The sequence below is a fragment of the Agelaius phoeniceus genome, chromosome Z (genome assembly GCF_051311805.1).
Source record: "Agelaius phoeniceus isolate bAgePho1 chromosome Z, bAgePho1.hap1, whole genome shotgun sequence".
NCBI lineage: Eukaryota > Metazoa > Chordata > Aves > Passeriformes > Icteridae > Agelaius > Agelaius phoeniceus.
The window spans coordinates 19,661,039-19,733,127 of record NC_135303.1 but is presented as its reverse complement, the minus strand read 5'-3'; the positions used below and the strand labels follow the sequence as shown (position 1 = coordinate 19,733,127).

Below are 72,089 nucleotides of genomic sequence, written 5' to 3'. Positions count from 1 at the left end.
TTTATGCTATGATAATGAACAGATTTGCTCTAAACCACAAAATCTCCACCGAACCAGGTATTATCTTTTCTTTCAGGAAGATTTTAAATCATCTGCCAGTCCCTACAGTTCAACTGCTGTTTACTACCCCTTCCTAAACAAGAATATGGAGCAAAGCACAAAGTAAAAAATTATTAAAGAAAAATCAGTGTTTACATGACCTGATTAATGAGCAGAAAAACAAACCTTTTATTTAAGGAAACTGTAAACCCAAACCCTGGACAGGAAGTTAAAGTGCCAAAAGCCTCACAGAGAACAAGCTTAAAAGATCAAGTCACAGTCTTAGATTCCACCTTATTTCCTTCCCTCAAACACTCACAGAAGCTTAAGCCTTGAAGCAAAACTAAAATTTACTGGCTAAGCATATTCTCCTGTGTCATTTTCAAACAAGGCAATGCAAAATTAATAAACATGTATACATCTTTTATCACAAAATTTCAGTCAGTGTCTAACCATACTTTTCCTTTTGAATCAAGACTGGAAGAACATTGAGACTAATACTTGTAAGTTGAAAGTTTATTTATTTATAAATATATGTTAAGTCTCTACTGAAAGAAACCAATGAAAAAAGAAATGCAGGGCCCAGATCCACTTTACCATCTATTATTATTCAGTTATTCTCCTTAAGCAAGAACTCAAACTAACTTTTTTTTCTGCTCTCTTTTAAAATTAATTTTCATGAATACTAAAGGAAAAAAAGTCAAAAAAGTTTTCATAGACTTAGTTAATGGCCATCAGATCAGATCAGATAAAATCATGACAGGATACCACATGTCCTCCATGTCCAAATACAACTGTTAAATTTGATGTACCATTCTTGAAGTTGAAATATTTGTTGCAGGTATCTTTCTTCACAAATTATTTAGATTCACTTTTGTGAGTACATTTTCCAAGTACTAGGTAGTAATAATGGTAATCTTGTCCAATTTGTCTTCATATGAACCAACGCAAATAGCACAAAACCATTCTTACTTCAGAACAAGATATCAATAAGTTTAAAGAACGGTAACCTCCCTTTTCCAATAACATAATGAAGGCCTACAAAAAGCCAAGAAAACTTCCAACAGGTTTCAGGGAAAAAAAAATGCACTGAAAAGTAAGAAGTAGGTCTTGCCTGTTCCCTAGAGAAACCAGCACATCAAGTTTCAGTTTAAAGACAAGAAAGAAAGATGGCATAAAACCGCAACATATTTTTAGAGTTATTGCTTTTGCAGCCCGAACAACTTAATGTCTTCAAATGCTTTATGAATCTTGATTCAGGAGGAGAGAAATTCCAAATAAAACAAAAGATTTATTTATATTTCTGCTTATCAAAAAAACCCACACCAGACCAAACAAAACCTAACCAAACCAAAAACAAACAAACCAACAAAGCAACAACAAATCAACGCAGACTTTTTCCTGTTGGTGTTACTATTGGAAGAATACCAACTAAAATAAGGAATGTATTTTGGAATATATTTTCTAGAAACCAATGAGAAAAAATTATTTCTAAATCACTAGTTAGCTATCACTACATTATCATAAACAGCTGTGCAACAAGCAAGAATATGCTATTTGACCACGTGGTTTATTAAATATGGAAAACTCTGCTCTTACTTATTCATAGGAAAGGTTTATTCCAGAACTCTACTGAGTTAGTAAGTACTACTGAAGCTGAGCACACTTCCACAAAGTCAAAACCAACTTAGGTTTCACTTCTGCAATTTCCAAAAAGACTTAAGCTCTAAAAAAGCTACCCTCTTTAACTCAAAAACCATTAGGATGACATGCAGAATAATAAGACATTTCTGAAGTTTTCTTCTCTGTATTTTGTTCTGTATTTTGACAACCCAAACCAATAGCAAAGTTCCCATTCACTTCAGAAGATACTCAGAGTTGCAGTTAATACAGGCTGACTGGCAACAAGAGGAAGGCTTGCAAATCTCAATAGGAAGGAGGTGCTCCCTTGGGATCTTCAGGTGGTATATTAGGCCAGGAAATGAGATTCCCAGAAGCTATTCTAGATTTTCAGAATAAATGACATTCACACCAGCAGAATTCTGAATTATTCAATGATCTCAAGCATATGTCAACTATCCTGATTCAAAATTCTGAATAGCACTAGAACGTGCTGTTATTCACCATTAGTCTCACTAACAAATTCATTGCCTAGAGGCATGAACTTACACAGTTTAGTACAGTATGTCAGTAGAGATATATAGTAACTCTTATGAAGTTTAAGCCAGTGTATTATTAGCAAAATCTCTGTAGGAAGTGCTTGTGAAAAATTCAAAATACATATAAGTACTCTTCCTAGGATAAAAAACCCTGCACATGGCTAAGGCATAAAAAAATACTCAACCCAAATTGAAATGCAATCATGGCCACGTACATTTGAGATATAGTAGCTTATAATAGAAAAGTGGAAAAGAAAATAATTTTCTTTCATAATTTCCTCTTTCTAAATGCTGATTATTTCTCTGCATTTGGTGCTTTCAGCACCAAACCTCAGTGTCATGGTTTAGTTGAAAATGTTGTGTTAGGTTATAGGTTTGACTTGAGGATCTCAAAGGTCTTTTCCAACCTAGTTAATTCTATGATTCTGTGAAGCTCTGTCAGCATGTTTATTGCTTTTATTTTATTGCCAAAAAAACCCATGAGGTAAGAATTATGCTCCATCTAAAGGAGATTAGTTTTAAAAATGCCTTATGGGAAGATAGGCACGGTTAGGACTATTCATATAGCAAATAGTCTCAGAGGGCACCCACTCTGAGACTCCTTAGGTTCTGAATGCCACTGGCACAAGGGTCTGAATGCCACTTGCACAAGGGTCAAGATCTCATCTCTCATGGATTTGTAAGCTTTAGTGATGTTTGAAAACCTTACTCTCTTTGATTTATCTAGGAATGATCTAGGGGTTTCATGTAGTGTTGGTTTATGAATCTCAAACTGTTGTAGAAAAGCTGCCACAAATTCATACAGACTTGATGCACAGCACAAAAATTTTTGAAAACAGAAGGATTGCTTGCAAAATAAATTTCCTAATGTTCCCATTTAAAATTTTAAATTTTTGATTAATTTTTTAAACCAGGTATGAACTGGCATAGAATATGACTACATAGATTCTGACTACAAACAGGCTGAAAAACACCGTTTTAAGGCATAAGGAGCCTGGGCTCCCCTTCAGCATTAAATCCGCAAAGCATGAGGCTTTAATAATTTCACTCCTGATTTGTTAGGAAGAGGTGAGGAAAATGGAAGTGATAATGTGTCGGCATGGCAACCGGATGACTGTAAGAGAAGCTGCGAAGAATCTCACTGAAAAGGAAGGAGTAGGGCAATAGGAAGAATTGAAAAGATAAAGAAGAATCAAGAACAGTCATAAAGGTAGTCCAGCCCATTTGGTTTGCGTGCCAACTTTTTGGATTTAGTTTTTAGGGGCAATAAAATAATCCATCCACAAGCACCAAAGAAGCTAGTAAGTAAATGACCATTACAGAATATATGTAAATACAGAAACAAGTGCAGTGAAGCTCTAAGGAGAATATTTAGATATTCAATAAAGCTCAAATTAGTTAGTAGATGCAAAGGCTGAAAGAAAATTGCTTGTGGTGTTTCATCACATTTAGAAAGATTTTATACTTTCTGCTTGGTGACAAGCTCATCAAAGTGCCTTGAAATACTTAGACTGTCAAGTTCCACTACCCTTATTGGATTTTTTTCCAAACTTCCACTATTTTTGATAGTTGAACATTTTCCCTGGTTTTCTAAACTTTAATGTAGTCCCTTTATTTGGTATTTTATCAGTATTGTTATATAGCTAAACTAGTCCTTTTCCCCTTCTAGAGGGCATGCTTTCATTTTGCTATGCCAAACGAACCATAGTTAATTTCATTTCTGCCCACAACAGTCTGCATATTGACCCTTGCCTGTATCCTTTTTCCTAAACACTCTATTAGAAACACTCCTATTGTAAAAGCATATAGCATGCTAGCAAGGAATCCTGAGATCTCATCATCCCTTTCCTTGGAAACATCTTTTTTCATAACTCCTTACTTGTACTTTTCCTGTTATCAACTGTTACCCTTAATTCCCCTAATCTTTTGTCATTTCCAACTAAACAGTTTTCAGCTAATAATGAATTTTCTTATTGCCACTTCCAAAGGATAGGACTAAGCAGCTGTACTATTAAATTTAATCTCATACACTGCAGGCTATTCCACAAGGTGACCCAGTTTTTCATCCCTTTTTTGATCATGCTGAACAACTTAGTTTTATCAGCAGGCCTCATTAGCTCTCTTCTCCTGAAGACTTTAATGAAAATATTAAATTATATTGGTCCAAAGACATGTCCGAATCTCTGTAACTTTCCTCCAAACTGATAATTTTATTTTCAGAGCAGGGCAATGCAATTTCCTCTTCAAGCACTTTAAAGCCTTTACAAAATATATTCTCAAATAACTGATGATGATGATGACTATTATTATTAATATTATTATTTTCTGATGTGTTAATTTTGCTTAATCCATTAAGTAGATTGTGGTTTTTTAAAAATTCTATAACTTACAATGAAACTTATTATACAGGGAGTGAAGGAACATGGGGCACTTTTTTCATCATTCAAGGGAAAAGGTAAGATAACCTGGTTGAAAATATTCATTTGAGTTTCACTTCCATCCTAGGGGAAGCAGTTTTCATATTCTAGCCCTTCCTCCACTGTTTAGTGTTTACCTCCAATTATAAGTTCTATTATCCTAGATGAAAATTGAAAACTCAGTTTAGAAGCTCTGCCTAGACTTCTCCAAACCTCTAGTTTCAGGATGTGGAACTTTGTTTTTTCACCCTATTTTTTTTAATTGGTGAAATTGAAGAACATTGAGGTTTTTGGGATACTTGCTTTACAAAGTTAGACCAAATTTTCAGCAATTCTTACTCTTAATTTTTCCATGTATCTAAGAGTAAAAAAATTAAGCCCAGAAAACTGAGTTCTTTTTTAATTTCTGAAGACTTTGGTTAGTCCCCAGCTTTCTTCTTTGTTTAATACACAAGTTCTAGCTATTTTGTATATTTGATCTAATTTATTTCCAGTGTGTTCATTCATTTGACTTTGAAGTTCACCTCTAATGTGTGAGTTGTTGTTATTTTGCAGCTGACATACTTACCTCTGTTTTTTTCTTTATTTACAGTGAACTAGTTTTTAATGACTTTTACTATTTATCAAAGATAAATCTGAAGCTATCAAGATCATTTGTATTTTATGTGAATTTGGAGAAATGTTAGCTATCACAACTGCAGATGTACCTGGCAATACACTTATTTTCTGATCTTCATAAGATAAATTCCATTCTGACATCATTCCAATAAACTCCCAGCTATTAAATCCACACAACTAATAGCAGAATGATAGAACTTTGATCAACATCCAAACCTGGCACAATTCCAACATTTTTTAAATGAATCTTACCATACACTTCTTGAAGTCATTTTCACAGATGTCATTTCATAAATCTTTTTGTACTATTCTTGTATCTTTGAAATCTATTCATAAACACTATACCTCTGCCTTCAGTTGGAAAGCTCTGGTCTTTCCAAGACTACTATCCTACCATGAATTTCTGCTATTTCTTTTATGATCAGACTCAAAAGATTACATACAACCCTTTCATTAACTCCAACAGCCATCCACTGCTGTCAGTAACGGGTCTTTGTATTTTATCTCCATCTTTGTAATTCATAATTTCTGCTTTCACCCCTTTTAAAATCTGTATTTTAGGTACCTTCCCTTCCCTCTGACAGCTGAAAGCTATGAACTGTGATGAAATACTGATCTGTGATAACAATAGATGACAGTGATGAAAGTTGCTGTATATATATATATATATATATATATATATATATATATATATAGCAATATACTATAGTATATATAGGATATACTACATAGCAGTATATATACGATATACTATAACCCATCCACTTGTTATAGTTTTACGCTGAATGTTTGACCTGGTAAGTTTTTCTTTGTAGTACCTGAACTGGTGAAAGCTGAACTTGCATCCTTTTAGGATGCTTCTTGCACCTTTCCTTTATGCTCCCTAAAACTAACGTTTGACTTCGATGCTGAGAGTTGTTTTCACCATTTCTCATTTGGCAAGCAGGAGGTTTGCACTGTGTAAACAATGAAAGCAGTGGTCACACAAAGGGGTTCTGATGAGTATCTTGGATAAAAAGTTCTTTCTTTTGTTTGCCTGAATGTTCTTTCTTTTGTTTGCCTGAATGCCTACCTCACCCGGTGCTCTCATGAAAATATATTCTCTCTAATGTCTGTTGTGAGATGTGACTAGAAACAGAGTAAAGCAGGCTCAAGCTTAGAAAAAAAGAAAAAAAACTTTAGTAACTTACAACTATATGTAAAAAGGAACCCACACATAACTCAGAATGAAAATCTTCCAAAAACATTCCTCCTCCTCCCCACAACTTCCGAAATAGAACTTTAGATTCTCAATCTAGTTTCTACTTGTCAGATAATTAACTCTCAGTTTATTACCACCCTTCAGATAATCAAGTCTCAGTTCATCAAGAAGAGAGGAGTTCTTTTTGTACTATAGGTTTCTTTAGGAAACACAGTTGAAACTTGTGTTTCCGTGTCACACGTAGCACCGCCCCAAGAACATTTGCTATCCTGACATCTTCTTTCCGTGTATAGTGCTCTCACCACTGCGCATGGACTAGAGCTGTTTTTAGGGTTCTCCTTTTAAGGATGCTTTGCCCAGTTCCAGAAAAGCAACAGTCTCTCTTGGGACACGAGCCCCCCCATATTAACCCCCTGGGGCAGAGGGGTCTTGAGAACAGAGATCTTTTTTACTGAAGATTGAGGGCACCACCACCCTCCTCATCCATTGTCTCTGTTCATGCTACTCCTTCACATAACATCACTGCACTCTTGGCTCCAAGCCATTGCCTCCCCCTAAATGCAGTCAGTGTCACAGGAAAAAAATGGTTCTGTCTATGGCTATACAAGAAAAGTCCAGCTAAAGGCCACTCTATCATCTCCTCCCAACTAGGATTCTTCTCAACTTTTCTGACATCTTTTACTTGCTCAAACTTTCACCACACTTGCCTATTTCCTTCCATTTTATTTTTGTCTCTCTCCTGGAGAGTTTAATGTTCTGTAAAGTTTTCATTGTCCAAGGAAAGGGTTAAAATCTTGGTCTCTGCCTGCCCCAGAACTCCCACAGTCAGGTACCTTCTCGCTGCACGCCCCCCCCACCCCCCCCCCCCCCCCACCTCTTCTCCTTCTCGGCCAGCTGTGCTGCCAACACATGGTATTACATTTCAGGGTGGCACCAGCAAAGGCACAGGCTCTCTCCCTCTCTCCCTCTCTCTCTCTCTCTCGCGGGGGTGGGGTGGTTGTCCGATGCCTCTCAGTGTTCCTCCACCCTTCCATCCTGCAGAGGCCTTCACCTCCCCTCTCTGTCCAAGGCCCCGGCCTACCTCACCCGGCTGCATGGCTTCCCCTCCCCTGCCCAGCCCGGCTGGGCAGAGGAGGTCTGAACCTTTCACTGACTGGAACCAAGAAAGCTTCCCCCTGGGAGTTCTCTGCTTTTAACCCCCTGTGTTCTCAGAGGCATATCCATGTCCTCAGTGGCTACACCAGATGCTAATATTCAAATTTGAGTACCTATTGGTTTGACCACCGCATCCCAAAAAATTCACTTTCTTTTCAAACCAGGACACCACTTCATTCACACTGTTATAATCAGCTACATAATAGTTGGCTTTCACTATGTATTTGCTTTTGTAAGTTATTAAACATTGTAATTGCTTATAGATAATGATTATAAATTGTAACTGGCTTTAGATATAGCTCAAATGTGTAATCACTTTTGCAGATTGGGTAACTAGAATTAGGCATAAAGCAAGGCTATCCCAAGATGTAAGCAGGCTTGCAGAAAATGTATCACAAAATAAGATTGCTTTGGCAAAGTGTTGTCTGAGGGTGTACATTTTGCAAGAGCAGTCATTTCATAAGGTATGGCTGGTCTTGTGAAGTGTGTAACCAAGATAGCATTAGGCAAAGAACAAAGGACCATAAAAGGAGAATATCAAGTCTGAAGTGGCATCAGAAGACCACCCTGGACTGCCTCCCCTCCACCCTCATGTGGACTTATGCAATGCTGTGGCAACCTGAGGCGGAGTTGTGGTCAACGGGTTCTGAAAATGTGTCAAGACACTTGAGGAAGTAATGCAATTGCAATAGTATAAAGGACTGCTTGCTGAAGAAGTGGGTGTGCCTCTGGCTGCTGTCAGCCACCCTGTGCTGTTACTTTTGCTTTATTTATCTGTCCCTTATTATCCTTTATTAAACTCTTAAAATTTTAGAGGAGTGGGCTTCATTTCTCACAACCCCTCTACAAAAGCTTAATTGCTTTTTCATTAATTCCTAGCTTGCTGATTTGTAAAATATTTACCATAGCTCATGATCTCCAGAATTATATTTCACTTCCCTGCAAATCTATTTACCAAGCAGCTGCTTCAGAAAACAAACATTTTTTCACAAGAGTTATAAGGTTCAAAATATTTTGGAACAAAGCACAGATGCAAATAGCAACTTCATTGCCTGTCACAGAATTAGAAAAATCTCCTTGGCAACAAGCAGTTTTCTCCTGGGCAGCAGGAAGAAATAGTGCACAGCACACCATTACGAGACAGTAGCTTTAATAAAAAAATCATACTATGGAGAGTAGGTGTAAAGCCATGGTGTTTATGACTTCCATAAGTATAGCAAATTGAGATACGTATTTTGTGCTTGCAAAGAATTTGTAGGGTGGTGAGTGGAATGTGCTTCCCCAGAGAATGAGTGGGAGTTTACCAGCGTTGTAGCAGAGAATCTGCAGAGTCCAGATGCAGAGAGGAAAGTGTTGAGGAAGGACAGCAATTAGCAGGGTGGGGAAGGCTGGAAACCTGCTCCTGTTTCACCTCCACAGCTTCAACTTTAGCATAACCATAGTTCCCTGGTCAAGAGTAAGGAATGCCAGGATCAGCTAAGTCTGAATTTAATGTCTGCAGGAAAGAGTAAGGTCATGGGAATGATGTAGGAAACTCCCTCCTGCAGGTGCCAGAAACATTACTCTGATCCCCACCTGAAATCTCAGGAGACCTTTTGCTTGCTGGTCCCCCACAGCAGGCCTGTGGATCACAGCAAATTATTGTGAGAAGCATACAGTGCTACCTTTTAGGGGAATTTGGACAGCCTGTAGAAACAAACTGACCTGAATGTCATCCCACATGCTAGAGAAGTGTTCTAACCACTGCAGGAATTCTGTGGGTTTGGGTTTTTTATCTTCTTTTTTTTTTCACAGAAAAACTGTATATAGATCCCTCACTCCAAATGACAGCACAGGACTAACAGTCTTGATTAATAAGTCAGTTTAATCTGATTTCTGAATATTCTTTCTTGCTCACCACTTCAATGATTTGGAAGTCAGTAAATACATATCAGGTTTTAACACCCTAGAAATGCTACCCTATGACCAGTCAAATGGCGCAACTATTATTTTGGAGATTCAAGCCCTCAGCAAAATTTTAGCTGCACATCATACTAAGTAACCTTGAGATAAAAAACAAACATCTAAGAGCATTGATGTATTTGTTAAGGGGTAGTAACAAAAGAAGAATTATATATTTTATTCTTCCATTAAAAAATAAACCAAAATATAGTTGCAGAGTTGCTGCAGTTTCAGTGCGTTGTTAGGTTTCTTTTGTCACCTCAAAAAACAAGTCACTGAATATATTTTGTTAGGGAGAAAAGAATTTTGAATCTAGTTTTCTGTGATACCTGCTTCAAGGGGGAAAACCCCCTAATGTATCTTTCATTTTTCATCAGATAAGACACTCACAATAGAGGCCAGAAAACATACATTTTAAATAACTATTATAAAGACGTTGCAGTCATCATATACTTCCATTTTCTTCCCACTTTATTACTGGACATAATTGCACATATGTACATTTGTGATCAAACTGACGAATGGAAACACCAGCTATTTGATTCTCTTTCATATTGCTGCATATGAAATTTGAAATATTGCATTTTATCTGAACATTTTAGAATAAGGAAACAGTTATTTCAGAGCATCCAATCTCACCAGCTGGCTTTTACACTTGGCTTATCGCTGAAGTGAGGTTTTCAGTTCCAGTTTCACATTGTCCAAATTATTAAGTAGCGTCATCAGTTCGTTACTTCCCACTGCTGGGCTTGGTAGTGATCCATGTATAGGTAAGAATATAAATTTTAACTGAAGGAATGTATAGTTACCATTGTTTAGCTCATATTTGCAAAACCAAAACACATAAAAAGTTTTGTTCATTAAAACTTCTGTTCATTAAAAGTATTGACAGAGTTGTCAGTAATATTTGAAGCAATGAGATAAACTTCTACCATGAGATCATAAAATATTAATCCTCCTGGTTTCAAAGCAGAGAAAAAAAATAGATGTAGATTTTTTAGGTAAACCACTCAACTAGTATTGACAAATCTGCTGTTTTCCTTTAAACTGACCTTGTATTGAGCTTGTTGAAAATTTTGCATTAGACATATAATGTATTATTTTTAGTCTATCAGAAGTCAGCGAACAATTTAAACATAGGGGTAAAAAGGCAACAGAAGCCATGCTGACCACAGAAATAAGCTACAGGAGATGGCCCTGCTTGCAGCCATAAAGTGCCTTGCAGGACAGTACTGCCAAGGAAAAAGTATACGATTCATACTGAATGATTTTCAGTGGCAATGGCGGTCAGCGCTCAGCTTGCATGGTACCTTTCATTTGTGTTAAGCAGCACCATTCTCCCACCAAACCAATGCATTGAGAGCACTACAAATATGTACATCCCTTCTCTGCTTAAAATGGCCTCCAGAAGCAAAGGACAAAAGAGAGCCAGTACCACCTTACAGAGTCTTAGTGGGAAGGCAAACTCTGTGAGCAAGTAGGGCAATTATTCAAATACAAATAATGCAGAACCATTGGCATAACTCTTACCACAGCTCAGAGCTTGTGCCCCATATACACTCTATTAAGGCACTGAACTCTACTTACTGGACTGGAGATTTTAGGTTTGGTTAAATTATAAAGACCTACACCTTTTAAAAAGGTCTTTCTTTCAAAATCCAATTTATTGGATTTTAATGTCACTGTGAGTTGGTAATTCTCCAGGCAGAATTATAGACTTAAATTTTAACGAGGCTGTAGCCAACTTTCTCCTAATGAAGATGTGCTCTTTATAAGAAAAAATCTCAGAAAATGTTGTATATATTTCCAGAACAGCTGATACTAGCTTTATGAAGTCTTCATTTCTAATCCTGAAATACCAAAAGGTAGGTTTTCTTATCTCTTATATTACATTTTATTGAATTTTTGTATTGCTTTGTCATTTCTGGAAGCTATTTACAGTGATCCAGCCCCAGAATCCTCACCCTCTTTCTGGGAAATTTTCAAGGGATAGAAATATCCATCCCTTTCTTTGCTGTAATTACTATCTGCTCCTTGAGGTATTCTTTCTGCCTCTAGACATCTTCCCTCATCAGCCTCCTTGCAAGGACTTCTGCCTTTCTAAGACTTTCACATCTGTGTTCCTAGCTTACTTACTACCTCCTAATGGTATATTTTGTCCACTGTGAATGGAGCTGTTGAGGAAAAAGACTTTGTGAGACTGAAATAAGTAAATAAAGAGTCCTTCTTATTGTAAGAGGCCATTTAGGAAAGTAGTTATTTTTCTCAGCCATGCAGAAGTGGCCTTACTTGGAGACACATTTTTCAGGTAGTGTACTTATGCTGGGCTCTATGGACAAAGTAGCAGAGAGAAAAAGTGACTTTTTTTCTGCTTCTAAAGCAAGGAGTGAAACAGTAGAGAACAACATGTGTGTGAGGGAGGAAGGAGGAAGATAATCAATTTAGAAAAAGAATTCTGCAAATCCTCCTCCTAACACATCATTATTGAAACTGGCTCCTTGAAAATGTCATAGTAGACCTTGTTTGAAACAAATAGGAGTACATGCAGAGGTTCTGAAGTGATATTGGACTCAAACATTTTGAGATCAGAGAACGGGAGCATATCATAAAGAGAAAGAGAAAACTAACACTGCACAGCTAAGTTTCCAAGCAAGATGGGTACCAAAATCTTCACAGTCCTCAACTGTGGGCAGCACATCTTCCTTCTTCCAGGGATCAGCAGCTTGTACTGATTTTGCTTGCGAGAAGTCATCCTGAGCATTCAGGATGTGGCATTATATGCCAGTAGGCCCTATACTGAGTGACTGATAGGAAAGATTTTCCCAGTTTTGCAAGTTAAATTAAAAAGTGCAATACAACTGACAAAAAAAGGCTAAGGAAGTAGAAGAATGCTGCAATCCCCTGCCAGCAGTAATCAAATTGAGGAATCTACAGCCTATTTCTTATGAAGAAACACTGATCATAATTTGTCATCTTGTGAACATTTTAATTTGAACCATGGAACACCTTTTTTAAATTTAAAGCATGCTGGAGTACAGACCATCTCTACAATAAGCATGAAAATGCAAAAGGATTTTAATTATTACTAGATTTTTATGACACAGGGGCTCACAACTCAGTAACAGGAAGGATTTGAATTATTATTGGGCTTTTATAACAAGATCAGGCCAGAGAGTGTAGACTTTTCTAAAGTACAGAAAGTAGTACAATTTCCCACCTCATTACAAATCACAAGTTCTTTATCATCCCCTTTAAATCCTGAAACTTTTAAATAATCCTTGAGTATTACAGCTGTATCTAGCATCAGTTTACCTTCTCATGTTAACATGATCATAAAGGAAAATCATTGCCATTTTGTTATCTATCTTTGAATTACTGAAAAATTTCAGTCATCATTCAAACCTCTCTGTGCATAGGAAATCCCACAAGAACATAGTGCAGTAAAGAACTGAGACACCCTATGTGATAACTGAGGCAAAACAGAAAACAAAGGAAAAAACCAACTTCTTTTTTAGCTGATTTTAGCTTTTAGTAAGAATAACTTAGCAATCATGACCCTGAAGCTGGAAAACTGTACAAGTTCTGAGACCAACAGTTCTCTGAGTGGAACTTTAATTTCAATAAAGTACAGACAGCTTGTAAAAGAAAAAAACCCACTTTAGAAGAATACTTTCCAGCATTTAGAGCTTGTGGGATTTATTGCATTTTACAACTGTTGCATCAATTTACCCACCCATCAGCACATTTTCATGGCATTTTGTACTTCCAGCCCAGCAGGGATACATTCTGCTCAGAGATAAGGATTATTATTGTGAAAATATGCAAGGACTGAATATGTGGCCAAGGGAAATTACACTATCCCCTTTCTAGAAATGCCTAAAAATCAAAGGAATGTGATTCCATGCCACCTGTAGTAGCTTTGACAACCATAGGCTAAGCTAGTGGTCAGACTAGAGAACCACTATAGGTCCCATCCAATCTAATTTATTTAACAAGTTTTCAATGCTTGCCTATGTCCAAAGTTAAGCCTGCCTTCAAAAATAAATTTGGATATTTTTCCCCTTGTCTTTGCTGTTTATGCAATTTGTGGGGATATCCAGCAACTACAAAATCACTGTACTGTATACTCTTAGGGTCAATTCCTCATTCTACTTAAAACAACTTATGTAAATAGAATTAAGGTGCATTTTTACTTAATTCCTTGCATAGTAGCAGTACCCTGAGTCAGTATAATACAAGGACAGTATAAAAATTTTATAGGAAATATTGTGCTAATTTAAACTTAGCATTATCCATGTAAGACATACCCATAGATGCCTACACAGAATTATATGACTCCATGAAAGGAAAAGTCTTAAACATTTAAGTGGCTAAGAAAAAGCTATCTTGCTGAAGTCTACAAATATCTGAAGAACTTGCAAAATGGTAGTATATAATTATGTAAGAAATTAATGTCTGTGATCTAAAAACTTATGATAAAATTGTAGTTTACTCCTAGCAAGAAAAAAGATCATAGATAAAATTCTTGCTACTGAGAGGAAAAAAAATGCATAAGCACAAAGTTATGCTTAAATGCCGTCTAATCACATTCATTTTTGGATATATATATACATAAATATATACATATATACATCTACATATGTATATATACATATATATACATTTTATCTGATTTCTCAAATACAAAAGATGTTAAAGCAATACATTCCTCCTGATCTGTAGTATCTATTTTTTGCACTGAGCACTTCTGTGTAAACAGATTTCTGTGCCTGAAATAAGTCTTGTGAAACTCAGTGTGCTTCTAAGATGGAAAGCCTTTCAATGCATAAGAGCCTTAAAGATAACAGGTGCATGTTATAGTAACAGAGCCATATTTTCAACCCAGTATGAAGCCACATTTGATTTTGACAAGTATATGAAACATATCTGCCTTTCAAGGATCATAGGCCACCTGCCATGCTTGTTGGTGATGTAAGACTCTCAGTCATCAGCAAGTATGTGAAGAGTTCTAATTGTAATGCTGTTTTGCAGTTTCAGGATTTTCATTGTTCCTTTTTTTGCAACCATAACTCCCTTTGTTTTAACAATAGCAGCAGAACAAAGCTTAACAAATAAAGATATATTTGATTTCATTTAAGCAGAAATTTGTTCCTCAATGGCAAAATGTATCATATTGTAGTGGTTTGGTTCACCAAATTAAGATTTCCCCAATTTTGAGATTTTCCAACCAATGCGCTGATGAGTGTGGTGGGCTTCAGTGCTGGCCAATCACCCATGCACTCACTTCCTGATGTAGATAGGATTAGGAGAAAGGCAAAGCAGGCTCAAAACCTTAAAAGGGTATTAAAATCTTTCTTTAGAAGAAAAATTAATTAACAGTAACTAAAAGAAAATAGTAAGAATTGAAACAAACCCTTCAGAACACTTCTCTTCCCCCTACAACCTTTTCTTTTCCACTGACAATGTAAAGAAAAAACACCCAAAATTTCCAGTCAGTTTACTACCTCTAAAATAGTCTTTTTTCTGTTCACATAGGGAGAGAAATCCCTCTTGTTAATGTTATGGAAACTTCTCCACAAGAGAAAAAAAACCAGTTTCTCTCATGGCTCTTAATTTCCTCACTGATAACAGCCACCCAGGGGACCCTGCCATCGTGAAGTTCCTCCCATTTTCCACAAACCTTCCCACATTTTGTCGATGGGCCATGTTGACTTATGGGGTATTATTTTAAAGATGAGCTGCTCAAAGGCAAAAGTTTTCATTATCTATTTCTAAAGTCATCTTCATCCCTGGGAACAGAGATCTTCTCCTGGGGGCTCAGGACTCTCTTCGCTCTTTCTCCGTTCAAACTTCTCATGGGATCACAGCTACTTTAACATCTGCTTACTTTAACCTGGAGGCCTTTGCTTGATACCAGTTTGAACCCTTCATCTCCTCATAGTTTCATGTGTTATAGGGAAAAAGTCCTTTCTCCATAGCTTACAAGAGAATTTCAGCTCCAAAATCAAGGCATGTCCTCATCCCTCTCATCTGGGATTTAACTTCTTCCTTACTGACCATGATGTCTTCATGTTGTTACTTCACATGCTTGCATCTTGTTCCTTTCTCTCACTTGAGGGAGGATAGAAATATTTGTGAAAAACGCCAATCATTTGTTTTAAAATTTTAAAACTTTAATAGTAATAAAATGGTTATAAAAATAGTAATACAAATTAGACCAATAAGAATTTGGACAATCAGAGTTAGGACAATAAAGGACAATAAAAAAGCAAAGAATTATGAACATTCGGATACTTTCCTCAAAAAAACATGTCCACTAAAAGGGGATTAACCCTTAAAAGCAATAGCCTGTTGCATATTCATATATCTCGTATATGAATGCAAACGTTCTTTTCAAACTAGGGATTTTTCTGTTTATTGTCAACTTCTCCCCCTTCATCTTGTAAATCATGGTTTGACTCCATGCAGTCTGAAAGTACGTAGAAGATGCTTGGTTCTTCTCAGTAAGGAGGCAATAATTCTTCTCCTTGGAGTTTTAGTGTCTTGTTGCTGTTATCTCTGTGCAAAGAATTTCTTGGTTATCTTATCACATCATTTCTAGTTTAATATTATGTTGTAGCCTAAAACTATATTTAACACACTAAGGATTAATACAGCGTAACTTTCTAACATAACACATATAATACTCATTTTAATATTTGCAAAAAGCCAATCATATAATACATATTTTTCACAGTATTGAAAGGGTTACCATCCTGCCTGGAGCCTGCAGATAGTCAACCTGACCCGGGTCAGACTGGGTGCTACAGACAGCGGGAGCTGTCACTGGGGAAGCGGTTCAGATCAAATCAGCCAGGCCAGAACTCAGCAGCAGCAGTATGCCGGAGGTTGGAGATAGAGGGGGGAGGGGCTTCTCCTTCCCCCTTCCCAATGCTTACAAGTAGGTTCCACGGGGATAAAATCCCGCCACTGACCCGGGATTGCTCCCAGGGCCCAGGTGTCTCAGCAGGACCTCATGCCGGAGGGGGTACAGCAAGCAGCCAGATGTTAGCAAGGCTGGCTCCATCCAGCCCCGGAGCACCCCCCTTTCCCTGCCCAGCAGCCAGTGGGGGAAAGGTGGGGGGGCAGCTGACAGCCTGGGGGAAGGGGTCCCAGCCCCACAGCAGGGCTGAGGAGGCCTGTGGCTGTGTTACCTGTCTCCCCAGGCTGGAATGAAAAGAGGAAGTTCACGTGTTTTTTTGGTCTTTAACTTGTGGTTTTCACAGAGGTGTGTCCAGCTTCCTAGGGACTGGAAGGTTCACATCACTTCCCTAAATGTCTCTCATGCCAAACCATGACACATATTTTAGGCAGAATCACCCAGAGCAATTGCATATAATTATGCACATTAGACGTTGCAGAATATCTGTGGAAATTACAGCTTCTTCCTTACAGGTACCAGTCACAACATTTCTGGCTGACTCTTTTCCTTGTTGCAAGAAGAAAAAAAAGACCTTAAATTAGTGCGAGGAGCTCCTCTTTTCCCTAAATGGATGCTCATGCCTGCCTTTTTGATAGTGGTGGTAAAAAATCTGTATAGATCTGTATATATGTAGCAGCAGTGCAGTGACACCCAATGGTCATTCACAAATTATACTTTCAACAAGGAACATGAGGTATATACTTTGCCACTGAAACTGAATGGCTCCAAGTAGTAGTCTGTCTTGGTTTGGAAAGACAGGAGTCTGCTAAGGAAGGCAGAAGCCTCCCCTGAAATGAAGAATGTAAACCCTCCCCACACCTCCAAATTGCTATAAATTTTAAATTAGGGGCTCTCAGGCAAAAATATGGGAGCAGGAAATAACAGTTCTTTAATAAGGAAAAATATTAAAGGATGAAATAAAACAATGCGGTACACCAGAACAACACTGACAGAGTCAGAACCCAACCTGACACCCTGTGGGTGAGGGTGTTGGTGACAGTCCAATTGGAAATGTGGCTGCAGTCCTCCTGAAGTGTCAGGTGTGGTTCTGTTGGAGCAAGGGGGATCTGTAGAGAAGGATGTATTCTTCCTCCAAAGATCCAGTGGAAGAAGAGACAGCTGCTGTTCCTCTGGGGAATCCTGTGGAGAAAAGCCATGCTGGTGTTCCAGAATCTCAGATTATATCTGGGTAGCAATGCTTGGCTCCTCCCTCTGGGCGGAGCATCTCACAAGGGGATGTTATAGTTCTTATCAGCCATGCACTGACATTCAATAGTCTGTTATCAGCAGAGGTCCCCTCCAGAGGGAGGTGTGAATATGGTCACTCAAAGAGAGAGATAAAGCAAACTGCCCACTTGACAAAGGTAATCTGCCATACAGATGGTAATGGAAAACATCTTGCATGTAATCTTCAACATAGTCTGAACTGAATTTCACATCTGCATTTCTCATCATAACCCTGCTATAAACACGGTATTTTAAGTTCATTTGAATTGATCTTTTATTTGTATCAGTCAAAATAAAAACAAACTACTAGCAAACAAAAATCACAGACTTCTAAATGCTTACACATTGTAAAATATTTCTGCATCTGTAAGGCATTTTAAAACATGGAATGAAACGTAATGGGGAAGAAAAAAAGACAAAGAGTACTCTAAAGTTGTTGTTTAAAATAACAATAAAAATCTCAGGCACCATATGAAGATCCTTATTAAAAGTTAATCAGTTAGCAATTACTGCTCTGAGTGACACATAATTGTCTTTTTTTTTTTAAGAATCTATGAGTTCTGATAAAGCAATATAAACATCAAAATATTACCAGTTTTGATCTTTCAACAAAAACAAGCTACTCTCAACCCTAGTGATAAGGATGCTGACCCTGATCAATAAATTAAACACAAATCATTGAGGTTTACCCTCCATCTTTCATCTGCTGATTAACTTTGCCAAACAAGATGTAAAGGACATTTTATGTCAGTGAAATGGTCAGTAATAGCCCAAATTGAAACTAGCTCTGTAACACCTAGTAAAGATTAATACTGAAGCTGGAGAGAAGTAAGACAACTATTTCTGATACCAGGGGACTGAAATTTGCAGGAATTTCACAGCACTAAAGCATCAGGGAACTGTCAATCTAAAAACACTTTCACAATCGACCAGGTGCAGCAAATTCCTCCAGGACAGGTTCTGTCTCCTCTGTAAATTGTTTGTATTTCCCAGTTTGGGAAATAATGAAGACCCACATGGAGAATTTATTCCCTGACCTTCACTAGTATGTCCTGGAGGCCACCTTAACTCCCACACAGCAAATGGCACAAGGCCATGAGATTACACAGCCCTAAGGTAGGTAGAGCTGAGCTTGTCTCTTCCTTTACCCTTATGGTGTATAGTGAAGGTATTACCATCACCTCTGTGAGTTCTGTTCTCTACTTGCTGATAAACCCTGTAAATTCAAGCCAGATCAAATGTTTCTGTAGCTGACTTTTATTCTGGGCACTGTCATGACATCATAGATGCAAAGCTAAACTAGTGCTTTTTCCTCTTACCCCATAACATTTTAATTTTGTTGCCTTGTTTTTCTCACATCTTCACAGCAAGATAATAGTATAAAGACCCCTCAATCAAAACAAATACTCCCATTAGTGATATTTTGTATAAATCTAATTACCAATATTTTCAAATGGCAGAAATTATAAAAGTCACAAAAAATACACACACAAGATGTGATGCCACATACGCAAATAAAGCCTAAATAAATTTTAAGATAATGTGATTTAGTAGGAAAAGTAATTGCACTGTGAACTTTTCCAGCATCCTTCATCTTGTCAAAAGTAAATAGTGAATCTTTCAGCACCTCAGAAAAAAATCTTCTGGCTTAAACTGGCTTTTTTGTTCAATTGCTAGCTACATTAGTAGTTTCCTGCTCTATAAATTAGAGAAAGATGGATTCAGTAGATCAGCTGTTGGGAGGGTAAGGAATTAGTTTGGTAGTCACAACCAGAAGGCAGGGAGCCCATAGGTATCTCCTGTATTTTAATATGCCTTCCATGGGAGAAAAATACGCATATATGTATATTTTAATCCTTTCTTTTTAGCAAACTTGCCTGAAAAATAGGGCATTGTTGTAAGTTGGAGCATCAGAACAAGGAACTGGGAGAACACCTGTCCATACAGTTTGAAAACAGTATTTTCTCACCATAGATGTTTTCCAAGCAATATTCTCATATTCTTGAAATAGTCTTTTGACAGTATCAGGAAAAATTTAATCACAAGGCAGAGGTTCAGCTCTAGATCAGACAAAAGTCCATCCCCAGCAAATACCAGTCCAGAAGGTCTCCTAATAAATTAAAACAATGTGATCTTACTTCTCCAGAATCAGCTTCATCAACACCAGCAACACTCAAGTGCTGGCAGACGAGAAGTTCAGATCTCTGGATTAGCTTCTGCTAGCTCTTCCTGAGTTGTGCATGCTATGAATGCTGAGCACTTCAGAGCTTAGCCCCAGGAAGGATGTGAAAACACCTCATGATGAAGAGGATGTGATACACAGCTGTTGGGGAAGATGAAACAGGAAAGCCTTATAAATATGATTGTCTGGCAAAAGATTTTGAGAATATAGAAACTATAAGCGAGATTGAAATGAAAGCAAGATTTGAGATACCTTAATTACTGAATGACTGGGAAACAATGGTGTGGCTGGACTGAAGGTAATCCCCTTTTGATGAAACATTACCCTCTGCTTGCAGACAGGTCCAAGGGTCAGAGCGGACCCTACCAGCTTAGCAGAAAGGGTCCAAAGAGTAGTTTTAAGGGTTTAAAATGTAACGCAATATGGTAATGTGATTATTCTTATAGGCTGTATGTAAATGCTATAGAATTTGTATATTGTACTAGATTGGTTAGTGAGAATTAGATTATTCAACACAGAAGAAGATTTATTGTATTGTTATGGGAACTCTTACCCTCTTGCTCTCTTACCCTCTTACTCTCTCATCCTCTTACTCTCTTACCCTCTCATCCTCTCCCTCTCTCTCATCCTCTTTACCACTCTCTTCTCTCAGGCCTGCTCCAAGCTGCAGCTGGCATCTCCAAGTAGGGCCCTGCACCCACACCCTTTGCAATAAATCACAAGTTCCATGACCTGGCGTCAGACATCTCTTGTCTCCGTCTGTCCTGACCATCCTACCCCCTGACGCTCCTACACACAGCAAGACTCAAGAGCTGCCAAGTGGTCAGGGCTTGCCCCTTGAAGGGAGTATATATCACCCTTTCCAGCATTTATCAGAATATTGCTTGATACCTGAGGGCAGTTTATTTTAATAAAAACCAAACCAAACAAAAAGAAAAGGAAAAAATCCAACAAAACCACAACTAAAAAAACCCGACCACTAAAAATCCCCAACCAAACAAAAAACTGCCCACCATATTCTGTAAAACATTCAAAATTTCAATGAATTGCCAGGATTGTGTAGAAAAAGTCTGTATCCAGGTTTTTCCACAATTCCTCTTCAAATAAAGCAAAACCTGGTGATACAATGTGTGGGGGGCTTGTGGGGAGGAGGGTGTAGTTTTGTTTCTCTATTTCATAACTTCTGGCACTGATGTCTTGATTTCCTGATATATGCTGGTGCAGTAGCAAAACACAAAGCAGAAATATAGTGTCTGCTGGTGGTCCTCATTATCACACTGGATCTAACACAGAACTGTAGAATCAATTTTCTTATACATGAGGGAGAACATCAGTTGATCTGCTGACTTCAGATCTTGGCGCCTTAGTCATTACAAACACAGTGGAAAGACATCACTGCTTCTTCCTAGTATGCTTGTGTTGAATGAGGCTGAGAATCTGGTACATAAATTCAGCCATGCAAATCATGACTAATACAAAGAAGTTTTTGTGGTTCTCTTACCCTTTTGTAAAAGAAATCTGTACTCACCACTGTGACCTGCCAGCTGTAATGTCTGTTAAATGTTAACCTATAGACTTCTAACTTGAATGATGGTAAAATTGATTTTCAGATGACAGTAGGGCCTTTCAAAATCCATAAAATGCAAAACCAATTCATGTTAGGACCTAACTATTTATATATTATTTGACATCGATTATAGCCGGCTACTTTTAAAATGTGCAAAGCACTTATGGTGTAAAGTTTATAGAGCAGTTCAGTTAAGTTGCAATTAGGAACACTATAAGAGTATCTTGAGATGGCTTGAATGGACTGCTTGGAGTTGAGCCAGCTACCAGCTTGCAGTGCAATCTATTAGAGTTAGCTTCATTACTGCATTTCTGTTTTACTGTCACAGTAGAGAATGCAAAATAATTCACAAGAGGTGGTATTTTCTGGGGTCCCCTGTGGCAGGAAGGAATGACTCTGACTCCATGTTCTTAGAAGGCTAATTTATTATTTTATGATACTATATTATATAAAAGAATGCTAAATTAAAATTATACTATAGAATAGAGAAAGGATATTTACAGAAGGTTTAAGAAGATACTAATGAAAAACTCATGACTGACTCTAGAGCCTTGACACAGCTGGACAGTGATTGATCATTAAGTTAAAACAATTCACCTGAAACCAATCAAACAATGGCGAGTTGGTAAACAATGTACAAACCACATTCCAAAGCAGCAAAACACAGAAGAAGTGAATCAGATAATTACTGTTTTCATTTTTCTGTGAGGCTTCTCAGCTTCCCAGGAGAAGAAATCATGCCAAAGGGATTTTTCAGAAAATATGACAGTGACAACAAGACCCATACTTTCATTCAATTACCTGTGCAATCCACCTTCACTGGAGACCCTCCTTCACTGGAGACCCTTCAAACTAATGCATAAGACATTTATGGAACAATAGAATTATTTAAGTTGCACAAGACCTCTAAGATGATCAGGTTGAATTGGTAACTCAGTACCAATTCATCTGTGTTCATCACCAAACCATATGGCCAGCAGGCACATCTACATGCTTTTTTAACACCTCCCATGGTGGTTATTCCACTGCTCCCTAAGCAGCCTGTTCAAATTCCTTACCACCCTTTCAGTGAAGAAACTTTTCCTGGTGTGTAATCTATATATCCCCTGACATAACTTAAGGCCATTTCTTCTCATCCTGGAATGTCCTTGTAACTGCTTAAAAATTCATCTGTTATGTTCATAAATACCATTGGCTTTTGCTTATCAAAAGTAAAAAATAATAAAAAAGTTAAGACAAATTTTCTATAGTTTTCTACTAGTGCATTTAAATTACAAAGTCATTGGATCATTTCAGGTCAATAAATGAAATAATTTCCTAACAAAGGACTGCTCAAACTCTGCTTAAACACTCTGTCAGCATCATTTAATCTTGAGGGCAGTTAGTTGTTTTTAATTCAGTGGTTTTATGGTCTCTGGATATGATAGACATGTCAGGTTGTTAGGTTTTGCAGTGTGTTATTCAATAATACATAATTTTATACAACAATAATAATAGTATAAACCCTGTTTCTGGGAAGTTTACACACTTAAAAACATACAAACCATAAATAATTACCCTTTTAAAAATTAATTTACTTCTGTGCATTTGTACAAGACTTCAGCCTATAAATCTAGTCTTAGTTTGATGCCAAATTGATTTTTTGCCTTTTTTGCTTTTATGTATTCTCTATGTTTTTTACACATATTTTGTACCTCTGTGGCCTCTTACTGTATTTGTAGCTAGCCCCTGTACTTTTCCCTACCATCTCCCTACCCTGATGTGGCAAATACACAGTCCAGAGGATCCAAGCTAAAGGTCCAAGGCCTCCCCAAGAACCAACCTTGCTTATTCCTGGGAGCCAAGGTTGAACTGGGAGGGAATTACATCACCACTTATGTGTCTAATTGGGGATTTTTGCCAGTTATGCTAATTTGCTAAACTAAAAAAACATTATTCACCTCCAGTGGGGATGTGCATTTGGGCATTTTCCATATCTTCTCCTTGAAGGTCTCCAATAAAGACCAGCCTTAGTACTACCTCCTGTACTAATACTATCTTGAAAGTGTGTTGTTTCATTTCTAGGTGCTTTAAGGCATCAAGTTACTCTAAAAAGCCACTCCTTTGACAGTCTGCAAATACTATTTCAGCCTGCAAATTATTGCCAAACCATAAATGTGGACATTCATTCTTCACTGGTACTGCCTGAAAATGAAAACTCCATTATAAAATTTTCCCTTTTAGAGAGTGTCTTAGGTTGCAAATCCAAGATGTGGTTGGGGGTGTGTATTCTACTGCCATCTGTTAGAGCTGGGGCAGTTATCCTCTGTTAATTGGGCCACCTGTTAAAACCAGGTGTGGCAGTTTTCTTTATCTCTTCCACAACCCATCCTCCCTCCAGGGAGATACCTTCTGTTAATGGTGCATTGAATCTCACTGCTTGACTGATAAAATTACATGGTGAGATGCTCCACCCAGGGGGAGGAGTGAAGCATTCCTACCTGGATATAATCTGAGATTTGGAACTGCAGTCAGCCACTGGATTCCCAGAGGGGCAGCTATCTTTTCCACTGGATTCCCAGAAGAAGACCAGGCCCATCTACACCACCACTGAATCTTCAGAGGAAAACTACACCCTTCTGCAGGATCACTGCTTCAACAGAACCCCATCTGTCACTCCAGGAGGACTGCAGCCATCATTTAATTGGGCTGCTACCAACTCCCTGACCAAGAGGGTATCAGGTCATATCCTGACTCTGTCTGTGGTTTTTTGTACTATTGCATTTTTATTTTAATTTCCTTAATAAAGAACTATTATTCCTATTCCCGTATATTTGCCTGAGAGCCCCTTAATTTCAAAATGATGATAATTTGGAGGGAGGGGGTTTACATTTTCCATTTCAAGGGAGGCTCCTGCCTTCCTTAGCAGACACCTGTCTTTTCAAACTGAGACAGATTTTGGCATGGGGCCCAACGGCATCAAGAGAAAAAGGGTGAAAAAAGGAATAGCAGTTACTGAGTAACCTAACTTTTGTGTGCCGGATATAGAAACCTCATTAGGTGTTACCATGTGGTCTAGCTTACCATGGTTTGGGTGGCACATGGTCATGGCTATATTTCTTCTGTTTGCAGGCCCTTATCTAAAAATGGGTCCTATAACTAAGGCTGCTGTGGCTGTTATCCAGTTTTCTTTATGGGTTAATAAGCTGAGGAATTATTGGATTTTTAACTTTCTCTGGAAGGCGGGCGCAGGGATTCAGAGTTATCACACACCGACTGTATGTTTTTGGGGTTACTTTAACAATGGTACCTACTGTGAAGAAATGACACTGGGTGAAATTTTCTCCTAACCCTTCAACCAGCTCATTGGGTCTGTCCCACCAGTTTTCAAAAGGTTCAGATCCTCTCTAGATGCTAATGATATCATGGAGTAGTTGCTGTTGCTGATGCACCTGTTAAGCTTGTTCTATTTAGCATTCATAGCGAAGGGGAGATTGGCTTGGATAACCACCCTGATACCCACCCCAGAAAATAGGGATGCTGCCCCAGAACCTGACACAGCACCAGAGACTAGGGATGCTGCTACAGAGTCTCACCCTGCCCCACAGCCCACCTAAGAAATAAACCACCCAGACTGGTTGGGGGCAATAGAAGATACACCAGATACTGAAGGAGTACATCTCTCCAGCTAGTGGGAAACCCTCCCCCCTGCCTTGAAGAGGGATAATCTAATGGTGCAGCAATGGAATCCATAGATGTTACAACCATCCAGGTTCCAGCTGAATTGCAAGGGCAGCAGCAGTTGCCCCTGTGAAAATGAGGAAGTCTAACATGAAGTCAAAGAACCCAGATAATAAGTACAAGAAAGGAGGACCCTCACAACTTTCAGGGGAGCCAACGGTTGAGATCATCACCGAGTCCCTGACATACAAAAGTCTCTGTAATCTGCACAAAGACATTGTATGACAGGGGTGTGAGGCTTGTACAACCTTGTTACTTTGAGTCCGGGAACTTAAGGGTACAGGCATGCAATAGGATGCTAATGAGGTAAGGAATTTGGGACCCTTGACCCAAGATTCAGGTGTGAATCAGGTATTTTTAAGGGAGCCAGGTTCCCTTTTCCTCTGGGAGTGGCTTTTAATGAGTGTAAGAAAGAGGTTTGTCCGCAGAGAGAATGCAAAAGCATCATCATAGAATGCACTGGAAGACCCTTGAGGAAGGGATCCAACAGCTGAGAAAAGTGGCAGTATTGGAGGTACTCTTTGGGAGGAATGGACAGCATGAGAATGACCCTGACAAGGTCAATACACCACCTTCATTGCAACAATTAATGCCAATGACAACCAAGAGACAGTGGGTTCTGTTGCCAACAGGCTTACAAATTACGAGAGTATGATCAATGGCCTGAAGCATATAGTAGAGGAAATGTATTGTACCTGAATATCTGTATAGAGGCTTTGCCCCGGAAGGTCCCGGTTGTCCTTGATGGGCTGCAGCTGTGATGTCCTTCATTGGGCTGCAGCTGTGGCTAATGAAGATAACTGGGATAAAAGGGGGCGGGTTAGCCAGTCAGGGAGAGCCTTGAAGGAGCCCTGAACTAAGAAGGAACAACATGCAGAAGAAGGAGTCTGTGCTGTGAAGATCTGCAGCCATAAGAACATGCTGAGGAGGTATGGACTTTAGAAATCTGATAACAACAGTATGGGACTCCAGAAATAGAACATCAACAATTGGTGACCCTGACGTGATAGTTGGTAGATGATAAGACAGACAAGAGCTGTGACAGCCAAGAGCTGCGAGAGAACATAGCCTTTCAGTCAAGGAGCTGTGAAAGAGTATGGCCTTTGAGCAAGGAGTGTGTTGTACATGGCCTCTGAGTCATGGGGAAATATGGGTGTTGTACATGGCCTTTGAGTCATGGGGAAATGTATGTATTGTACTTGAAATATTTTACTTGAATATCTGTATAACTGTTAACTCAAGTAAAAGAAAAGGGGGAAATATAGTAGAGGAAATGTATTGTACCTGAATATCTGTATAGAGGCTTTGCCCCGGAAGGTCCCGGTTGTCCTTGATGGGCTGCAGCTGTGACCAATGAAGATAACTGGGATAAAAGGGGGAGGGTTAGCCAGTCAGGGAGAGCCTTGAAGGAGCCCTGAACTAAGAAGGAACAACATGCAGAAGAAGGAGTCTGTGCTGTGAAGATCTGCAGCCATAAGAACATGCTGAGGAGGTATGGACTTTAGAAATCTGATAACAACAGTATGGGACTCCAGAAATAGCAACACAGCAGGCTCATGTCTCCGCTGTAATTAAGAGCCTCCAAGGCAAGATGAGGGAGGAGGTGAGGAGGAACAGTTCTCATATGGCACCAACGTGAGTCACAGGCTCCAAAGTCAGAACCCAACGTCCCCCCAGCCAGAGAGATGGTACACCCCACTAAGTGACCTGTGATTCTTCTACGTGACCATGGGGAAGACATGGGAAGGTGGGATGGGAAACCCACTTCTGTCCTGGCTGCAAGGGTGTATCAACTCTAGGGAAACACTAACCAAGGGAGTTCCAGTAAAGTGAAGGTAGCCTCAACCTCCCATGACCAAGCTGCTGGGTATGATCTGTCAGAACCCCTTGAAGGAACTTCTGGTAGATATGCCCAGGAAGAAAATTATAACCAGGGCTAGAAGGGGCCTTCCTCTAGCCAGGAAGAGGCACAGGAAAACTGGGTCTTTTGGACAGTGTGGATCTGATGGCCTGGCACATAAGAGCCACAAAAATATGAAGCATTAGTTGATACTGGTGCACAGTGTACCCTAATGCCATTGGGACATGCTGGGGCAGAACCTGTTTCCATTGCTGGGGTGACAAGGGGATTGCAGCAATTGACCCTGTTGGAAGCTGAGGTGAGCCTGACTGGGAAAGAGTGGCAAAAGCATCCTATTGTGACTGGCCCAGAGGCCCTGTGTATTCTAGGCATAGACTTCCTCCAGAATGGCTATTACAAAGACCCAAAGGGACTTAGGTGTGTTTTTTGAATAGCTGCTGTAGAGGCAGAGGGCATTAAGCAATTGAACACCTTGCCTGGACTATCAGAAAACCTATCTTCAGTAGGACTCCTGAGAGTTGAAGAGAAACAAGTACCAATTGACACCTTGACAGCGCAGCACCATCAGTATGAACAAATAGAGATGCCATGATCCCTATCCACAAAATGATCCATGAGCTAGAGAGCCAAGGGGTGGTCAGTAAGGCCCACTCAACTTTCAGCAGTCCCATTTGGCCTGTGCACAAGTCTGACAGAGAATGAAGATTGACTGTGGAATATCGTGCCTTGAATGAAGTAACTCCACCGGTGAGTGCTGCTGTGCTGGACATGCTGGAACTCAAGTAGGAGCTGGAGTCCAAGGCAGCGAGGTGGTATGCCACTATTGATATTGCCAATGCATTTTTCTCCATTCCTCTGGCAGCAGAATGCCAGCCTCAATTTGCTTTTACCTGGAAGGGTGTGCAGTACACCTGGAACCAACTATCCCAGGGGTGGAAACACAGTCCCACCATCTGCCATGGACTGAGCCAAGATGCACTGGAAAAGGGTGGGACTCCAGAGCATCTGCAGTATGTCGATGACATCATTGTGTGGGGGAACACGTATATGGAAGTATTTGAGAAAGGAGAGAGAATCATCCAGATTCTGCTGGAAGCTGGCTTCACCATCAATAAGAGCAAAGTCAAAGGACCTGCCCAAGAGATCCAGTTCCTGGGAGTAAAGTGGCAAGATGGATGGCGTCAGATTCCCACTGAGGTCATCAATAAGATCACTGCAATTTCTCCACCTACCAGCAAGAAGGAAACACAGGTTTTTGGAGAATGCACATTCCTGAGTACAGCCAGATTGTGAATCCTCTCTACCTGGTCACCCGTAAGAAGAACAATTTCCACTGGGGCTCTGAACAGCAGAAAGCCTTTGCCCAGATCAAGCAGGAGATTGCTCATGCAGTAGCCCTTGGCCCAGTCAGGATGGGACCAGAGGTGAAGAATGTGCTTTACTCCGCAGCTGGGAACAATGGCTTGTCCTGGAGCTTGAGGCAGAAGGTGCCTGGGGAAACTCGAGGCCAACCACTGGGATTCTGGAGCCACAGTTACAGAAGGTCCAAAGCCAATACGCTCCCACAGAGAACGAAATCTTTGCCACCTGTGAAGGAGTTCAAGCTGCCTCAGAGGTGACTGGCATGGAAGCAAAACTCCTGGCACCTCGACTACCAGTGCTGGGGTGGATGTTTAAAGGAGAAGTTTCCTCTATCCACTGTGCCATTGAAACCACATGGAGCAAATGGATTGCTCTCAGCGCACCTGTATTAGAAACCCAAATTGCCCTGGGATTTTGGCCAGAAGGTGAAAACTTTGGTCTCATTGATGAAGAAGAGCAGGAATAAGTGATGTGTGCTGAAAAAGCTCCACCATATAACCAATTACCAGCAGAAGAAACACGCTATGGTCTTTTAACTGACGGTTCCTGTTGCATTGTAGGGATGAACTGGAAGTGGAAAGCAGCCTTATGGAGCCCCACACAACAGGTCACAGAAGCCATTGAAGGACAGGGTGAATCAAGTCAGCTTGCTGAACTTAAGGCCATTCCAGACTCAGTGACAAGAAATACTAAAGGAAAAGCAGAAAACAAACAAACAAAACCCAAACCAACAAACAAAAAAAGGAACCAAAAAACCACCTGCATACAAATGATCTCTCACAATGAATTGTAAGACAAAGTTTTCCTAGGCAATATTCAGGATCAGGATCTCCTCCTGCATATGAGGAGCACAGCCTGTAGGTTGCTCAGAGAAATAGTTAGTGAGGTCTCTGGTAAATGCTTTAGAAGGTGCTGGGGCCCATCACTGCTGGTCACTTTTTAAGCATCACTTTCCATTAGCACAAGATTTGGCAGTTCCAAAATGCTGGAAGTCAAGCAGGTCAGAGAGAAGGTCCGCTTGGCTGAGCAGGGATCTTTGGAGCTAAGGTGACAAAAAGGAAAGTGAAAGCAAGGTTGGATTATGTGGGAGGAACACAGACGTGTGCTGGTCACCACTACAGCAAAAAAACTGTGTATCCAAAGCTCAGTTAGAGTTGAAGCTGGCTAGGGCTGTGTCTGGGTTTACAAGAAAGGTGTCTGCTAGGGAAGGCAGAAAATCTCCCTTAGAATGGAGAAGGGAAACCCCCTCCCTCCCTCCAAATTATCATAATTTTTAAATTAAGGGCCTCTCAGGCAAAGATATGGGAATAGGAACAACAGTTCTTTACTAGTATGTATAACAAGGCAAAACAAAATGACAATAACTATGGCATTAACAACAAACAGAACCAGGGACCTGGTACCAGTCCCCTTGCCTGCAGTCCCTCTGCCCTTTGGTTCAATTGCCATCAGAGCGGGCAGCAATGAGCAAAAATCCTGGGCTGGTGGGCGAGATATATCAGCAGTTTCGCTGTAGCTGGAACTGTGGGGACATGCCGGCAAGGCAGCAGAGTGCGGGCTACGGCATGGAGAAAATGCAGAGCAGTAACGAAGAAACAGCAGAGGCGGGACAGCGGTGGCCCGCCTCCGAGAAGGGTAGGGAGAGGTGAAGTTCAGGATTACACAAGCAGATAGTGATCGATCATTCAGGGCTGAGATATAGCGGTGCTGGTGAATTCTCGCAGTAAGCGACAGCCTGGCTGTCCACCTCTGATGCTGCAAAGCGAGAGAGGGCTGCCCCCAATCCCGTCTCCTTTTTTACTTACTCCCATTCTCTCGGTGGTATCTCTGACCTCCCGGTCATCGCCCCCGCGCCCTCCCTTCCCCCCCACCCGCGAGAGAAACTCCCAAAACCCAAAGGAATTCCCCCTCCCTACCATCAGTGCCTATTAGCAACTCAATGGGAACAAAATTCCACATTTGACAAGGAAAGAAGAGAAAAAAACCAACCTCCAACAAACTGTTGCAACAATAAAAAGAACTTTTAAAAACATGTTAACAGCTAAATGTAGTGTAGAAATAAATATTACAAATAACATTGGCCAGTCACCTCATGTCACTTCACTGAACAGGGACATACACAAAGCAGAGGTGTTTAAAGCTTTCTTTGCTTTGGAACCAAGGGAATAACACAAAGCTCTGCCGAGGAGGGTTAAGCTATGCTGGGCCAGGAGTTGGATTCAATGGTCCTTGTGGGTCAATTCCAATTCAGCATATTCTGCGATTCTGTAATTCTATGGAAATCACAGTCAAGAATTAAGGATTAAGCAAAGATAATGATTAAGTGAATGATAGATGAGTAAATTTATGTCTTGACTCTGAGATATAGCATAAATACTCATCAGACTTCCCACCCTCAAAGGCAGGGCGGGTATCATTCCACTAACGTGTAACACTTGTCAGGAAAATTAATCCACAAACATCAGAGGTTTATGTCCAAAAACAAGACAGAGGAGTCTTTTTATTTTATTCAAATAAAGGGAGAGGCTATGGGGCATTCCCCTGGAGTCTCTCCAATTTTTGGAGGACGCAGCCTCCTTTTTATCCTAATTTCCCAGCTGCATTTCCCTTCTCTTTCCCCATTGGCTGAGGTACTGGAGAAGTACAGACTTGCCTGATAACCAAAGATTTCCCTCTAATATATAACCTTCCCTTTTAATTTTTAATTCTTATGGAATTTAGGGTTTTACCCCATTGTTTCTTTTATCTTTCAGTATCCAATTTCATTTATCAGCAAACCTAAAGTTTATTTATAAAAGCAAATACCTTTTTCCATTCATCAATCAGTGGAATCCATGGAATCCTTCCCATCTTTTATCTCTCAGTGCTAGTTTTATCTACCAGCAGACCCACAGCTTCTTTGTAAAGACAAATCTGTCACTCCTCTCATACTGAACTCCCACTAAATCCACCAAATACTATCAAAAGCTCATCTCTTCATCCTTCTACTTACTAACACCTAACCCTAACCCTTGCCCACCACCTTTTTTAGAACTACAATAACCACTTATTTTTTGCCAGCATAATATTTTGGTGAGGAAATCAAGCTGTAAAAATGACCAGATTAAAGCTACATCTGAGAGGCAGTTAAAGCTTTGAAGAATGTGATGACTGCAGCCTGGAGTTACTGAAAAACTGCAGTTGTGTCCTGTATGTTCTGTGTGGGCTGTTCTGCTCTGATCTGGAAGCTTAAACAAGAAATAAATATGGAATGCCAAGATATTATTTTCACAGAAACACTTTTCAAACTTTGCTTTACATGTTTTAGATTGTTGTCTATTGTCTATTTTATTTATTGTGAGTTACTGTATTTATTGTATTTTTTCCTATTAATAAAGTTGCTTTTCCATTTATGGAATACAAAGTGAAAAAATGTAAGAAGGAAAGTTTGCAGCAGAGAGTGTATTTTCAGCCTTCTCTACTCAGCAGAATGTATGGAAACATTCAATATTTGCTGCTCACAGAAATTGCAGGTAGCAGGACTGTGTCAGGTGCTTCCTGTGTACTGAGCTATGCAGTCACATTGACATGGTGGTGAGCTTGGATTAAAACATCTTTTCTTTCAGCAATAATTATCAATTTTGCCTTGTTATCACATTCATGTCAGATGTATTTTTTGTTAAATCAGAACAAGAGCAGATCTGATTTCCAGCTGCTTGCTACACACCATGACAATGCATTCATTAAATCTTTTGTTAGGATCATTAGCTGGAAGGTAGGATGTGTATTCTGACTCCAGTTAGCACAGAAATATTACTACTTCAAAAACAACTAATGAGATTTACATGGAGATGCATCTTTAAGCATCTGTAGAAGCTTACAAACAGAATCTGAGGTAACACTGGTTGGATGTTTCCTGAGATAGACAACAACCACTTGGGGATGTACATATTCCAAAAATCTGACTTCTGTCCCAAACACAACTTTCTTCCAGCAGGTTCTACCTTTGTCTCAGTGTTACCAGCCTTGTGATGGCATTGTAATCTTCTGAGACTGAGTCTGACTCCCCCTGTGTTCTCAATGCCTTTATGAAACAGGAAAATATATTTCTGAATTACACTATTAAGGCATTAGAAATCATTATAGCATTAGAAAAGCTGAACCAGTGTTTTTATTATTTTTCTTATACTAAAGAGAAAGTGAGTATCTTCATCAATATACATTTTTGTAGATATGATATCTACAATCTGGCATGAAAGCATGAAATTAAAACAGGCTATCACTGAACTGAGACAAACACTGACCCATGGCTGCCCCCATGGTGTTGGAAGGCTAGACAGTATTTCCACAAGCAAAGCATGAGATGTTTGAGTCACACTAAAGAATGAATAAAATTATCCCTAATCAAAACACAAATCTCTCCTCCAACTTTGTTTTGTAATGTGGAAACACAGTGTTGTGTACTGTAAAATGTACATACTATAAACTTGTCTGTGGTAAAAGTATAGAATTATGCATCAATGGATGACTTAAATCAGCCAGGAATTAAGGTGGTCATTAGTGAAGGCTGGGAAAAAAACGACAACCCAAGATATCCTAACCTTTAACCTCAGTCTGCAATCATATTGTTTCACAGGAAAACAGAGGACCAAGCAGAAGCAAAAATACTTCCAATAGTACCCAGAGGTTGTTCCAACCTTTCAAAAAAAAGTTGATAATCACAATAAATTTGAATACACTTTCAGTATTCTGAAGATAAAACCATGAAAATACAAAAGTAATGAGAGGGAAGAACTAAGTGAGGGGGAAAAAAGAAGAACATAAAGGGGTGAAATGGCTCATCTCACTATTTTGAGCATGGCAAGAACAGCTACAGATTTGTATTTTCTTGTCAACTTAAGGCCTATTATTGAGACTTCAACAATAATTTTAATGCAGAACATCAAATGAATCCCTGCCAAGCATGCAGCATCAGTATGTGATGCTTTCCACAGCTTTTCAAGAGCCATTTGGACCCACTATATATACAGCACCTGACAGAGAGTCAGCTTCCTGCTGGGAATGGGAACAGGACTGGTACTATAACAGTGTGGTACTATACACCTGTCAAAAGTTCTGGCACTGGTGCACTGTAACCCACTAAAATGTTTTGATTTGCCAAGGGAAAATAGGCTGACCTGCCATGTTTCAGATTTTGCTCCTCTTTAGCCTATGAATATAGTAAATCTGATTTGTAAGAAGCTTTATAGAGGGAAAATCTGAGGCTAACACTGTAGAAAGAAAAGTGAATTTTGTTCAAGCACAAAATTTTTTTACAACAGGCAACAGGGTTGAAGTGGAAGTATTAAAATAAGTAATCTTCATCATCGCTTTCCCTCTGCAGAGAGAACAAGAAGATATAATGGTTGCTGGTATATTGCTCTGCATCAGATGCTGACAGTTACAATTTTACTTCCATTTTCATTTTCTGCTATGAATATGCTGCTCTCAGCAAATGAATTTACTGCTTGAAGAAATATATTCCCATTAGGATCACATTTTAAGAGAGCAGCAACTGCATATTTTTGTATTGTTAAATTATGTAGTCACTAAAGTCTAGTTAACTTAATAGTTCAGAAGTATATGCAGGGGGAGGGGAAGAAGGGGATCTAGTGCCCCAGTTTGTCCATCTCAATTACTCTTACTCTCAGAAGCAAGAGAAGAATATCCTTTCTGAAGAGAATTGCAAAAGCAGTTAGATACTATTAATTCATTTGCAGTAGTAGTAAGTCTACCCTGCCTTATGGATCTTACTGCATTTTTCAGTAGAAGAGTTTTTGGGAGATATCTGTTTTCTTGAGTACTTGAGCTGATAAGGAAATTCTCAGAGCCTTTTGGAGTTAGAAATTTTTTTTTATTGGTATAGTAGAAAAACCACCCTTTTTTTTCATTGCCTGTTTTGCTAAAAAGCTCTATTGGACATTTCCTGAATACTGAAGTTACCATTCTGGGAATAGTTAAACAGCTATTTTGTTTAGTTTTTAAATTATTTTTTTCAAAATTTTGACACTAGTTATGTGAGCAGACCTAAGCAAGTGAGATTTATTAGGTTTCAGAATGACACAAGTCTGATGAATTTTTTTTCTTTTTAAAAGTTAGAGTTGGCCACTAAGGCGTTGAAAAAATGAAATGTCTTAGCTCAGTCTGTCTAAGAAGCTACTCAAGAATTTTTAGTATGTTGTTTCTTGGTCTCCCATGCAAAATTTAAAAGTGCTTTACAGTTTCCAGAACTAGTCCTCAAACTATCTGGAGGGATACTGACTAATGCAATGAAGGCTTTTCTGTGTTCTCATAGAATCATAGAATTATCAAGATGGGAAAAGACTTTCAAGATCATCCAGTTCAACCAACACTGCCACTGTCACCACTGAACCACATCATCCAGTGCCAGATCTAGGTGTCTTTTAAGTATATCCAGGGATGGTGACTCTACCACCTCTCTCAGCAGCCTGGTATAGTTCCTGACTGCACCAAAATTGTTTTCTAGTACTAATCTGAATCTCCTGTGTATCAGCTTGAGGCCTTTTCCTCTGGTCCTCTCTGCAGGCACAGTAGCAGGGACCAATCCCTTCTCACTGCAACCTCCTGAACAAAGTGCTTTTTTGCTTCTCATCCCACCAGTGAGCAGGCTGGAGGTGCAAAAGGAGTTGGGACGGGACACAGCCAGGACAGGTGACCCCAGATGACCAGCGATATTCCAGATCATATGGCATCATGCTTTACATATAAAGTTTAGGGAAGAAGAAGGAAGTGGAGGATGTTTGGAGTGTTTGGCTTCTCATCCCAAGTTATCATTACAAGTGATATAAACCTGTTTTCCTGGGGATGGCTGAACACCTGCCTGCTCATGGAAAGGGGTGAATGAATTCCCTGATTTGCTTTCTTTGCATATGTGACTTTTGCTTTACTTATTAAGCTATAGTTTTCTCAATCCTAAGGTTTTTTCACTTTTACTGTTCCAATTCTTTCCATCCTCCCACCAGAACGGAGTAAAATAGTGGCCCTTTGTGGCTTAGTCGCCAGATGGGGTTAAACCACAACACCTACTACATACTGCAATGTTCCCACTACCAGATTTGTTTCCAGGAGATTTTGTGCCTATGCAATCATCAGCTGTATGTCCTTGTGTTCTGGTAGACAAAAATAACTGATTTACAAAGCTCTTCAAATGCAGGTCATTAACTTGACTATAATAAAATACATCAGCAATGTAATCTTCTTAATCTCCAATATGAATTTGCCTGTGTCATATTTTCAGCCTGCACCTGTTTTGTTTCATTTCCTATCTCCTGATACAGCTTTTTCAGCATGTTTATTTGCCAATATCCTCAGGAACTGCTTCAGCTCACTTATTGTAGGTAATTACTTCAGTTTTGGCGCCTCCATTATCCGTAGCCTGACAGCTTGCCATTTGAAGGAACGGCAACACATACTTAGGAAACGTGAAGTGCAAAGGTGGTGATGTGGATTTGCATTAATCAGGAGGCTTTTCCTAATATTTGAAACCAAACTCTAAATCAAGCCAATTAAAACGTGACAAGTTAGACACTTTTTAAAAGTGACTAAGTAGGAAAAAAACTTCTGAAAAGCACTAATTTTCTATCTCTAGCTTGCATTTCTGTCATAGCTCAGTCATTTCTTACCAGGTTTATAGGTTACTAAACCCTTTCAGTTTTGTGACAGAAACTTTCTGCAACTAGATACATGGTACATACATCACACAACACACATCAAACAACTATTTTTGCAATTTATCTAGGCACTCTTATTCCCTTTAAATAAAGAGCAAAACTTTCACTGACTTCAGACCCATACTTTATGATTTTATTTCCATACAAATGAGAGACTTAATTTTGTGTCTTTTAAAGACAATCTCAGAATAAAATACTGGGGGCAAAACAAGTATCAATTGAGCGCAGAAATTTTTTGAGGTACCTGAATAATTTGGAGAGAATGATGATTTTTCTGGTTTATATTTCACCTTTGCTAAAGAGCTCCATTTAATACTAAAAATTAATATGTTCATTATGAAAGCTCAAAGACTAATAAGGATCAGAAAGAAACTTTATATGTACCACTTGTACTTCCATTTTGGGCATTTACTAAGGTGTTCTGTAGACTGGAGAGGAGTTATAACCAGTTACCAAAACTCCCGTTACAAGATTTTGAAAGGCATACACATGAGTAGGCTATCCAAGTTCATAAGACTCCTCTGTATAGCAGACTCATTCTTCTGGCTGGATTTTCCATGGAAGAAGCACACAAATAATTTATTCCCAAATTTTTTCATCATATATTACTAAGATACAAGAGTAACAGTACTCCTCAGTAACAGTAATTTTCTAAAGCTTCTTTTAATCTAACATTGATCTTTTTTGCCTGTGGATTTCTGTCTTTTGGGGAAAAAAACTCCAGCCATATAAAAACAGAGCTGTATAGTGTGCTTCACAGACATGTCATGAAAAGCAAATAAGTCATAAACAAGCATATTCATTTATTTACCACAAAAAAGAGAATCCCTGCCACTGCAAAAGCAGAAATCAAGCCAACAAAAGGCAAAGTTAGACTTTCATTAACTGAGTATTTTTGCAAAAGCTGCATATTATTGCTCTTCATTTTAAAAATTGCGATATTGCATGCAAAACCCAACAGAATTGTCTGGTTTTAGCAGAAACAGAACCATCTGGTGGGGAGGGAAAAAGCACACACACACAATAAAAATCCACAACAAATAAATGAACAAAAAGACCTCCACAAACAAACAAAAATTTAAAGTTTAATGCCTAATCTATGTTTTTCTGTCTTAAAGATTAAGACAGTCTTTTATACTCACTAATTCATAAAAAGAAATACTACTTAACCCATAGCCCTTTTTGATGGATTTCAGGCACAGATGTTTTTCAGTAATTTTCTTACAGCTGCTTACACCTGAACCTACCTTAAACAAGGTAATTGCTTGAACAACCAGTTCTTCATACTGTCATCATCTCAGTAATGGTCAACAAACATGTAAAACCAGCTAATAAGCTGCAGCATTGCTAAGGTTCCCATGTTTCTTTCCATAATCAGTCAGTAGATGTATTTTGGTCTACTGCGTTCATAACCAACATATTTCAGGTTATTTTGTTCAGATACTTCTAATCATGTGCAAATAGACCTCACAAACCAGCATGTATACAAAATATTTTAAAGTTTTAAGTAATGATATTTATGGTAGCCACATGCATAACAAAGTTCCTATTATTTTCCCCTTTCTCAGTATTCATGACACCAGAAAGAATGTACTCTTGCCATTGCAAGCAAATTTTGGTGTTAAGCTATTAAATTTAGAGAAGTTTTCAAACAAGAAGAATTAGCTTTTTTAACAGTGGCTTGCTTTTGCTGTCCAGATGGAGGCTGAGGTTACCTTATCATCATCCTTCCTCTTCAAATGAGAGAAAATGCAGTTTGCAGTCTTGGTTTTGAGATTAAAAATCCATATAACAACTAAGAAAGTTTAGATCAGTTTAGTCTCATCTCTAACAGTTAATTACAGTCACTCCCTTGTAAGACTCATGGAGTCCTATATATTTACTGGACAGAGGCTCTAATAAGCTTTTGGATAATTCATTTGCAGTAGCCATATATGGCAATGTACTTAGTTTTAGAAGCTTACTTCTGGTTCACCGATGAATTACAATGTTTGTTCTACTACAATATTTAGTTAGACAGTCTTGTTTACAGTAGGATATGTTTCTAAAAGTAATCATGCTAGCTAGAAGATATAACTTTCAAAAAGTCTTAAATCATCCTTGTTTTGGACAATACTTGAATTTCTAAAACCCCAAATCTGTGGTAATTCATATAACTTCAAAGATAGTGAATTTAGTCCATGAATTTAGCAGTCCAGCCATTCTAAACAGCAGTTCACAAAGCATGTAAAAATCACAACTTCTATTTGAAATTTACCACTGCTACCATGAAAAGAACTGTAATCACCCAGTGAGACATACACAGAATATTAGTTGCTGAAGGGTTGTTTAATATTAATATGAGATACGGGCTGATGTTAACCAAACAACAAAACAGCAACAAAACCCAAGAAAATAAACCAAAAAACACTGTGCAAAACCAGATAGATCTCTGTCATTGTAAGAACACATATAGAAGCTTCACATCATAAGGTGAATGGGGCAAAAGTCTCACCGACGACCATCTCACAGAAAAACAGAATGATTTAGGGTGAAAGACTTGAGATCATCTAGTCCAAACCCTGTGCTCAAGGAAAATCAGCCAGAATAGATCACTTAGGATCATGGCCAGTCAGATTTTAAAAATCACCAAGAAAAGCTTCACAAAGCTGAAAAACTTATTGCAGTGTTTGACCACTTTCACACTTAAAAATTTCTTGTGTTCAGAGGAAATTTCAGGTGCTTACTTTGTGTGCACTGCCTCCTAACTGTCCAGAAAGCTGGGAATTAACAACAGTGTAGTTTCTACCTCTTCAAGTCTCAGAACTCCCTTTAGCTTGATCTGCTGGCCAGAAGAAACTTCCCTAGGTTGCAGTATGAATGATAGTCCTGTTCCTTAATCTCCTTTGTAGTCCTGCAGCACACCCGTTCCAGTGAGTCTGTAACACCTTTGTTCTGGAGAACCCAGAACTGGTCCCAGCATTCCAGATGTGATCACACTAGCACTGAGTAAGGACAGCATCACTTCCCTAGAACTGTTTTAAGCGCTTTGCCTAATGCAGATTAAAGACACTCCTGGCCTTTTTTTGCAAAACGTGTGTATTGCTGCGTTGTGGTCAGCTTGTCCACCGTGAACTCTTGGGTGTTCTCTAAAGGGCTGCTTTCCAGATGGGTGGGCCCCTACATACTACTGGTGCATGGGGTTATTCTTCCCCCAGGTGCAGGCTTTGCTACTTTCTTGAAATTCATGAGGTTCCTGTTTGCCCCTTTCTCAGTTTTGTAAAGGTCCCTCTCAAGAGCAGCAATCAGCCAGTCTATCAGTCACTTGTCCACTGCACAATATATCCCATCATTCAGGCCATCATAAAAGAGTTGAATTTTACTAGCCCCTGTATTGATCTGTGGGGTTCAGCACTAGTGACTTCATTCAACCTGGACTTCCTGTTTTGACACTCTGGGCACAGTTACCAGATCAGTTTTTAGCTCACCCTCCCTGTCTGGATACACACAACACACTTCACTGTGATGTTAACCTTTGCTTTGTGAAACCTCTGACCTCCACAACATCTACTTGCCTCCACTATGTATTTCTGTGAAACAAGGTAAATGGATAAACTTCTATTTGGCCTGTCTTATAGTCACTGTGATACTACTAAACCAGCAAGGGAAATCTTTAATGAGTCATAAAGCCAGATTATAAATTACAACAGCAATTCTTCCTTCTTTCTCCCCCTAAATAACCACTCCAGAGCAAGACTGCTGATAACTTCTTCAGAAGAGAAAGCTCTCATTGCTATGCCCCACAAGTTTTGTAATTTATGCAACCGCATTAAGCAGCAGAAACTAAACTATGATATCAGAGTCTCAGACAGAACTAAAGAGACAAGTTTTCCAGTTGAACTACAGTACTATATGTCTTTTAATGATCAGCTACACCCCACACAAACCATGTCAGAGCTAGAAAGTTATTTCAGAGTTTTAGGCCACATTGCCAAACATTAAGGAGGATCAGTATTTAATTCTTTCAGGGCTAGTTAATCTCTTGCTATGAGCCAATTCATCACGAAACAAGCACAAAACTTATCAGGAGACATTCATCTATATTGAAGCAAGCAAATCCTGCCCTTTTTCTTCTCTCCCTCAAAAGCCATCAAGTCTTGTACTTTCACATAGGGTGCAGTCAATTCTGTTTTATTTCCTGAATCTTTATTTACAAATAGAGGATCTTCTTGAGTTGCATACTTAACCTCTACCTAATTTAACAGCTATATTTAGAGAATTAGATGAAACTTGAGCCATACGTCATAATCCTTTGTTCTAGCACTTGTTTAAAAATCTTGACTGAGTCACTGAACACAGTCCTTGTAACCCAAGAAAGAAGGCACACAGTTTCATAAGAGTGACATGAACAGCCAATGCAACAGGAAAAAAAAATACTACCAAAGTAAAGCAAGTGTAGAGCGTATCTTACTCCTTAAAATTTTCCTGTCAATTTTGAATGATACTTCAGTAGTAGGCAACATTGTTTAATGTCTGGTAACCGTGGCTAACTTGTGACCAATTGCACTGTGCTATACAAATATGGCTTTAATAACGTGACTCATAACTTAATAAAACTTAACATAAGTCAGAAAGAAAATGAAGCTCTATTTTAGATTTGATGCTTCCATACACATTCTTGCTAGCCCTTCATCATTGTGTTTCTTGGAGTCAAGAAGAACTCAGTCACATTTGGAAATGACAAAGCATACACAGATGCAGTAAGAAAATAGGTTTTATTTTATAATTTTATAGAAACATTTTTAGATTGCTTAAATAAAGCAGCTGCACAGCAACTTTCTGTATATAATCCAGACAAACTCAAGTACATAAATTAACAAATACTTTGATTTTGCAACCCAGCTATTCTATCATAACTATTTACATCTTCCTACAAATACTAAAATAGGAACTCATGCCCTTAAGATAACATGTAAAAATATTTCCAAAACATAGCCAAACTCTCGAATTGCCAAGTGTTCCTACAGAAAAATCCCCAAAGGCACTAGCCCACAGTATGTGCACATTAAGTCCTTTCTAAACATACACAGTTCCCTTCAATATACCAAGTCAATAGTACTCCCACTACAATAACATTGAGGGATAAACACAGCTCAGTTCACTTTATTTTTCCTGTTTTATGATCAGAGTATTCCATCTTACTTCAATTAAGTTACATACTAGACTTTTAAAATTAGACTGCAAATTTCAGTGTAACTTCTTTGGACAGCCACAACGGAATACTAAATGAATTAGAGAATAGTACAGATTCAAAATATTTCAAGTTCTTCAAATGTTGAATATGATCTTTTATATTTAGGCAATGGTGTACAAGAACTTTGGTACAAGTGTTGTAATAATGCTTATTTTTACAGTTTTCTTTCAGAAGTCCCTGATTTGCTCATAATTTATGTGTGTATAGCAGATATCTTTTCTGAAGTCTTTTGTCGCAGGGCTTTAGTTAATGGTGGAGGCTTGTAGAAATACACTGCCATGACCACAAAGATGATTGTGACGATTTTGCATGCAGCACCTGAATGCAAAGAACAGGAGAGTTTTTATCACACTCGCTTTCAGTAGCAGACGCAGTGTTTCACTCATTTATAAAGCTTCATATGTTGAATTTTTTCATTACATACACCCTGTAAGACTTCATTTAAATGTACTCTACATGAATGACAAAGGGCAGATAATGACAGTCATACAGCTGAATTTAGACCACTCACCTCCTGCCAATTTTTGCTTTGCTCCAGTTCTGTGTTTCTTCACCCCATTCTAGCCTGACATGCAAATCTTTCTTATTTCTTGTTTCAGTACTGTAATTTGTTATATCAATATTCTCTTTTCCAGAAACTAAAGCTTTTCACATAGAATATCTCTTAAGTATTCTCTGGTCAGATGTCTTAGAAGGCTATAGAAAGGTGTTTGCACAACTTGGAAGGCCAAGGAGAAGGGCAAAACCAGAGGGATTGTATTTGATCACAAATATGCCTTGAGATCCTCAAGTTGTGACTGCTGCTTTTTCAGTTTCAGGATTAGACATCAGTACTTCAGCTCACACACTGTAAATATCACCATTGCTAGAAGACAGGACATCAGCACTTAACCTCAGATGCAAGCTTAGCCTACACCCTCTCTCCCACCGGCATATATACCACACATTTGAAGGGAAGAAATTGTTAAACAAGTCAGGATTTTTTCTGACAAGTGTTATGGAAAAGAACCGAGATACAAAAAGAGGAAGAAAGCTCCCCAGACCTTAACTGCCAACACGCAACCCAGATAATCACAGAACGATATGAGTTGGAAGGGAACCTGAAGTCTGTCTACTTCCAACTCTTGTGCTGGGGGCAGGCACACCTTCCACAAGATCAGATTGCTCAGGGCTCCACACCTTGAATACTTCCAGGCATGGGGCATCTGTAACTTGTCTGTGAAACCTGTTCCAGTGCCTGGCAACCCTCTCTCCCAGTGAACAGTTTCTTCCTAATATCTAACCAAAACCTACCTTCTGAGTTTCAGTCCATTGCCCCTTGTTCCATCACTATTCTCTCTTATAGAGTCCCTCTCAATTTATCTTTCTTGTAGGCTCCCCTTCAGATACTGAGAGGCCTCAATAAGGTCAGCTTGGAGACTTCACTTTCCCAGGCTGAACCAACACAATTCTCTCAGCCTTTTCTTTATAGGAGATAATATATATATATTTCTTTATACACCCCTAATCATGCTCATTGCCCTGAAGACAGACTGAAGTGTGAGCCAGTCCCTTAAAAATCTAGTAAATAAGTGTAACAATTAAGCAAGATTGAAGACCAAAACTATTTTGTGTAATTGTTAAAGGAGTTTTTAAAGTAACCTTTAGGGTTTACTTACTGTGGTGTTTCTCATTCCATAATATTTTGCGGATCATTTATGAAAGTAAGTTAAAAAACACTGCTGCCAAAAATGAAAAGAGTAGGTTTTATATCAAAATAATCCCCATCTAGCAGACAAGGTCAGTATATATATTACCTAGTAAATGTATTTAATATAAAAGACTTACTTATGCCCATGAGCAAATAAGCCATTCTTTCATTGTCATATATCCAGCAAGCTCCTTTAGTTTCGCATTCATCAATATCCCACAGAGTACAACTGTTGTCTATAGCAACACCAAACAAAATTGGTCCAGGAATAGTACCTAAAAAACACAGAACACATTAGAATGTTTGAGTTACTTGACATACTAGTTTTCATGCATACAGTGAAATGCTAAGCTGGTGGTGAAGATAAAATGGGAGAACCAGACACTAAATGTAACAATTTTAATCAAAGTCATAGGCTTCATATTACATAGTAAGTCTGCACCTAGCATTGATCTCAGTTAATAGGTAGGATGCAGAGAGTTAATTCATTATATAGCTCTCATTTTGTTAAGCAAGAAATTTATTCAAAGACTTGAGCTTCTTAACTTCCTCTGTATTCACTGGAAAAAGAAAAATTAAAATCAATTGTGAAAAAACTAATCAAGAAATCAGGAATTTAACTGAAAGGAAAAAAGTTCGTTTTTTCTGATCATACACACCAACCTGCTCCAAATTATGAGAACTAAAATATAAATATGTTAAATGTTCAGTTACACATTTCTCCCTGTTCCTCATATGTAGCAATGCTTCCAGTAAAAATTTCACAAAAAAAAAAGCAGTGTTCAAAATTATTCTTGTTCAGATTTTATTAACTCCATGTGATTTTTGTGTGTTATAATGCACAAGTGTATTGCATCCAAGTACAGCCAATTTTAGAATAAACACACCAGGTACATCACTGCATGTCTACCCAACTACCCAAGGCCTAAACTCTCCTAGAGCTAACCAAGTAGCTATGTCCCTCCTCACTAGATCTTCAGCCTAAAACCCCTGTGTGATTCTTAAAGCCTACAGCAAAAATATGCTGCTGGTAAGTAACACTGTTAGTTACTGCCTTCTTCAGCCATAGTACAGGCAGTGTAAAAAGTTCTATCACTCCACAGTGAAGTCAGGAGTTTGAGATCTAGCAAAAATATCTGAACTCTGAGTAAAGTGAAACAGAGGGACCCTCATACAACATTGATGACAGATTTCCAGCTTATTTCTACATGTGAGGATGTTTGTTTTATTACACTTTATCAGGAGAATGACTTATATTAATCACAGTTTGAATACAGCAAGGCAGAACTCATACTGCGAGTGTTAGATATGTAATCTCAAAGGAGAGGGAATGGCTACAGTACTAAATATTGGCATGAAAGTCCAATCAGCAACTGTGTCTTGTCCCAGTCTTGAATTAAATATACTATTTCAAAACTGTGTACTACTAAACCAAGATTTTTCATTATGCCTGAGAAAATTCAAATGCTTGTGGACCAGAAAATACATATGCTTACCCTTGTTTTACTTAAGAAGATTCATCTATCTTACTGAAATGCTGGAGATGCTTAGATATGGAATTAAAGTATTATACTTCCCACATTATACTCTGTAAATAATTATGTACAATTATCTATCTTAATAAATGCTAAAGTTAGTGAAAGACATTTTAAAGGAAGGAAGAAGAGGAAAGGCTCCACATATTAATTTTTCTTTTAACTTCTGGATTTCAGATGTTACATGAAACTGTTTTCTATTACATCAGTTCTTCTTATCTCAGTTTTCAGAATAGGCCTTCTTCTGGGGCAAGTAGCACCAGGTGTGTTTTACTGAAAGAATGGCAGTTACCTGTATTTGGCTTGTGCTCGTAAGAGTGAGAAAGGCTAAAGAGAGCACGAATGCCCTATTAACAAAGAATTTGAATCCAGATGTAACCTTACAAGTGTATTCTATAAGCCAATGACAGACTGCTTCAAGTGCCCCTGAAAGTTTTTTAAGGCATTATTTTAACGTCAAGAAAAAAAAGGTCAAATAAGTAGATTACTCAAAGGCAAATGTTTCAACAAGAAAGTCATACCCAATAGTCGCAGAAACAGTAACTGTACTCCAAGAGCAAATGAGCGCTGTTTATCTGGCACACACCTGTAAACAAGATTTGCAGTTTAAGACGGAGTAAACAATTTCTACTGCTGTGCTGTGTCCCTCAGTGAATATGCTTTCTCTATATACTCTTTTAACCTATTAATTGCTGAAGGGTTTAGAAATCCAGTGTGCAGAACAAGTAACCCAACTATTTAAAGTGGTGTTTAGATAAAGGACAGAAAAAACACCAGTAGCCCATCAAGAAATTTTAGATTTAACTAGTTTAACAAAATAGTATAAATGAAAAGGAAGCTTGCTATCAGCGTCCTGATATACTGTTAAACATTTTTTCCATAGAACAACCAAGGAAATTAAAATAGTGCTAGGATGCAATCCAGAGCTACTATACATAAAGAAGTAAGTGTTGGACTCTATTATCCATATAGGCAATTAAGAGAAGGATAATGAGTTCCACATCATGCAGTAGATTTTTTCTAGTAGTAGAACACTGTCATGAATATATGAATTTATGTTTGAAATTGCACAAAAAAGGCTCACAGAAAAGACATTGGAATATACTGTAAAATTACTGACATTTTAGCTATTTAAATTAGTTTTTGAAAATTAATCTACTTACAGTCCTTTTTTCCATAAAAAACTGTTCCACTATTTCAGCTGAATTATATAAGGATTCAAATATCCAAATGTTACTGCTTAGAATTACTGAAATAAAACTGTGTCAGCTCAATTTTGAAGATAATGCAGAACATTTTGTTATTCTGCCTCCACCCTAATGACAAGCTGTTAATTCCAGATTTACACCAAACCTGGACACAAGGCTATTACAAAGCACTGCTGTAGGATGTTACTGATTTCCTCAGCCTCTCACCAAAGGGCATCTAGCCACATCCTCACAAAGCAACATGCTTTTGCATCATGGTTATCTTTTCACTGGAAGTATTAGAACTACAAGTCAAACTTGTAGTTTGACTTCAACAAACACAAAACAGCTCTAAATTCAGAATGAGAAGCAAATTTTAAAAATAAAAACAAACAAAAAACCCCTCTATTTCATGCGTATAAGCTTCAGCAATTTGGAAGAAAGCAAAACCACTGGTTAACTCACTATCACATTTTGTATTAGTGACCACCATACATACAACATCAGTATCATGGGAAATAGTTTACAGTTCTTCACAGACTACAATTTTTCAAGCTAGAACTCTGAATTGAGACAGGAATCTAAGGTTGAAAATATATGACTAATTGTTGTTTTGTCCTTTTCCTGATACAATTTGAAATGCTGACACTATCAATAGGCTAGACAAATATTTTCTTCATCAAAGCACAAAGAACATTTATTCCTTTTTGCTTCAACTAAAACAGTCAAGAGTGCTCAAAATCCATAAAATGAATTTTGCTGCACGCTAGAGAGATTTTTTTAAAATAATTTCAAAATTCATCTACTAACAAGAGCGAACAGTGGTATGACTATGCTCTGTTTAAAGTACTGCTTGCTTACTACATAACCTTGTTAAAATACCGCATTGCAAAGCAAAAGAATTAAGTATTTCACTGATAGTAGTTTTCAAAAGAATGTCACCTTTCTTGCAGACAAAAAAACATACCTGAGAATGGCCACGGTTGTTGGAGTAGTAGCCATAAATGTAAAAACAACAGCAAAAAAGAAGAAGGTCAGGAATAAAGGTAAAACTTTGCATTGTGTTGGGCATTTGCCAGGAACAGCTTCATAGAGAAAGTCTTCTAAACCATTTCCTCTTTTTGATTTCCCAATACAGGAACAGTTGTGGTACGTCTACAAATAATTTATAAGACAAAATTTAGCTCCCAGAATGTCACAAAATGACATCTTTTGGTAAATTTTTCATTACATTTGCATCACAGAAGACAAGAATAAACATTGACCTTACTATATGGGAAACAGTTAATTTCCTGATGAGCACATGACAATAAGATTAATTTTTAAAACTGGCTCACCAGAATTTGACTGATCCACCTCACCTGAGCAACAGGTATTTTTGGATTTTTTACCTAAAAAGACAGTGATAGCCTCCATTCTGTATGCTTTGTAAGCTTTTAGCTACAACTATAAAAAACTTGCAGAAGTTAGAGGCAAACCATATGCAGAGGCAAGCACTACTCTTCAGACTTAAGCAGGAAAGAATAGAAGCAATATAGTTACCACTTTTATATGCAGGTGAACAAATGGAATATGCTCTTCATCTAAATCCACAGTTTGTTTTCAAAGAAAAATATAACGTGTCAAAGTGTGAAATTTCTACTCTCCTACATTTTCTTATGGATAATACCTTCTCTCATTTTCCAATATAAAAGTATAAAGGCCTTTCCTGGGTCAGCTTGCTTTTTGGATCTCTCTATACTGCTCCCACATCCCTTCTCAAGAGTCTATTGTACTAGAAGAAATAAGCACAGAAAGCCCCTCAGCTCCAAGAAGGCTTGATAATAACCTAGGCACTTTCATGCCTTACCATTCCTGCATCAGAGGCTACTGACATTCAAGTTTTCAAAACTCACGGAAGCAGGTTGTCATGTATATGTATACAATAAACACTGCATTTTCTTAAAGATCTAGATAAGAACTTCAGGTTCTTCAGAACTTCAAGACAATTGCTGACTGTTCTGATTGTCAATTCTATTTAAAGTACATTTAGATTTAACTTATTTTCAGCATTAGGAAGTCTGGTAGATGTACACTTGGAGAATGGCATCACACAAATGAGAAACACTGTGGCTAACCAGTAAGCCCTTACAACAAAAGAAGGCCCAGAGGTGGCAAAGACTGTTGTGCCCAGAAAACTCACAGAACAATGCAGGCTGTGAATGACCAGAACTGTTGCAAAGAAAGCTATATAGAAAACAAACAGCTATGCCACTTCAGTGAATCAAAAGAGATGTCAATGCTTCTCTCTGAGTTCATTAAGAGAGTGAAAACATTTTCCTAAGTTAGCCAGACCAGCATGAACATGGGGGGTGGTGAAGGGAAGGGAGTGTAGCTCACCCCAACATAGAGTATAAAAAGCCAGACAACTACCAGAAACATTTCAGAGAGTAATGGGCTTGACCTGGCTTCAACCTATGAATACCTTCCCAATAACTCAGGAGGCCCAGCACTGTGGCAGTGAACATGTTAAGAGATCAGCAGTGGGAGTCACACTGGTACTGTAAATGAACTGTGTATTGTAATCGCAATCGCTGGATTTTGTTAAATACGACCTATATTTGGTATTGTAGGAAGGACATTTTGAAATACAGCGCATTTTACAGGAAATGAGAACAAACCGTATCAGCTATCTTCATTGCATAAAGTACCTTTTTCATGTTGTTAAAAAGATATGTAGTACATCCTGCAAAACAGGGAGAAAAGTACTGGACTTCATCACTGCCACAAACTGGGTAGTATACGGAGCGCAAACACCTGCAGTTCGCATTGCATGGTGCTGTTAAGTTATCTAGAGTGCCTGTTCTGAAAAGCAGAAGTTAATAGGCTTTTAAAAAAGCAATTGGAAAAAAGAAGATATGTTAATAATAAAGCAATATTTATAGCATAATAAATTTTAAATTTAAAATATTCTATTCATGTTACTTATGCACTTAGTTGTTTAAAAATAAGCATAGTAGTTAGAGGTCTAGACTTTCCACTTATTATATACCTAGGTTTTTTTATGCTGTTATTTTATCCAAAGATTATTCCTCCAATTTCCACTTACAAAAGAGATTACAAAATTCTGCATCTCAGCCCAACTCTTATATCATCCTCTCCCTCCCACTTAGGTATTTGAATTTCTTCCATTTATAATTTCAAGAAAAAAATACAAGATTAAAACCAGTATTTGGAGTTGTTTATTCTACTGATCATACTCCAACATTCTTCCCCTTTTTTGAGTGCAGTTGCAAAGCCACCTTATTTTTACTATTTCTAACACTGCCATGCAGACATCTAAATTGTATGAGCACAAAGACGACTGTACATGTTAAATGCAGAGTTCAATGACACTCTGAAGGACCTTAAAGATTTCCTCTGGCTGTTTAAGGAATAAGTAATAACAGAGTTTACTTTAACTCTTGCACACTATATTTACTTTCAATTTATTTCCAATACAGGTAATCATATGGTTTTATTTGAAGTAGTCCCACTGTATTATTATCATGAAAGATCACTTTGGTTTGTGTGAGGGCTGTCCTAAGGCATAACCAGAGAGAATAAAAACATCCTTTGATTTTCAAATTTTAGTTCATTAATAAGTAAAGAATTTTCACAGCTTAAAAGTTCAGTCAGCTAAAACCAAGTTACTGACACTGACACTAGAGTTTAAATATTGTACTGTAAAATTAAAGTTCCACATTAATTATCTAAAGGTATGTTTATTTGCCAGAATTTGAGATGACAAAAAATACTAATAGAAGAAATAGTTTATGTAGGAATTAACTTACATACAGTCAAACTTCAAATGGAATATAAGGGACATCATAACTACATATAAAATCCATTTTGTTGTAATTCAGCAGAACTCCACTAAATTAATTTGTGCTTTAAGCCTAAGCAAACTAACTTCAATTCTTCTAAGTATGAAGAATGAACTACATTGCACCGTAAGCAAATTCACTAATCAGACTGGTACATTCAGTGCCTTTCTAGCCTGAGAGGCATGCAAAGCCTGGAAATATTTAATCAATTTGGTGGCGTTTGTCCTATTTACATGTGCAGTGTCTCTTTCCCCGACCTCCAAAGAGGCAATAAACACTTAGTTATACCCAGTCAGAGAAAAATACAACAAAAAAGATACTTCTGGCTTTTCTAAAAAATCTAGCAGATGAGACCATCAATTGCTCATTAAAAAAACTCTATAGGAGTTTTTAATCAAGAGCCCCAGAGACATGTGGAAATGAAGTACAGAAATAGTCACTACATTTCTGTTCCTTCAAGTTTTAAGGGAAAGACTGGGCAATAGAATTTGGCAAAAGCAATTCTTTGAAGTGCCTGTTGGACAAAATTATGTTAGTTCTGCTGATGGCCTAATTTAGTAATAAACAGAGTTATTAAAAGTAAGATGCTGTTTTCATTAACACAAACAAGTGATCCTGTACTCCTATAATTCTGAGACAAAACCTGCAAAAGCTTCTCTCACCTTTCTGAGTTATTTTTCAATAAGAAGATAATGCTTGCCATGAAGGATTTCTTGAAATTCTCCACAAAAATCTCCATCAAATTCTAAGTCAACTCTCAGAGTAGTCTCATAACTTATTCATTCAGAAGCATTTGTTCAGTAGCATGAAAGCAAACACTTGGCTGTTCTTGCACAAGTTTATAAATTTTTTTTTTTAAAGCTACTGCTTTAAAAAAGCTACTGCTTTTAAAATGTATTTTATTTCTTCATGGAAAACAGTTTAAGAACTGGCACTGTATTAATGCCACTAACGATTCTGATGCACATGTCCAGTAAAGTATAAGCCAACCAGTAACACTGCATAAGGTAGAAATGAGCCATTTCTTATAATGGATTCCAAGGGAAGAGATACATTTCAGGACTGGTTAACTTCCAATTAATGTAGATAAGTAGCCTTTAGCAACAGTTAAGCTACATAACTGATAAAGTTACACAAAACTGTAAAATACAAGCTAGTGGTATTTAACTTAGGATGAACATCAGTTCAGCTGTAACTTTGTCTGCTGCCTGTTACCATAGGACCTGATATAAAAATACTGGTAATTTCATATACCATTTTCTATGCTACATCTTCAGCATTTTATTGATGACTACAGATTCTTTCGCTAAATATGTAACTATAACCTTTCTGTAGCCAAAATCTGAATCATGATTCACAGTTCTGAGTTGTCTAAGTCATCTGTCTGCTATTTTTTCAGACACTGAAGCAAAGCAATATTTTGGTCATCCAATTTCAACACTGGCCTTTAAATATACTGTCAATTTATACAGCAAGTTGTAAAGATGAAATCAGAACGAGTTGTAACTTGGGCCTTTTGGGCTTTAAGGTTTTTTATTTTCTTTCAGTCACCAGTGTATGGAACTTTGTTGATTCATTTTGCATATTTTTGCATACCAGTACATTTCTACTTTCCACCAACTTGCATGGGCATTAGAGGCTAAAAAAACAATTTCCTTCCCAACCCACCTTCTGTGTTTTCATGGTACATATCATGCTATTGTGTCAGCAAACTGCACCACTCCTCTTCCCCACCTCATTTAGCTTCAAGTGTCTCTTCATGCATTGGAGAAGAACTATCAGATTATGCTTTTATACAAGATAGTGGTATCTAGCCTTTGCATATAATGGGGGATTTGGGAAAACAATAAAAAGGTATTGGTAAGTTATTTACCAACTTACACAGCATACAATTGACACCCATGATTTTTTTAGATGGCATCTAGCAGTCCCTAGGTAACAGCCTACTTGAATTATTTTGCACAGCCCCATCTGGCTCTTGGACAGACCTTCCAACAGCTGCAGTTGCCTCTGTTAATTTATGATGGGATAACTGACCACTTGAGAGCAGACTTCTGGAATAGCTAGTTGCCCTCCTTCTGCTTTTAAACACTGCTGGTGTGTACTATTTGAAACTATGGCAATTGAATAAATACTAATATGAAAGCCAAGAGTGCATTAAAATGTATTTACCCATTATATGTTTCAGAGACACCTGCAAAAGGTTCATTCCCACATTTAGCAAATAAAAACACTGTGTTTAATATTAAGGCCACTGAACAGGTGCCTATCATGAACTTGATTATGCCTTTGCAATCCATTTTGCGCTTGGAAACCAAGACACCACTTATGACTTGGCCTAGCGCTGCTCCTGGAATTAGTACAAGTCCTAGAGGAAAACAAGACAAGGAGCAGTTACATAAAAAGTGCAAGACTTAACTGTGACGCAATTTTATGCTAAGAAAAACATCAAAACAGTTACCTGCAAAAAGCAGTCCATGTGATATTGCTTTCAAACCATATTACCAGAATCTAACTACATGAGTAATTTATTCTACTGTTACATCACCTTTAGCCTTTCCAGAGGTTTAACTGGACAGTGTAATTTATAGTTGTCCAAAACCCAACTTCAACATAGCCAAACTAGATGACTTAGGAGCACTGTGGGGTGGGAATCTCTGAACACCAGTAGGTGTCTCTATGAAAATAGAAAATCCTGTTTCATTCTTTTGGTGGTTTTTTGACATGACCATGTTGTTTCTTATACATCTGTTATGAACTTGTTAATAAAAGAACATAAACACTGTTATACAAGAGACAGCACACAAGATGCAAGAAGACATCTACTGAAAAATGTAAAGAAGTCTAGATCAGTGGGTCAGATTTGCTGTCATAGTCTATGTAGTCCACCATGATTTATCCTCTTTGCACTCCAGATAAATAACTGAGCATTTTTATATGGCTAATCTATAATACAACACAGAACTCAGTATAACTTACACCAACCTGAGAGAGTTAACATTACAAACAGTTCAGGTACAGTGACAAAACTGCCCAGGCCACAGACCTGGGAATTCCAAAAACCACAGTCAATGACAGTTTAAATAGTTTCCACAATCATTGGTAATGTTTAGACTAATTAGCTCAGTTCAGGTACAGCCAGCTTTCAACATTACTGTATGCATTTCTTTAAAGCTGTACATTTAATAGGCACTGTCAATATTTTCAACTCAAAGACATTCAGTCAAGGTCTATGGACAAAAAATGCAACACTCAGCTTTTCACTTCAGTCCTAGTCTTTGGTTAACAACTGAGCATATATTCCAATATGTTTTTATGTAAAACTTACAGATTATTTGTTTTGATGCAACAATACTATCTAATATTGCCCAGAGAAGTAATTCAGGAAGTCTTTCCCAAACACATTTCTGTTGGAAAAAGAGCAGCTCAACTCCCATAGTTATATTGCAGCGCTCTACAGCTTAGCAAGACACATTCCATTAATATTAAATCTGCATATTGCAAGCATCTGTTTGCATTATGGACATTTCTGCCTTGATCTGGTTGCTATTCTTCAGAATTAATTATGTCAATGATGTGAGCCTACTGAGCACAGCTCTTCCATCTGATGTTTTCTGTTTCTCCAATACTCAGTTTTTCATAGCTCTCTCCTGTTCTATATATTACTTCTGCATATCAGATAAAAATAGGTGACAGTAAGCCAACTACAGCAGAGCCAGTTATATAACAGACTTATTACATATTCTGATCAGTCATTTTATTGCAAACTCATTGTAATGTCAGTGTGGAATTAAAGAAGATAAAGGCAAAATCAACTTCTTATTTGTGATAAGTACTGCTTTTTTTCCCTAGCTGCCCTTCATCTTGATTATTTTAGTAGGGACTAAGATACTACTGCTCCTTCAGGCAATTTCAAATAAAGGAAAATTAAATGTTTTTCACCAAGAACAAGAAAGGAATAAACTACTAGTAAACTAAAAGTATACTAAAAGGAATAAACTACTAGATAAGCTAAAAGTTGCATCAGCACTCAAAATCCTCAGTCTACTCTGAATATGTAGACTAGAGCACTTAAGTAGTACTAGAGTACTTAAGGGCAGGCAAGAATAACAAAAATACTGCTCTGATTACTGCATTCCATCTAAGTACATTCACAAACATCTCAAACAAAAAAGATACCCATATAATCTTCCACCTCTAATGTTAATGAAGTGTTCAACACAATATATATATATAAGATTTAAAACTAAAAAGCCATATTACCTCCAAGAGTTGCTGAAAAACTTGACGACTTTCCAAACTGATTTTCTATAAACTTCGGTAGAAATGTGGCAAATCCAGTGGCAACTAAAGCTTCTGAGGAGCTGGCTACTATTAGACTCATGAGCACTGGATTCCTCAAGAGTATCTATGGGGAGAAATTATCATAACGCTCTGGAAATTATTTGATTTTGGTACCAACTAAAGTCATTATATTTTAAAAGGAGATCCTCTGAAATGGAACTATAGTGATATGCTTTTCTAACAATCTCAAGCATCAACAAAATTAATGTGCATTAAGTTATCAGTAACATTGACGTTTTCCCTATCACAACACATTAAGCCATTTCTATAGGCCTCTAACATCTGGAAAATAATTTCATTTCTCAGAATATATTCAGTTTTAGCAAATTTGAAATTTTTCTTACCAGGAGAGCCACAGGAAAGTCCTTAAAACTTTGTCCAATATCGTTGGTCTCAACCAGTATTTGACCTCCACCATCATGAGTTTCAGGGATTTTTTCAGCCTGAATTTTTGCAGTTCCTACAAATTGTCATATTTATCAACAATGAAATCACTCAATACCTGCATTCTTAGACAATGTTGAAAAACCACAAAAATTTGTGTTTCCTTTAGTTGGGAAAGTGCTTTCAGATATTACAGGTCTTCTTGCCTGTTTTATTGGCACAGATTTTTACAGAGATCAATACTGTATTGTTGAACAAATTTTTGTTGAAAGCATTATACTTTCATTGGACGTTGGAAGGTCTTGGCTGCAAGAAGATATTAACAGGGACATCCTAAAAACTTCGGAGTATGCTGAAGCCCCTTTTTTTTTTTAAATCAGCCTCATATTCTCCATTTCCTACTTTTTCTTTTTTCTTTTCCTCCATTATTTCTCCTTCAATATTAGTATACTAAGTCCCTTTGGATGCTCATGGAATTTCTACACTGTTCCTGCTGCGTAACAAAGAAGTTTTAAATATAGTCCTGGGTGCTTAGCTACAAGCATCTTTCATACTTTGACCACCAGTCTCCACACTTAGGTATATGTTTCCAGTCCAGTCCATCATTATAGAGAATGACAGAATCACAGCCTGATTTGAGTTGAAAGGGGACCTTGAGGATCATCTATTCCCAACCCCCAGCCATCAGCAAGACCACCATACATGAGATCCTCCCTCTAGCTGATTCACCTTGTTTTAAATTTTTAAAGACTGCATATTGGAGGGGGAAACAAAAAAATAAACAAACAAACAAACTTGTCCTCTGATTTTAGTCAAAGACAGTTAACTGAGAAACTAAATCAAACAGGAAACATTCAGTTCAGTACTCTATAACCCAAAAATATGAACAAATGTCTCTTCCAAAGTAGCCAAGCATTGCTAAACCTTTACCTGGTAGGTGCTTTGGAAAGCATGAAAAAGGTATTATAAGAAGCCAAATTGCAAAAAAGCATGCAAGAAATCCTATCCACCATGCTCCAAGCCAACGTGGGTCATCTTGATCCACCTTTGTACTGAAAAAGTAATTCAGAAAAAGCAGGTTTACCTTCCTGAATTTCACATTTTAGTGAGTTGGAATATTTCCTTTTAATGTAGTTTAACAGAAAGCCTTTTAATATTGCTATTTTCTTAGTTTTATATGTATTAAATTTATTGTTTGCTTGTTTAAACCACCCTCACTGGGCAATTATAAAAATACTGAATTCTACCAAATGTAGCCTTCAATTCATTAGTTAAGGTCATTCCAATTTAAACACAAGTCTATGGTCCTGATTTCAAGATTCTGAGGCATTATGAAGATACTGGGAATGCTGGATTTAGAAAGATTCCTCAATCAGTGAGTTATACCAAAACCAATTCAGAAGTTCAGAATGCCATTGCATCAATCTGAAGGCTCTAAAACATAGGAAATAAAAGTGTAAATGAAGCTGCTGGTTTAAATATTAGTACAATTTATAATACTTTTTTTAAAAAATGGACTACTATTCAACAGAAAGATTTTCTAGCAAGCTCTTTCCTAGGAGTTAAGAATCCTAATCCTAATACTCCAGCTCAAGGAAACAGTTCCACAAGACATCAGTAGATGGAGGTTTAACCCTGAATATACAACTAAGCAAAAGAAAAAGCATTTTTTGCTACTGAGGTTTAGAATAGTTAGTATTTAAATGCTAGAAGTATCTATTTGCACTACAGAGAAACTTCCACACACAATGGAGTAACTAGTCTAGGAAGTAACTCATTAACATGAAGCCTTTTCAAGTGCAACTTGTTTCCAAGGTAATGAAGCTTTTGAAAACACAGTATTTTCTGAAAAAAAATTCTCCTCACAGGGAGAAAAGCTGAATATTTTAGTAAAAATTATTAGAGAAGGAAAATAGGAAGCAATAAACTAAGTTCTATCTTGCCTTTTTGGGATCTGGATATCAATATAAACTTGAAGCAGCTGCCCTCCTAAGACATAGCCAATAGCAGGACCCAGCAGAGACATGGCATAGCCAACTCCTGGAAGAGAAAATACATCCAGTTCACCATAACTTCTTTATTTTTTTAAGCTTTCTTTTAATAACATTTTTAAGTCAACTTCAGACCAAAGTTGACTGTAAGTCAACCCATTCTTTTACCATCACTACAGTTGTAGCACATAGAAGACAAAATCTATAATTATGCCTCAACAAAGAAATTTGCAGCTCTCAGAAGCTTCAGGTCCAGCAAAAGGCTGACTGCACCTTTAAGCATTATTAGATTGCCTTTTCCCCCATTTTGTGCCTATATTTAAAAAATAACTAGTGAAAAAAAATAGTGAAATTATGAACATTGGTTGTTAACTGTATTAACCACAATCTTTAAGAGCTTTCTTATTTCTATTTTTCAATCTTTAGTTGTTTGCTAGATTTTCTAAAAAAAGAAGACAGTTACATCAAAGTGTGTGACTGGAGTAATATCTGCCTTAAAATACAAAGCCAAGGCTCTTAACAGCTCCTGACAGTTTTAAAGAAAAAAACTCAAACAAGCAACAAAACAAACAAACAAACCCTGACCCCCTCCCCCTAAAAAAGAAATCACCAACCTGCAAAGTTGCAGGTGTAACCATACCCTACAAAAGAGTATAAGATTTTTTTGATGTCACAATAGCATTCCTGGCATATCAGACACATTTCTGGTAGGCAGTTTAGCACTCACTGACAGCAGGAACACTGTCTCTGCAAATTAAGGCTTTGGATTAATAGCAACTAGATCCATCTTTAATTAGTAAACATGCATTCCTACCATTTCCCCAGGCTGAATAATCTGGATTTCTCATTTGTTTCTGAAGTACATGGATCACAAGTACTTAGTTTTCCTCTAGTTAGTAAGAGGAAATGATGGGGGAGTCAGGAGGGTGAGAGGGGTGCAAGAGGATAAAGCAATGCAGAATGTGACAGTCAAGTAAGTAAAAATAAATACTGAGTAGATATATCCCAGGTTTTCCTACATTTCAGAAACAGTGACAAGGTCACAGGAAATGAGTTAAGTTCATATTCATCCTATAGAACTTCAAACTGAGCTTAGAAGTGCCTATTTTCTCCCACACACTCAGTTTAAATACATTTGGAATTGTTTGGCTTTAGTTGTAGATGTACCAGTCCTAATGAACATGCACCCAGTAGAGAGGATAAAAAAAATACCAACTTGCAAATTGCAGGCTTACAGCAAAAGGTGCTGGCAGCTATTTATGGACCATTTTAGGGGTGGGTTCTGGGTTTATTTTGGTTTTGTTTTGTGGGTTGTTTTTTTGGGCTTTGTTATTTTTTCTGCATTGCATAAGCCTTCTTGTATAAGGTAATCAACACAATATACTTAAATACTTAATACATTGCATGAAGCAAGGAAAATAATCAAGGCTTAGTTACCTATCCACTCACTTGCATTCCAGTTTTGTTATATTAAGCAGAATACACTGCTCTTCTGTGTACTCAACTCAGTTGCCTGAAGACTGTGCATGAATTAGTTTTTTGTATTGATCTTTTTCTAAAAGTATAAACACTGACACCATTCTCCTGAGTTTTCATGTCACTTCTTGTTTCCCCATTTATGCAGACAACCCTAATTCTGCTCTATTTATTTCACTGGATTCAGGGGAGGAAGAAAAAATGCAGTATTATCCCTCTCAAAATAAAGAAACAGCAAAAACAAAACTTGTCTTTTTCATCTAAGAGTTATCATAGGCACCTATCCTGTTTGTTGGCATCAAATGAAGTAGCTTGCCTTGGAAAACTGTGAAAAATTTGCATGCAAACAGATAATTATTTCAATTTTGCCCCTTAAAATACTGTTCTAGTCTGAATACAGTCCTGGAATCTGAGACGTTTTGAATTCCTCCTGCAAGTAAGAAGTATAGATAATATGTTTTTCATCAGCTTACATATGAGATAGGGGAAATAAATATCTTCATACCCATAGAAAACACACTTAGACTGCAAGGAACTTGGCAATAAAATGGCATATAACCTAGAGAATGGTGACTGAAAAAGATTAAAAACCATTGCCAAGTATTAGTACTCCTTAGCTTTTAAACAGTCTCAGTGAGGCAATCTCTGTACTTCCAGTACAGCCAAGTGCCAAATTTGTATGTGGCTAGAGAAAGGGATTGATCAGATGAGGCACACCAGTGTTTATGCGCTGAGTGGATAGCCTACTATTAGAACGTAAGTAAATAAAATTATTAAAGGATATAATATGATCTAGCTACTGACTTGACTGATACTTTTTAGTCACAGGTGTTGAAAAATACTGTGTAAGTTTTTTGTTACAACTTATTCTGTCATTAACAGACAAGCTACATGAACCATTTAACAGTTTTCAGTTACTGACATGAAAAGGTAACAGGAGGGTGCTCAAAGAAGCTTTACCATGCTCTACAAAATGAAAATTTATAAGACTTGGTACTTAGAGCAGATTAGTATCTAAATTGCACTGTAACTGATGTAGAAATACTTCATGCACATAAATAATAATTACAAAATTGTTACATTAGACGAATTCATAAAAAAACTTAAAATGCATTGCAGTCTATGATCTATGTGTTCTATATACAGTTTTAAATTTACCTATGTAAAGGGAAGACTTATGTTTTGGGACACTATCATCAATAAAAGATGTCCCCAAAGTATATAGAGGAGTTCCTCCAACTCCCAGCAGCAGCTGTCCGAGGATAAAGACGTACAGATACTTGCGAAGTGGAGAGTTTGTGCTGGCACTGCAAGTGGCATTAGCAAAGGTGGTTTCTGCAGTTTGACATGTGTCTGAAAAACAGAGACAGCAAGACTTTACAACTCTGTTACCTAACTCACAGTCCAATCTGAAGAATAACCTGTACTAAAAGCTAAACTACAAATGAATGCTGTTATGCCAGGCTCCTATTTTAATTTTCACACCTATTAATATATCCAATATTGCAGTGCCAAGCCTTCTGTGATATCATATCCCCAAAAAGATTTATTAGCAGGGCTTGGTTTTTGTTTCCTGTCTATGAAGAAACAGGATTGAAATAGTCTTATAAATACACTTTGGCAACAGGAATCAAATGGCCCTATAAATATGCTTTGGCTTATTGAAAGCATTATTGACCAGAAATTATTGTATGAAAAAACCAAACAACCAACCACTTGTCAAATGGTCATTCCAAAGGTTATGAGTACTCCCAGGTAACAGACACTTTATTGTGTGCTTGTACCTTATAACAATTCTGAGGAGCACTAACAACTCCAACTCTTAGGTGACAGAGCAGCCTGCACAACCTGAGGAAATCTGCCAGAAAGTGAAGTCTGTCACTAGTAAAGATAATCCTTCCTTTACATTCACTCTTTTGAGAAGTGTTCGCCTATAAAAACCTTAAAAACCTACACCACTCTCTCATAGAACACACACTGCTATGCCTCTAAAAGGAGAAGTTAACGTAAAACCTCTGCACTTGTGCACACACACCAAGAGGAAAGCAGTGGTACAGCAGCATAAGGTTGTGTCTGCTGCTGTAATATTTGGCACTACAAGGAGGGAAGAGAAAAGAGGAACTGAAAACAGGTAGTATCGTGTTGTCTTCTCCTTTCTCTTGCTATCATTGCACTCTTGGTAGCAGAATACCAAGAGACAAGATGTAGGAGAAACATTTCCATGGTTCTCCTCATAAGAGCATAAAACCCTAAGAAGCAGGATAAACCCATCCATTTGGTAGTAATGAGCCCCACTGAACAAATATATGAAAATGTCATCCAGATCAGATAAGCAGACTGATTAATTCACACTATTTCACTACAAAATTATTACAACCTTTATTTTCCTTAGATCCTTTTACATCTGAGAACACTTTTTACTTACGCATAGAAGAGCCAAGATCAATCCACACTATGGTCTCACAAAACAAAGCTTAAGAAAGTGCTAGCCAAGCACCAGGTATTTAAAGAAAACTTATCTAAATCATTACTTCCTGTAGCAGACAATAGGCGACACAGTGCCATTGCACAGAAACAGGCCAACATGTGGGATAAGAAAACGTCATTCAAAAGGAAGAGTCTTCAAAGTTTTCCTTCCTTTCAACTTAGGAAGTATCCTGGGTGCGCTGTCCCAATGTTTGACTGTCTTCACAATGAAGTTATTTTCCTTGTGTCAAGTGAGAACCTAGGATTCTCATTTGCTGTCACAGACATACTGAAACATGTTTAATTTTTAAAATAAAATCCAAGACTGAAGTTTAAAGGTACATTGCTTATAATATTTGCGGTTTTCACAGTCCTCCGTGCTAATTAATCAAATTAAGTTGATTCTGTTAAGGCAGCAGGGGGAGCCCTTGACTGCACATACCAGAGCCAGCTGAGGCACCAGCAGCCCATACAACCTGGAAATTTACCAGAACAAACAGCTGGTTGTACCTGGGTTACAAATTTGAGTCTAAAACCTTTCTGGAAAATAGAAAACACATTTTACAGTGGCTTAAAAAACTGCAAAACCTCAACAAACCAAAAAAACCAACTCCCCCCCAAAAAATCCCAACCCCCCCAAAAAACAAAACAAAACCCCGAACAATAATAGGCAGACAATTGATTAGCAGATCTTTCAATATGAAATGGATTAGACTATTTCTAGGAAGTAGTATTATGATAAATAAATTGGCCTTATAAGACCTGTTCAGAAATATTAAGTGGTGGATTTTAATACAAGCATAAAATACAAGCTTAATTAAAAAAAAATTAGGATCTCTATAAGCAACTCACACAAATAACTAAAAGGAACACTTTTGGGGTGTGGTGCTATTAAATCCTGCAACTAATTGTATAGCTAAAATGTTTCATCAACCTCAGAACTAGTTAAACCAAACAACACATAATCCTGTGCTGTGGCTTACTTGACAGTTAAGAGATGCTGTTGCACTGCACCTGAAGATTTGACTGCCTCAGTGCTGACATTCCCTGCACCCTCAGTCATTTATTTTTGACAGTGTTTTGTTTAAGTCAGCTTAAGATCTGGAATGTGCTCACCACCAGCACAGCATAGGCACCTGCATTACAACAGTCAGAACAGCAGGCAAGCTGTCACCTGGCAGTGCTATGGTGAAGAAACACATGTCAATTCAAAAATTCCCCACTCCTGTTAGATTTCAAAACTCCATGCGGAACATGTACCTAATAAAGGTATCAATATATACAGCCATCTTCAATGATGGATGTTGGATAAAACAGTAACATGCTCCTTGAGATTTCAACTAAAATTGTTTGAAAGGGGGAAGATCAGTTGGAATAACTGGTAATGTACTCTCCCACACTGTCAGTATCTTGTTCCAAATGAAAAAAAAAAATCAGATTTAAACTTTTATGTATTATGTATTAAATGCAGCTTCCCCTTCATCAAAGTGCAGTAGAAAGGTGAATACTGAAACCAAAATTACAGGGAAATAGGACTAACAGAGCCAGGAGCAAACACCCTTTTGTCCTTCTCCCAAGAGCTAACAAGTAATTATCTGCTCATAGTCCCCAAAACAATAAAGATTGTTTTCTTCTGACCTTGTTCAGTTAACTTCCATTTCAGATCATCATTAATTAGATACGAAAAAATAGCTTGCCCAACTTTTTAGACTAACATGTAGACAGCTCATAGAAGGGGACAAAATGATTACTACTGAAGATATCAATTTGAGGATCAACAACCTTTCATCATGTTGCTTCATAGCTACTGATTTTTTTTAGTGAGCACTCTAATATGCTTAGTCATTGAAGGCATAATTTTGATTAAAGACTGCAATAACAAGACAATCCTAAAAGATTAAGTCATCCTGCTTTAAACACATCTGAACATTTCTGTATTATAGGTGTGCCACTAAATTGAAATACAAATAGTTGGCATTAATCACACTGTGCTAAGTCTTGTTTTGTGAAAAAAGTTTGAGAACTGAGAGATAGCTACACCCGTGACTTAAGTACTGCTTTGTTCAGTATTGCTTGTTCCCTCTCTATTTCAAGTAAATCCATAAGTTAAAATCAATGTCTTTTAAAAGAACTTAAAAAAACTTGTTAATTAATTAATCAACATGCCTTTAAAAGTTCAAAACCACAAAGAAATGCAAGCACTAGTCACCTTTCAGGTAAGATGGTAAGATTAACAGCTTTAACATTTCTCCTACCTTGCTAACCCAGCTTGATTCCTAGTCACGAAGAGATGCCAGATAATTTTTTCCTTAGTGAATTTTAATTGCATTCATCAAGGCAAGAAAAAAAAGCATTTTATTCAAACATTGCTTAATAGCAAAAACCAATACTGACACTCAGATTGCTTCTGGAAAAATAAAGTTCACTGTGCAGAGAGGCAGCTCTTGAACTTCCAGATTTCAAAGAATCAATTTTCAGTTACAGATAGCACCATGTTTTAGGACATTGACAGAGATTAACTATGTTGTAAGGAGTTGAAAATAAGGAGTTGCACCAAGTTAATGCAGAGATTTTAATTTTTTAGTGTAACTTTCAAAACAACTGTAAGCTTACCTTCAATTTTACCTCCATATTGGTATTTTCCACTGCTGAAGTGTGGTAAAGAAAATACAAGTGAGCCCAGTCCTAGCATAAATGCTGAGAAAGCAAGCCATCGTGGTTTGTGCCCTCTTTCTCCCAAGTAAGACACAAACAGTGACAATAAACAAAAAGCAATATCATAGCTTGCAGAGATTAAACCAGTGAGGGAACTGTTCAACTCATAACGCTTCTCAATTGTTGAAATACTAATGTTAATCAGGCCATTTACCACAATACCTACAAAAATAAAAGAAGGAGATAATTAGTCAAAGATACTTTAACTCAATAGAGTTGCAGAGCTAAACTTAGCCTTGTGTGATGGAAAAGTTAAAATTATATATATTTATACCAGACTGCTTTATAAGGTATTTACTAGCTATAAAATACAGGTACATAGTAGGTAATACAGTGCCAGCTTAGCCAGTCAAATCGTACAGGACCTATGTATTTGTCTGAAGCACAGCTTTCAAATGGAATGCTTTACGGTGTCATAAGACACTTCAAAAATTAAAGGTATTTTAGTCAAAGTTATAACTTGCATTAGAATACATGCTATGGCTGAACCAAGTTCAGGACATAGTTTTCTACTTACTGCAAACAACCAACTCTGTGATACCACAAAGGGAAGATAAAAGAAGGTGAACAAACATGAATCCTCTATAATATAAAAAGTGTAAAGCTATTCAATAATTCTTTGCAACTGTTTCAGAGCAACTGAGGTGATTTACTTCAACTGAGCAAGAAGGTTTGCCCCTTGAATCTCTAACTTCCCTGAAGTTACAGAACAACCTGCACAAGCTGCCCTACTGAAGCACAAATGAACTGCAAAAAAATTAACTGAAAGTAGAACTAAGCTACAATTGCCAGTGCATGCTTAAACACTCTGTCCATTTTTACAAAAGCACTGTTTGTAGACTAACTTATATCTTCTACGCTGCTTTATGTTGTGTTTCTGTGAAAAAGACTAGGTAGTTAAACTTTTGTAAGTTTGGTTTTAGCAATCCCAAAATAGGATTCAGTTACAGGATAAATAGTTGTAATTATAACACTGTCAGATAAATTTATTATAGTCTAATTAAATTGTACCTATAATAAAACAGATAACTGAAAAAAATAGTTGTGAAGTCTTAGGGCTGGAGGTACAAATATGTTTGAGTTCTGTAACCTTACAGATGACTGATGAGGATCTTCCCTGACACAGGCCCTTTAGTTACTCTAAAATTAAAACATGCTTTTCTATTGTCTATCTAAGAAGAGAATACAAGACTAGTGACAGAAATGTGTTTAAGTTAGTTTTCAACAAGCATTGCACCATCCATAAGTACAACTACTGGAGCTAAGTTTCAACATCTCCTTAGAGCACTTTAATTTATTAAAAAAATTACTCCAAATAAACCAGCCATTTTCTAATAGCCAAACGTCAGCTTTCTACATGGAAACAACTCTTGCACAATCTTAGTTCCAATACCCTACTTGGCCTCTTTCTTAAGGCTGACAATTTCACCTGTCAGTTTACTTATCACCCTTAAATTCATATGGGATTGACACAAGTATTCAGGTGTCCTTCCAGTGCCATTAGTTACACATTCAGTAACTTTATTTTCCTCTTAAGAAGAATTAACCAAAGAACAATACTAGCATGAAGGAATGAAAAAACAAATTTTTCCCATCTGCCAGACCTTCAACACTTACTAAGGCTTTAAAACACTTGAATGAAGGTGTGCTACACAGCAAATGGATTACAGAGCTAGAAGGCATTGTCTTTTAGAGGTATTTTAAGTTACTACCTTTAATTTACATTCTAAAAACCCATAAAGCCTTCCATTTAATTATACTGGATAATTAGACTTCATCTTTAAAAATGCAGATGGGATAAATGGCAGCATAACTTCTCCAATTACATCATCCAGTGATTAATCACTGAAGTCTCTTCAAGAAAGACAGAACCTGGCTGATAGTAACTTGATCTGAAAACCAAATTCTGTAAGGACATCCCAACACTTAAAACTGCAGTATAGAAATTACCAACCAAAATCTTGTTGTCCTGCCACATGTGTTAGAGATTTAGGTACAGTGTGTACTGACACATAAAATCCAGATTAATTATAAACCAACTTTATTTGCTATCACAAAACACAAGAGTATTCTTTTTCTTCATCCATTCAACAAAAACACGTGTTTTGCAGTTGTCATAAGAATGGTGGCTTTAACAACACATAAAAATAACAATTAAAAATGCCTTGGTAAAAGTACCAGGTCTAATCAGCCTATAAAATATTAGTGATATTCAAAGATTTTAGATAGATTAGACTGGACAGTCTTAAACTGTGGTTCTGTTTTTTTATTTACCAAAAATTATTAATGACATGAGAAATAAACAGTCCTTCTTGTACTCAAAATAGTGAGATAATCTCTACCTTGTTTTCTACTACAGCTATTAACTGCAGCATATCCAGTTAATGTATTACTAGATGCAATCATACATTTAGGCAACTTTAAGTGCCATAGAGAAAGCAGGTATTAGTCATGTAAAAAAATTCTAGGCAAAGAAATGTTTTGTGCTCTGGAAATACAGGTTTCACATGTACTTGAAACAGAAAGGGCCAGAAATTAGAGTTAAGTTCCACCTGAAATCTTCTGAGAAGCTGCAATACAGCATATCAGGTGCTAATGACACCAATCAATTTTTGAGAGCAGCTAGAAAATATGCTGACAAATACATGCTTTCAGCTGGATTCACAACATACCAGGCCACTACAGATAATCATCCACTATGTTCACTCATTTAAAAAGACTAGGACAACAACTTACATTCAGCAGAAGTGTGTTATGGATTACTTCATTAATCTTCAATTCATTAAGAAATAATCTTTTCTAGAGGTACATTAGGCAAGTTTAATAGATATATCTTATCCTCCTCAGTGATGGTTTCTGTAATTTGGCAAGTAGACCCAAACTAGAGTACAATGTTAGGTCACATCACTTCAAAATCCTAGGTGTGTTTTGTGTGCTTTTATCTAAACTCTGAAGCTGCAAGACCTGAATATTTTCACAAAAATTTCACACACAAGCCTGAATTTCTTGCTGATGAACCTAGTTTTACGCATCTCAAAAAAGAATTGCAGCTAGTCTTCAGCACTCAGTTTCCTTTATGTTTTAAGCAAAGGAAAGATTCTTGTCAGAAAATCCAGGTAACACATCAGGAATGTCACAGGATCTGTAATAGCCATGCCTACACATGCTTCCAAAACAAAAATTATTCCGTTTCTGTCCTTTAAGGCCTTAAACCTGAACTACAATCATTAGGTGCCTGGCATACATATAGCATTAGATAACCAAAGCAATATTTGGACAAATGGCACAAGCAACACAAATAACCTCTTAAAGGGACAGAGATTCTTATAACACAAGTTGTTTTTACAGTTGGAAACCTATACAGTCTACAACCAAGATTTTAAAGTATGCTGAGTTTGTTATTCAGCTCAACAATCAGATCAGAACAGGAGGACTGATTTTAAGAAATTCAGACACATTAGAAATATTCAAGACACTATATTTAGTTTTAACAATCTTTTCAGTGTCATATTAAGGCATTTTTAATTGCCTATCCTTATTCTTATGCAACCCCAAAAAATTTATATGTGTATTCTAAAAGTCTTTTACTACTCAGCTACTATTGAAAGCTATGACGTAAAAAGTTCTTCCACAGACACACCCCACCCCCCACCTCTCTGTTTTCATAGAGAAAACAAATTTGGCAGGACAACTGCAACAGGAATCATCTCCTAACCCTACCAGCCAAAATTTCAAATTCAAGCAAGAAACAACAGGCTTATCCCAAAACTTTCTAAGTACTTCTTTTCTAAAACTAAACCTATATGCTAAGACAAGATCAGAATCTGAAGGGGATTAAATCAGAAAAAATTCTCAGGAACACATACTAAGGCCCTACTTCATGCAAGGAATCTCCAAGCATTACAAGTAGCATTAAAATCCTTCTAGGTTTTAAGCAGAGTCTCCAATTCTCCTCATACCATTCCAGTTGCCTCAGTGTGGTTCCCCATGGAATGGAGCCATCCAAATAATGTATTTCTTTGGTATAGGCTGCTCTCTCCTCTAACATCAAATATCCAAATATTCCCCTCCATACCTCTGTAGAAATCCCTTTATGAGTAATAACAAGGAGCTTCAAAGCAAATTGTTCAGGAAATACCCTTTTCTTTCCTAGCTAGTCAAATAAAGTTGAAAGGTTATGAATATAGACCAAATCACTCTCTTTGGCAGACACGTATCCAAGTTTCACAAACCTCACTTTTTAATATTTTTTACAGTAATTCTTCTCCTCCCCTCAGTGAGCATTTCTACTTTCTAAGTCTAAGGCTTGCTAAGGCCCTAATCAATCATTACAAAAAACCAAAAGTATGGACAAGAATCTCTGAAGCTGAAAAACAGGAATTTAGAGCAAGCTAAACTTCAGGTTATTCCCAAGGTCAACTTAAATCATTAGTTAAGTTTTAAGAAGATGGCTGCACTGTGATTCACAGAACAAAATCACATGTTTTTGCTGTTTTCAAATTTACTCAAAGTCCTACAAAACCAGGCCAGGATAATCTTCAATTAGCAAACAAGTAAAAAAGTAGTGGGGTGCTACAATTTTATATTGGTGTTTTAATCCCCAGATTTTAAGCCTCTGCCTGTGTGCGCACATGAAGAGCTATTTCCCTGTAGTCAGTGGGGATGCAGCATTAACAAGTGCATGAAGCAAAGAACCTGCAGGCGCGTGGACTTCGTCGTCAGTAAAGTACGTGGGAAAAGAAAAAAAGGACAAACGGAATGAGGTACAAGGAATACTGTGGAACGTCTCCATCCCGGGCACAGAAGAATGTATACTGTCGTCCCTTAGTCAAACCATTACCGTCACTGTTCAGCCACAGCACTAGACGAACCCTGTCTCTTCTGACCCACCACCTAAAACTCCTTCGGCGCTCTCCCCAGCCCAGGCTCCCGCCCGGTTCCCCCAGCCCCGGGAAGGGGAACAGCGTGTGCCCTGGGCAGCAGGGACAGGTTACCTTGGAAGATGGCCAACAGGCTATAAGCAACCAAGTACCCCTCAGAATTGTTGCAGAACTGCAGAGCTCTGGGGGCGCAGGGACCCCACCCGCATGGCCCCTCCTCGGGGCAAGGGCCGGGCCCGGCGGGGGCCGCAGCGCCGGCGCCTGCCCCTGCCCCGGCGGGCCCCGCGTGGTACCGCTGGCCGAAGTCGGAGGAGGGTGTGTCGAACGCCGGGTTCTCGATACCACCGCCCTTCATGGCGCCCAAAAAGGCCGTTGCCAGCCACGGTTGCAGGCAGCACCCGCCCCCAACGCTCTGCTAAATACCCCGAGGGCGGCCCGGCCCCGCCGCGCAGGTGGCGGTGCTTCCGCCGCTCCTCCCCGGCCCGCCTCGCTCCTGCCCCCACTCCTGCCCCGCGACCGGCCCTACAGGGACATCTCCCCGCACCGCGGCCTCGTAGCATCAACAGCTTTGAGAGATTTACTGAACGTCGAGCAGGTGGACAAGCATGTAGATGTTCTCCAACAACATTCTTCTGAGGGGAAAAAGAAGTAATAGTAATAATAATAAATCACGTACCTGGGAAAAGTCATCAGGAATGTTCCTTTCGAGAAGCAGAAAAAAAACCAAAGACATTAAAATGTTCTGTGTAACTGTTGCAAAAAAGGGAAAAGTTGCAAAATGTACCAGATACAGTACTTTCCCACTTGAGGCAACATGATTTGCCCACAACAAAAATTCTGGACACTCACAGATGCTATCCTTTTGAAATATTATTCTCTTCCTGTACCTCAGAAAGTTTCCACATGCCGGAGTTCCAAGTCATTAAACACATTGACTTAGTTACAGACATCAATCATGAGAATTTGTCAAGGGCATAAGAAAGTCTGAGTTTGTTTGCATTTAGTATAAATAGACTCATCTTCACAACCATAACTAGGAGAGAGTCTGGGGATCCAGACTGAGAGCTTTCACCACGGAGGTTCATCTCTGGGCAGTACAAGACAGTCCTGAAAAGTTCTTCCCTTTTAAAGAGTCCAAGACATTTCAGAATCAAGAGAAAGAAGATTGAAACCAGAGGCATCAGCAGTGACTTTGGTTTCAGAGAGAAAGCCAGGGCATCATCTTGAATTCCCTACTGTTCTTAGATGCAGGCACACATTTTCCAGTATTTACATAACAACACAGAAACTTAATGGAGACATTCTTCTGTAAAATGAAAACAAGTAAGTTAGATGAGAGAATATGTTTCTATTTATTCAAATAGGTTGAAAATGGAAAATCAGCTGTTATTGATGTTTCTGCAGCATCTTGTAGGGACAGTGTGTGGTGGCTAGAGCTGGAAGGGCATGGACTTCCCTGAGTCTTCTCCACCCTCCTCCTTGGCACCTCAGGGTCCCTCCAAGGTGCTGTCCCACACCCACAGGCAGAATTCACCTTCCCAAGCCAACAGGAGTGCAGAAAGCTGCTTCCCAGTGAAGCATTCCTCTGCTGGTCACTGATGATCCCAAGCCCTGAAATTTATTGTAATTTCAGGCTTTAATCCAGCATGTTGTTTCCTTAAGTGGCTATCAAGATATATTCCAGTTAACAGTTTCATGAGAGGTCTAAGAATATACCTAAACCAGCTGGCACACCAGTCTGTTTAAAGGAACTTCTTTTTGTGTTTCCGGGTTTTTTTTGTTTTGTTTTCTTTTATATCCTCCTAATTATAGTAAAGTAAGACATGCCATTTGAAATAACATCCTGATCTTTGATAGAGTTCCTACATGCTTGTATAGTAAGAGTAATCCATGAAATTGCTTAATTATTATACTGCTAATAAGACATGAAAACCTCCCTTGATCTGCCAGATCAGCTAGGTTTGTTGTTACCTTCATCTAGTTGTCACTCTGCCAATTGGTGGCATTGTTTTATCACCACAGGAAGGTGACAGAACGGAAGGCAAAAAGAGAAGCTAATGGAGCTTGGTATGAAAAAAAAGTGTGTTCAGATGAAGCAAATAACATTTTTAAGAAAACTGGGGAGGAGGGTAGCATTGTGGTGTCCAGTGTAAGTCTAATCTGAAAATTAAATAGGGAATTGAATAATCAAGGAAATTAAATTGGGTTGAACTTAGAAGAGTACAGATTTTAGGAGAAACCTACAGGGACAGGAAAAGACAGACAGAGAATAAAATATGTGTCTTTGTGCTGGTTATGTCCCCAAAAGCAATTTACAGAGAAATGCGGAAGCTTTAACCAGCTGTTATAAATTGCTTTACTCTGAGACAGTATCTAAAGCCATAACAGACATTTAAGTTCGTGGCATTTAAGACTGGACACAAAACCTACCTGAAAATGGCAAAATATAAGTGGTTTCTTTGATAGTATCTAGACTGCTCAGATAAAAAAAAAAAAGACTGTGAGGTGAATTTGGTGAGGTATTCGCCTAGACCAAAGATGCTCATCAAAAGGGCAAATATGACCAACAGTTTATGTGTGTATTGAAGTCAGAGGTATCTGCTAAAATTCTTTTCTATGTTATCTATATAGTGTACTACTTGTATCCTCAACTTCAGATGGAATAAATTTTGCAGGATTAAATGGGCAGAAATATTACAGAGAAGTTTGTTTTTTACCAAAGGTGAAAAAAACAAGCTCGTTCAATCTAAAAAGTTGAAGTGTTTAATGAAATATGCAACCATAAGAAAAAAGATAAAATGCAACAGACACTTTCAGAACAAATAAGCAAACTGACTACAATTAATTTTCTCTTTTCCAACTAATTAATTTTTTCTTTGACATTAGAAGCCTTTTAATCTTCAGTAGAGGTGAGGTTTTGGAACAAAGTAGTAATGAATTTACAGAACTTTAAAATTCCAAATGGAGATGTATCAAGTTATAACCAGGATAAAGAAATGAGAACTGATTATCTAGGAAGTCCCTTTCAGTCCCTAAGTGTAAAGGAGGTATAAAAAACCATATTCTAGGGAAAGACGTTTATTACAGAAAAATATAATAAAATTTATACTGGAATACTTTGCAGAGAACATGTTTTAAAGAAAACAACTATTTTAAAGAAAAAAAATTGCTAAATTTGTAGAAGAATTATAAAATTGTGGCCCTTTGAACTTCACAGTATTGTGTTTGATCAGCTACTGAGTCTGCATCCTCACAAGTCATGGTTGTCCAGTTGCATGTTATCATGCCATGTCACATTTCTTGTAGTCATGGGAATGCCAGATAATACCTGTGGTTATGTTTAAGAAATATTAATTGCATTATGAAGTCTCAGAACTGCCATTCTCTGTCAAGTAATTGAGATTTTGCAATCAGATAATGCAGATAGGGGAAAATGCATATTCAAAATATTTTTTTCAAGGATCTCAAAGCCATCCCCTCTCATATAAAGGCCAAGTGGAGCACAGACCCACTCTCATATTGCAAGATTATCTCCCAGAAACTCAGTAAAACATTTTGTCAATACAATATTTCCTTTGAGTCAGCCAGCTATAAAATAAGATGCAAAGTAGATTACCTAGGGTCCTTAGAACAAAGTTTCCAGGCAGCTTTTGAGTATTTGCTGAATGTTTCAGACTTCAAATGCTTGCACAACTTTATTTCTCATACCTTGCCACTGACAAAAATCCTCCTCTTTTAGTTCTTTTGTCTCTACTAGCTCTTTCTGCATAATTTTCTACTATTTGGGCTGGGTCAGAATTCATGCAAAGAATACTATGAAAAAACAATATTACCTTTATTTTTTTTAACGAAGAATCTCCTCTTGTATCTTCTTTTTAAATTTTTTCCAGTTATGAAAATTAGTCTTGAATTTTTACATACTTTTTGCTATTTAAAAATGCAGCTAGCACTTTTACCAAGTATATTTCCTGTTTTTAAGAGGAATTTTAGTAACCAGACAGAGTCAGAATGAAATAGAAATTAGTCTGCTTGATTGACTTGTAGAACTAAGAATTTTATATATTAATTATTTTTTCTAGACTATCTTCATTCTTTTGTAAGATCTTAATCCTTTTCCAGTCCTGGTGGTGTGTTTGTTCTCAAAATAATGTTTAAAAAATGCATTTTTATTGCCTATGTGTAGTTTTTCTACTTATTTATGTAAAAATTATCTGCTTTGGTCTT

At 37.8% G+C, this 72,089-nt stretch overlaps 1 protein-coding gene across 1 annotated transcript; it reads right to left on the bottom strand.

The window, feature by feature from the left end:
* Window positions 1-40,953: 40,953 nt before the first annotated feature.
* SLCO4C1 (solute carrier organic anion transporter family member 4C1) lies at window positions 40,954-68,220 on the bottom strand. The gene is made up of 14 exons (XM_054653442.2): window positions 67,980-68,220; window positions 62,884-63,147; window positions 58,963-59,157; window positions 56,281-56,377; window positions 55,268-55,389; window positions 54,298-54,413; window positions 53,873-54,017; window positions 51,782-51,977; window positions 51,278-51,280; window positions 48,455-48,608; window positions 46,732-46,919; window positions 45,099-45,163; window positions 43,180-43,317; window positions 40,954-41,670 (listed from the first exon to the last, which is right to left on the bottom strand). The coding sequence occupies exons 1-14, from the start codon at window positions 68,218-68,220 to the stop codon at window positions 41,546-41,548; spliced, it is 2,049 nt and encodes a 682-aa protein (XP_054509417.1). The 3' UTR covers window positions 40,954-41,545.
* Window positions 68,221-72,089: the final 3,869 nt, after the last annotated feature.

Excerpts from the sequence above, each read along its gene's own strand:
- SLCO4C1 (XM_054653442.2), bottom strand. The coding sequence starts at position 68,220 with ATGAAGGGCGGTGGTATCGAGAACCCGGCGTTCGACACACCCTCCTCC. Across the intron at positions 54,414-55,267 it reads CTTTCCAAAGCACCTACCAG|GAACTGCAAAAATTCAGGCT; the intron begins GTAAAGGTTTAG and ends GACAATTTGTAG. Across the intron at positions 45,164-46,731 it reads ACAACCGTGGCCATTCTCAG|GTGTGTGCCAGATAAACAGC; the intron begins GTATGTTTTTTT and ends TCTTGTTTACAG.